The sequence below is a fragment of the Diadema setosum genome, chromosome 15 (assembly GCF_964275005.1).
Source record: "Diadema setosum chromosome 15, eeDiaSeto1, whole genome shotgun sequence".
Lineage (NCBI taxonomy): Eukaryota > Metazoa > Echinodermata > Echinoidea > Diadematoida > Diadematidae > Diadema > Diadema setosum.
In genome coordinates, this window is record NC_092699.1 from 18,152,936 (window position 1) to 18,225,024 (window position 72,089).

General features: G+C 38.3%; 2 protein-coding genes across 2 annotated transcripts in view; one reads left to right on the top strand and one right to left on the bottom strand.

Annotated features, from left to right (window-relative positions):
- Positions 1-5,899: 5,899 nt before the first annotated feature.
- LOC140239253 (lysophospholipid acyltransferase 5-like) lies at positions 5,900-46,955 on the bottom strand. Its single transcript, XM_072319130.1, has 12 exons — positions 46,826-46,955; positions 35,082-35,189; positions 27,954-28,060; positions 17,871-18,005; positions 17,003-17,110; positions 15,937-16,119; positions 13,502-13,588; positions 12,416-12,582; positions 11,373-11,520; positions 8,351-8,506; positions 6,783-6,886; positions 5,900-5,924 (listed from the first exon to the last, which is right to left on the bottom strand). Exons 1-12 carry the CDS (start codon positions 46,947-46,949, stop codon positions 5,900-5,902), a joined length of 1,452 nt encoding a protein of 483 aa, XP_072175231.1. The 5' UTR covers positions 46,950-46,955.
- A 5,949-nt stretch (positions 46,956-52,904) lies between these two features.
- The window catches only part of LOC140238433 (phosphoinositide 3-kinase regulatory subunit 4-like), a 29,213-nt gene continuing 10,028 nt past the window's right edge, over positions 52,905-72,089 (top strand). The window contains exons 1-20 of the mRNA XM_072318339.1: positions 52,905-53,145; positions 54,133-54,268; positions 55,127-55,276; positions 55,794-55,895; positions 56,699-56,895; positions 58,179-58,305; positions 58,860-59,032; positions 59,599-59,734; positions 60,238-60,333; positions 61,066-61,160; positions 61,888-61,927; positions 62,942-63,106; positions 63,906-63,980; positions 65,994-66,113; positions 67,520-67,621; positions 68,111-68,245; positions 69,215-69,352; positions 69,960-70,139; positions 70,986-71,086; positions 71,844-72,039. Coding sequence (XP_072174440.1) covers positions 53,009-53,145; positions 54,133-54,268; positions 55,127-55,276; positions 55,794-55,895; positions 56,699-56,895; positions 58,179-58,305; positions 58,860-59,032; positions 59,599-59,734; positions 60,238-60,333; positions 61,066-61,160; positions 61,888-61,927; positions 62,942-63,106; positions 63,906-63,980; positions 65,994-66,113; positions 67,520-67,621; positions 68,111-68,245; positions 69,215-69,352; positions 69,960-70,139; positions 70,986-71,086; positions 71,844-72,039 — 2,601 coding nt within the window. The 5' untranslated portion in view covers positions 52,905-53,008. The remainder of the gene's footprint in view (positions 53,146-54,132; positions 54,269-55,126; positions 55,277-55,793; positions 55,896-56,698; positions 56,896-58,178; positions 58,306-58,859; positions 59,033-59,598; positions 59,735-60,237; positions 60,334-61,065; positions 61,161-61,887; positions 61,928-62,941; positions 63,107-63,905; positions 63,981-65,993; positions 66,114-67,519; positions 67,622-68,110; positions 68,246-69,214; positions 69,353-69,959; positions 70,140-70,985; positions 71,087-71,843; positions 72,040-72,089) is intronic.

Consider the following 72,089-nt stretch of genomic DNA (forward strand, 5'->3'; position numbering starts at 1 on the left):
CCAGCTGCCTGGGTGAGTGTAGCAAAGTATAAACTTGGCGCATTAAGGGAGATGCAAAATGACCACACCCTGGAACATGACGCAAATGTGGTATGATCCTCACGAGTTGTTTTTACCATAACACAAGGTCCTCCTTACTTCCTCTAAAGCCACATACTTTTGTGGCACCATGCACTGACGCTGGAAGAAGGGACTACCAGTCCTGTTTCTATGTTATACTCATTCTACATACAAGACTCAGCTTATTGGTATGATCAGCCAGAATTACCATACTTTGTCGACTGCCTGGCATGTCTGCTGTCGTACTTAATTTACCAATCGGCACCAGACATTCTGGAACTAACTGTCAATGGAGGTGGGTTGCATCATCCTTTCGAACCCAATATTCATAAAATAATGACCATCCTTGATATGAGACCATACTATCCGGTTACAACTGAAAGTGGGTTCACCTGCCTTTTGTATCTCCGCTGTATTCCAAAGGGAAATCGCTGGAATGCCAATAACATAGCTGGGTATTAAAATCACATTCTTATTAGGGTAAATGAAAACAAAAAACCTGATTCCATCAGTGAAATTAAATAACTCATAAATCCATTGATGATTTCTTATCAGTGAAATAATATTGAAGCAAACCAACCCAACACTCACCTTTATAAGGTAGTGCAGAGAACTTTTGGCACGACTAATATAGATGCAAGAGTAAGGGCAAGATATATCAAATAATAAAATGCTCTTCTATGTACGCATAAGCACTGGTTATAACAATCTAGCACCGTAAAGCTTGGAATAAATACTTTTTCTATAAAAAGCACAACAAATGTATGAGCTAGCTTTGAGCATGAAATTTCAGATTAAAATTCAAGAGACCATATAGTTTGAAGTCTACTGTCATACTGGCAAGCTTGGTAGCATAGGATAGATGATGGAATATAATTCGGAAGCACACAAAAATTTAAGCTAACTACTAAAGAATACTGTTTTTTCTGTTTTGCTTCAAAGCACACTAATGAATAATGGACAGAAGAAAGCTGGAGGGAAGTAGAATCTGGAATGGCGTGGGGAAAACATTTCAAAAAAGTGGAAAATATCGACAGGAATGAAGAAATTATGACTGTAAAATCAACCCTTTTCAAAGCCGGGAAAAACATACTGATCAATCATGCATAGCAATCAAATACACGTAATTCTTAACCCTCATTAAATTGAATTTCCATAAAGACTTTTTTTTGGGGGGGGGGGGTGGGGGGATATTACTGAGATAGCAATGGAGAACATAAGCCCCCCTGTAAACACCACATAGTGCTACAGAAGAGAACAACGATGCAGTGGAAATTAATTTTGAATAGTTCTATGTGGCTGCATTACAACTGAGTCATAACTGTGTTCCCAGTTCAGGGTTTTCAGAATCATCAAAGCCCTAGAAACTGCATAGCTATCGAATCAGTCTCAGGGTATGTACTGAATAGAATAGTCTGAACTGTGCTCATGCTCACACACTGTATTCAATACAAAATATTTAAATTTGTGCATCAAAATAATTGTCAACATTTTCTCCTTGGAAAATTTTCAATTTGAACAAACTAAATGAATATTATTAATAAATGATAAAGAATTTCACTAAAACAAATATGAAATATAAGCTCTTGACATTCTCAATAACATCAAAATGATTGAGTAATAAAACTTAGACATTGCAATTAAGAAAAAAAAATTCAAACATTAAAATTTTTTTCCGTGGAAGCACACACACACACACACACACTGCTCTCAATATTGTAGTTAAATTATTTTGAAGTATGTTCTTCAAGCATCAATAATATTCAAGGGAGAAAGCTGCAATTTGTGCTTTTTAAACATATGAAATCCATAACTAACAAAACAGTGTCATCTTTAATACTCAGTCGGGGGGGGGGGGGGGGGGGCGGGCATTTCATCATGTGTTTGGTCAGTGATTTTCACTGACAAATTTGCTCTCAGCCAATCAGATTCAAAGATTTCAGTATCATGAAATAGTTGTCAGTGAGTGACAAGTTTCATGAAATGCTGCCCTGAGTAAAATGAGGCCAGAAATTTTTCACTTCATTGTTAACATCATCTAAATACTTCCCTTTTGAAACAACTCTATATCATTGGGATAAAATGCCTATCAAGGTGTTCACTTTCATATATCAGAAAAAGTAAACATATAAATCAGCCATAAGTTGCCAAAAAACAAACACATGCAAGAAGTTCAGAATGAGACAAATATGGATATGGTGCGCATAACTAGTTACAGTTAAAAGGGGTTTGACAACACTATTAAATATAAACTTCAAAAACATAGGAAACAACACTTAAAGTATTCTTTTTCTAATCCTACACCTACCAACATACAATGCAGATTAAAGATGGTCACTAGACATTTCCTGAAATCTTGAAAAGGTTACCTTACACGAAGTAGCTTCATACATTGTATATTCACTTAAACTAAAAAAAATTACACTTTTTATTGTTTGAATATTAAAGACAATAATGAAAATAATAATGACAATGAAGAGTGTACTACCTATACATGCTCAAGGCGTAGCAAGAAATTTACAATCATTCACATTCTGCTCGAGAAAAATTAAAGCACATTCTTGAGTGGTATAGCGACACAAGTCTTTACAATTTACTTCTGAGATATGTTCTGTCATACGTGACGCTGTCACTTCTTTCAGCAGAGGGACAGCGATTCTAGATGGTCACCCAGGATCCTTCTGATTGACAAGCTTGTGAATAATAATGACTCTCCATTAGATGACATGGGATGCTCTGTTCTGTCTTGACAAGTTGTCAGTCTCTGACAATCACCATGGTAACAGTCAGTGGCCAAGACTTCTCAGCCAATCAAAACCAAGGATTTTACTGACATTGTAAGAGACTGATATCTTGTCAGAGCTGACAACTTTCATAAAATGGTGTCCCTGATCTCCCGATGCCAGCCATCATCACGATGTGATCACTGTCCTCCAATCACGTGCGAGCACTGGCCAAATCGCTCTGTGCGTGCGTGCAGAGGTTTCTTGTGACGACTAGTTTTTTGAAAATCTGCAGGCAATCATTGTCTGATTCCCTTTAAGAGGGATTGACTTTTTATCTGTTCCAGATAGAATCTGACCATGTTTGAACTCAGGGAAAGTGAACATTTCTGGGGCAAAAGAAAATGCTTCATACAGAGTTTGATCATAAACTGAAGGCCAACTACCATGGGAAATATTACAAAATATCTGCACTGGACTATGCAATATTCCATTTTGGGGGAGAAACAAAGCAAAGAGCAGTATACAATTACTGCTGTTTGTGACAGATAAAATACAAATCTCTTTATCAATTATTTCAATCATGTTACCTCAGTAAGTTTATATGCATAATATTATTACACATAATGCAGGCATTCGCACACAATTTTCATACACGTTAAAGTGCAATGTGCACTTTTTGAGCAATATCATGAGGTTACTGATCCAAGAGACAATGTACAGAACAACATTTATCAAATAAATATCACACCGGTATTCAATTAACAAAGAGCAGAGGCAAAAACAGCTAAATTGGGTGTCATTTGTGCATAAAACTTTTCCAGGTCTGCACTCAACCCTAGCTATTTACCTCATCCTTACAACAAGGAATCCAAATCAAGTTTATAAAAAAAAAAAAAATTTCATGTTTGAATCCTTTCGTCATATCATCAGAATAAAATGAAATCTCTTTACCGCATATCCTATCTACATTCACTGGCATTCTCTCTTTTTATTTTTGGCTATATATCATATTCCTGTCTACACTCTCTACATCACACATTTGATTACTATCATCAAACACTGCATCATTCACATTCTTCAAGCCTACATAGGATTTCAGGGGACCAACAAAACAAGAGCTACATCGCAAAATTTTGTCTCTATCTAACTGGTGTATGAAAGACTTAAGCATGTGTGCAGGTATTTGTTCCATGACATCTATATTTATATTCATAGAGATACTAAAGCAGATTTCATCTGAAGCTGGGTAATATTCATGTTATTTTCACTTATAACATATAGTGAGCAGAATTCTTTTCCTTCTTGTTTTGAACAGGGGAGAACTAAATACGACAGTTTACCTTCGAATATTTTCCTACATGAAAACATTTAACAAGGTCCATACAGCCAACTCCTGATGCTATTTTGAGGTTCTCTTCCTTCTTCTTTGTTCAATCAACAGTTGACGTCTTTGCTCCGTCTGGACACTAAAAATATTTCTCACTAAGATCACTTCATGCATGAAAAACACAGACTTGTTATTCCTTTTCTTTGGGACTGTCCTTGTACCTTGACAACAAACGACATACAAACAACATTTTTACATTTGCACATGTGCTTCTCTTCCCTTTCCCATTTCTAACGAAGCAAAACAAAAGGTCCTTGTGATCACAGAAAAAAACTTTCCCCAGCTAACTCATGAACAAGAACATGAATAGCTGAATGTTTGAAACACAGAGGCCAGAATGCAAAAAGGAAGTTTAAATCAAATCTGTGGCTTGAATTCAGTTCATGGCCCACAACAAGAGTGAAACTTACATATTATGTGCATGCACGTAAGCATGCCTTCAGTACAGTCTGTCTCTTGGCTTATGCGATGTGTGATGCACATTTATGCAGTTAAAATTTACCTTTCCACCTACTAGATATAAAGTATCCCTGTGAATCCTGGCCAGAAGGTTCAGGCTCATAGAGCTGGGAGACCTATAGCATAATAAATGCTGCATGTACAACAGGAGCACACCAAATGCCCCTTTCACCAGTTGTCACAAAGCCACATCTGCCCTGAGCAACCATACCTCGTGTCCTTGGCACATTTTGCATTGATAGCACAACCCTTCCTTCACTCGACTCGACTACAATGTCACTTACCATTTCTTATGTACTTAATTACATTGTACCTCATTCAATATAATATGCTGGAAAAAATGCAAAAATTTAGCTTGATACACTTAGAAACTGATTCAGTTACTACAAGATGGCTGTGACTTTGTGTCTGCATGGAAATACTTGCTCACAAATCCCTTTCTTGAGGAATTTCATTGTCAAGTTCGCTTCACTGTCTGAGCATTCAGCATCAATTTGCAGATGTACATGAGCATTTTTTGTTATATAGACATATTGCTCACAATATTTCACAAACCCAAACCATGGCCCAGGTTTATGCATCACGTCATGTCAGTAACTAATAATCAAAAGTTGCCATTTTGGAAGAAATCACATCTTTTTGTTTTAGTCTGTACGTCATAAGATCAGTAGCCTGATTACAGCCATCAATGGTGGAAAGTGACCGCAATCTGCCCACAAACACCTGGATAAAATTTGTGTGTGTTTTCAGCTAGTTATGGGACCACAGTTTTTACCAGGAATATTCGGAGCTACGGGGCATATACATTGCCCACTGAGAACTGGCAAGACTTTACTTATAACTTTGAATTTCATCAGCATTATTACCCATAGATCTCTGCCGAAAAAAAAAGAATATAAATACAAACAAAGAAAAACAGACTCTTGGATTTAAATCTCTCACTGTATTTCACTGCTCTTACAATCACAACTTGTACGGATGAAAGTAACCACTGCTGTAATGTATCTTTTGCAGACACGGTGTCTACATGATTTACCCAAACCCCCTCAATGAACACGAAACTGACAACAATAACAACTGCTACAGCTGGCGAGCATCTGGCATATAAATAGGCAACAGCGACGCAATGCAAGCTTACAAGAATCCTCGGCCAATGAACACAGCCCGTCACACTGGTGGAGCGCGTGGCACGTTTATGGCGTATACGAACCAGCACTGTGGCCAGCAGCCAACAAGTGGTGGCACTGTACAGCCTTGTCCCCCATGTTTACTTGGACTTTGAACTCGGTGCCCTGAAAAACAACAACAGCGGGAGAAAAGCTTAATATATCATCACGTATGAAAGAAGCAGAACTTGCTAACATCCAGTAAACATATGAAGTAAAGGTTTTTTTCTTCTTTTGATTTTTTTTTTTCATAAACTGTTTTGCTGTGTATTCATTTCTAACACTCAAGTCAATAAAGACACTTCAAGATCTCACATATCACTGAAAATATCAAAGACCTGGTACCATGGGACACCATGGAGTGGAGAGGCTGGCCAAGCTCGGATATATTCAAGAATCCCCATACGAATTGTGTACTGCTTTATCACTGATCTCTACGTTAGTACACACAGAGACAGAGAATCTTGATTCCAGCCAATTGCAACCGTTACCAAGGAGCGTAAGCTTTGATGCACAATTCGCTGATGGGAGCTATGCCTGGTATTTGAATGTACATTGTACCTCGGTGGGCAATGAATGAATTTTTATTCAATCAGGGTCCCATTTCATAAAAGTTGTTATCAGTGACAACTGCCACATTTCTATGACAAATTTGCCCTCAGCCAATCACATGCAAGGATATAAGTAGCTTATTACAACTATCACAACTTGTCACTGGTAACAAGTTTTATGAAACAGAACCCATGAATCCCAACCCTACCCAGTCTTTCATGTTGACATTTGGAAATTCCAACACTTAACTCATTAAGGACATGTGATTGAGCTATAACACACATTTCCCATAGACACCTGCCCGAGTATACTCGGAACTAGTCTTTTAAGGATGACACACTTCATATGGGGATTTCAACGTATGAGAATACATTGAAAATTTTTGTGCACGTACAGTGCTGGAACTCACACTACATGAATGCTCCAACTCACCGTAATGATGTGTAGGCTAGATGAAGGGGCTTGATGACAAGAAGAAAGATGAGTGGTAGGACGACAAAAACGATGTGGCCAATGAAGAAGATGGATGCATACACCTGGTGGAACAATATTTAATAAAGATTTGTTTGTTGTTTTCATTTTTCATCCAAACAGGACAAGATGGCTAGTCACTTAAAGGGATGGTATAGTATTTGTTGAGGTGAGGATTAGGCTTTAAACTTTTTGTGAGATACTTAGAAGCCACTTTATGAAATGTTCCAGAGCACTCAATTCTAAGTGGAATCCAAAGTGTATTTGATGGAAATCGGTTTTAAAATGGTTGAGACATCCCAAAACAGAGAACAGTATGATGGCACACAACATTGCTCAGCAAGGCTCACTGGAATTTTAACCTGAGCCATTTGACTGCAAGGCAGATACGTTCCCAACTGAGCCACCTCAGCATGAGGGACACACAGTCCACACTGGTAACATCTCCTCTATCATGATTGCAAATGTAAACCATTGACAATATTTGCATACTGCTTTGTATGCATCTGTATCTCATTTTTCACATAGGCATACCTGGTATGCATCATGATTTACTGTATACGCCGTTATTTTCGCGAGGGTTTAATTTTCACGAATTTCGCGAATTGCAGTTGGATCGCGAATCTAACAACACGCCAAATTGTCTTCATGTGCTTTGTTAATAGAGCATTAACGTAAGCGTCGGAGTCAATTCGCAAAAACAACATCTCGCGAAAATGTCCATGATCTCGTCATTCACGAAAATATCTGTATGCAAAAATAACGGCGTATACAGTAGTATAAAATACAAACAGGCGTTTTGCATCCTTGGCTCGGGTGTGTCATATATAAAAGCAGGTCAAATGTGCATTGTATTAAAAGCATTCTTGTCCCCCACTAACCACTGTCCTTACTTAGCGCCCAATGTTTGAGCATATTTTGTGTTATCTCAAGTGTGCGTGTGCAAAAAGGCAGGCTGGTCAGGAGGACCATACATTGTATCTCAGGTGTCATTACAAATCTGCATGATTAGACCAGAAATCACAGAGTTCTGTGTGAAATGTGCAGACTCAATGCATGACTTGAGCAATTCTTGGTAATTCCTTTGCAATACAGCATGTAAATCATGCCATCGATAAATAAATAGTATTCTATTGATATAAATAATTACAGATTCAGCAATGCTACAAAAAAATAGTTGACATGGGAGGGGAACACTGGTTAAGTTGCACTTTCCTGGGTATCGCACTGCAACTTGCTATGCATTTTTACACCACTGCTACACAAACTAACTTTTGTGTAGCAGGTTTCTTCCATAGAAGTGTACAGGATACCATTTGAAATATTGTTCATCAGCTGAAATCAAATTTGAGTTGGAAAATTATTCCCTAATATATGACGCACTCCGGAATTTATTATTACAATTTTGTTGCAAATCCATGCACAAAGTCTGGTATCAAAACCAGCCCAGAGGAGAAAAGAAAGACATAATAGTAAGAAATTCTGAGTAGAAAATAAAAACATCACATAGAATGTTAAGAAGATCTCACCTCATTATATGTGGGCCAGAGAAGAAACTGGAAGCTGATGAAAGGGTAAGCAAATCCCAGGAGCATCAGGATTCGCAGGAGAGGAAATGCAATGATGTAGCTGGTGTTACCGACGACCACCGGGCCAAGTCCTAGCATCTTCCAAAATTGCATCAGCTGAAGAAGAAAGAGAGAGAAAAAAAAAGAACAGTTGTGTGAAAAGCTCAGAGAATAAGAAAAATCTGTATTAAAGTGATGCATCAATGTTGTGTGTCCATGCCTGATTCTGTCATTGCCTTGTTTAAACTTGATTTGCTGTGCATGAGCTTTTTGTTACTGTATCTGCTTTCTTTTGTTTTTGTCAGAACAGGGACCCGTTTCATAAAACTTGTTATCAGTGACAACTGCCACATTTCTATGACAAATCTTCTATCAGTCAATCAGATGCAAGGATTTCAGTAGCTTGTCACAGCTATGACAACTTGTCACTGATGACAAGTTTTATGAAACGGGCCCCTGGTGGGTAAATAGAAATGACAAATTCTGCTCAATTCTGCCCCAGTCCTCAACACTGCATATCAAGAATGACAGTAGTTTGATGGCAAGAGAGACAAGAATCATCAATTTTGAGGAGGGGATTGTGCAATTTCCCACCTCAGATTATATAGACCGATTCGGGTTCGTTAAGGGCAGCAGACAATTTGTGGCACTGGGTGCAGCCATGAGCTCATTTTGAGGTGTCTTAGCCGACCCCCCCTCCTCTCCCCCACCCCCCAGGCAACATGTTTATCGCGCACTTGTAACAAAGGTTCGCCCACTACGCAAGCATTCGCGCACTCAGTACGAGATGCCCATTGGCTAAAACAACCATGCATCAGTTTTTCATTCTGCGCGCGGAAGGGGGTGGGGGAGAGGGGAGGGGGTCGGCTGAGACACCGCAGTAATGGCGCTGCCCATGCCAAAAATACACATAGCGCGTCACAGAATCGGTCTATACAAGTCAGGGACTTTGAACAGTGTGGACAATGCTTTGGGGTTTTCTGTGCCAATCAACACTCAAAGCACACAAAGGTTGAAGAAATCAGATACATGTACCAGGGCTCGACACTAAACAGTGGCCCGGTGGCTCACAGCCACCAAAAACGCACGTCGGGCCACCAAAATTTCAGAAATGAAGAATTTGGTGGCCTGATTGGGCCACCAAAAAAGGTCGGATGTTTGCCTTTGGGCCACCAAAAATAAAAGTTAGTGCGGAGCCCTGCATGTACACATACTGTTATTAGCCAGCACACAGCCTGGGACATTATTCTAGTAGAAATACTTTGCTCAAACTCAACTATCTAAGTGATGAGACAAAATAATTTTACACACATCCAGTATGTATACACATCAGTGTATTCCTGAATCTTCTCTTACTTTCAAAACAAGAGATGAAAATGTAAATTCCCATGAGAATTAGACATTCATGCAAGAATGGGCAATATGCTCTTTTCCAGAACTACAAATGGCAGCTTCCACTTCAAACTCTGTTCTACAACAACAGGAAATATATAGGAACTAGAGGATTGACCATTTTTGTGCCAGGGACTTTGGACAATGTCCAAAACGCTTCGGGGTTTTCTGTGTTGAGCAGCACTCAAGGCACACAAAGGATTGAAAACGAAACAGGGAAATCTCTAGATCTCACTGTTTAATAACGCAGTACTGCTCAGAAGAGGAACAAGATGTTAGTTCTAAAAAAATCACAGGAAAAAACAACTTGATAAACAATGCTTCATAAGCAATTATGAAAGTAGCTGCTTTTCAGGAAGTACTGAAGACCCAACTGCTCCCCATGCAAGAAAGCCTATATCTTTACCTGTGCCAAAGATGTCATGTTTTTGCTGGCATAAGTTTTATGTCTGTATGTAAGTTGCGAACAAATTTGGTTGAAACTTACACAAAAAGTTGATAATGACACAAGCAGACCTCCCAACCTTTCTGACTGAAAAATAGGGATGATTTGGCTCAAAAGTAGGAAAGAAAGAGCAATTTCCATAGAAGTGTATAGTAAAATCATCCAGAAAAATAGGAAACTCTTGTTGAAACAAGAGCTGGGAATGGTCAAATTCAGATTCTTTCCTCCAAATTCAGTATGGTTGGGAGGTCTGCACAAGGAATGGACGATTGAAGTTTGGTAGTCATCCTGGATTTTTATCAATTTTTGAAGGATTTTTTTTTAATAATGTTTCGGCAAATGGGGTTAATGAACTTGGTAGTTCGAGCTGCACAATCATATTGACGGTTTGCATACGCACACTAAAGCATGTGCTCTACTCAAGGCGCTGTGCAGCAGGAAGCATATGAGGTAAAAACAAGGCTTCTTTATCATTGGGAAATTGGGTGATTTTTAACATGTGTGAATGGGTGGAAATGAGCTGCTTGGTGGAGGTTTGCACTCTCCGAGTACTTTCCTAGTTTTGTTGTTAGGTTCCCGTAAGGAGATACCATACAAGGAAGATAATCATCGTGCCTAACATAAAAATGCACCTGTTGGTAAAACAAACTAAGTTAACCCATTGAGGACTGGTTGATTTTGCTACAACACATATTTGTCATAGACACTTGCCCGAGTATACTCGGGACTCGTACTCAATGGGTTAAGGGTAAAATTAGGGAGATAGTCCCCGCGTTCACATTAGTCCCCGCAGCACGGGGAAAGTCCCGCACTGTGGGACTTTCTCCTCGAAAACCATAATGTGAACGCTCGCTGGGACTTGTCCCCTCGTCCCCTCGAAGCAAGTCGGGTCTGGGGACAAGATTTGGAGAGGAGAGTGACCTTGGGGCGAAATTGATAGCGTGCATCTGCATTCATGCAATGTGCGCATCCGCTATGCCTGGTTTCAAGTGGCAGAGCTCGCCCCAAGCCCCAGTTGCCCCCACAGCTCAGGGACAGATGAGATAGTAGTGTGGACGGTCAGTCGTAAAAAAGATAAGATCTCTGGTGACTGTCCCCACAACACGGGGTCTAATGTGAACGCGGGGTGTGTGATAGTGAACTCACTGCTTCCTCGCTGAAGAGCTCAAAGAACTCAAAGATGAAAGCGTGGAAGTAGCCGGTGTAGGGTCCATGCCAAAAGGCCAGAAAGAGCAGAGTGAGCATCTGGGAGAGAGGGCGTACTCCCAAAAATCGCAGACGCTGATACACGTGCCTGCAAAACAAATAAGAGGCTTTATTAAAGTGGGTTTATTTGCATGTTCACGTATCTGTTTGAATTTTTCACACTTGTTGACAAATCCACGTATCTGTTTGAATTATCCACACTTGTTGACAAATCCACGAACATTGCAGTCACGCACGAATGCACCTTTTACTGACACAGTGCAATCTAATTCCCATGAGGTCAGATATAATGAGATACCTACAAACGAGATCATTTTGCAGATCTCATTCCTCTATATTCTTTTGTTTTTATCCCTGATAAAATGAGATAACCGATATAACCAGGACATTTCAGTGGTACCAAGCAGCTCACTATAACGAGGTTCCTCTGAATCCGTCTGTAAGACAAAACTTCTTTGGTAGTATTCCTATTTGGTGGTAGCATTTTCCCAATTAAGTTATCTTTGCATCATATTTTTTTTTTCCTTCAATGTCAGTATTTGTATTCCGTACATGAAAACATTAATTTCACTGGCTCACTTTGTGTCATTCAATTACCATAGTCACTTGTACACTTTATACATCATTTTGTTTTAATTCTCTCTTAAAACCAACGAACTGTTTCCAAAAGTTCAAACAAAACACTATAAAACCAGAAATATTCACAGCATGAAACTTTCCTGAACCAGAGCTGACGGCCTTTATCTCAATTGCAATTGGTGTTTAAATCATTGTATAGACAAACACTTTAGCGTGCATTTAACTTTCGCAAATCTTGGCCTCTCGCGGCATTCACAAAAGTTTCATGCATGCAAAAATTCATGGTTTAAACAGTGCCTGGTAGAAACTGCACAATGAAAATTAAAAAGCACCATGGAAAAGGACTAGAGTTACCACGGTAGCAACCCTTCTGTCAAGTATACATGATTGAATGTTCTCCTCACCTGCGTGCCCATTGGTTGGTCTTGACATTGTAGGAGGAGATGAGCTCTCTGAATGTGAGCGACGTCTCATACTTGGACACGTTGATGTTCTCACAGTGATCCCAGCGGCTCTGGCCATGCTTGTCCACTCCATTGTAGCCCAGACCGGTCAGTATACAGCTCCCTTCCTGGACAGTGGCAAGCACACATTATCGCTTTTTAAACCCCTGCATGGATAATCATGATCAGAACATATTTTTTCTTTTCTTTTTTCTCTAAAATCTGAATATGATGCTGCCCTCTCACAAAAAAAAAAAAAATTAAAGGGTGTTCATTGGGGGGGAATGACTTTCCCATAAAACCAATGCTTCCCTTTCAAATCGTATCCAACCATGAAATTGAAAGAGGCATTATTAGTACTGCTACTGGGGAACCTCTTCATAACAAGCTGCAAGGGACAGCTGAAACTTCATTGTTACATGTATATCTGGCATCTTGTTAAATCAGGGATAAAAACAAAAGGAATTAAAAGGAATGAGACCTGCAAAATTACCTTGTTGTATCAGGTATCTTGCTTTATCAAACCTCATTATATTGAACTTTCACTCTACAACCAAAAGCATCTATTCATGTCTTGATTTACCCCTAACATAAGTCAGTAACATGTTGAAGAAATGTACACTTTATTCAAAAAAATTTTTTTTTTTAAATTCTCTTTTTATTTTCCTTATATTGTTGTACGCAAGTGACATCATACACTGTAGTAGTCTTCTCCTCCAGCAGTGACTGCACAGATACTTTAAAAATTCATAACTTTTGAACGGATTGTCGGATTTTCCCCAAACTTTCACTGATGTGTTCCACTAATATTGTTGCCTTCACTCAATCCCCATGTCTATGAAGGTGAACTTGTCCTTTAAAATCAACCCATTGAGGATGGACTGATTTTGCTACAACACGCATTTCCCATAGGCATCTGCCCGAGTATACTCGGGACTCGTCCTCAGCGGGTTAAAAAAAAAAAAAAACAAACAAACAAAAAAAAAAAAAAAAAATCCGTCACCACAGGGTGAACCAGGGCAGAAAATGGCTGCATCCCAAACTTACTGCCATAAGCCAAGCCGTGATGTACGTGCTGCGGTCGAACACTCCCCAGAGAAGGACTGCATACACGCGGTACACCGGTGATGCGTTCTGGAGGAGCAAGGAGGCAGAGCGTGTGCATGATAGATTTGATGACTTTTTTTATCCCGTCTGCATTATTCGATCATTATTCATCCTTCGCGGAATTTCTGTTACATGTAGCAGGTATAATCACATATGTTTTCCAAGGGAAACAGATATAATTTTGGTTGACAATTATCACGCAAGTCTGATTTTTGCATCATTTTATCTCTCAGTATCAGGAAAGCGGGTCTGCCTAATGGGATGTACTTTTTTCCTCTTCATTAGAACCACATGAAGTGATACACCATCAGTGTTTAACTTGATAATTGTAATTAATGTGCCTGCTGCAATATTAATGTGTTTTACAGGAGTAAATTTGACAAGTGTACAATCTAGCATCTCATTTAGAAAGACAAATGAATGTTTGATTGATTGAAGATTTCATTCCCATCCACAAAATTCATTCTGTCAAAGGCTAGGATCACGGTCTCATTTCTGAAAATAGGTTTCAATCTTAATCATGGGATTGAATGTCTTCAGCTACAGTAACTGTAGCTAACTGTTGTATCTGCATTAAGTGCATTTGTTTACCAGTTTCAACTTAACCCTAAAGGGGCCGGGCTTTTTTGGCTATGCTCAGGCCGGGGGGGATGGATTCCGCTCCCCCTGAGATCTCGGCCATCGGTGGCGCGATCGCGATGACATTTTGCATGCGTGAGACCTGCGTCATAATCTACAAGATTGTGTCATAAGATTTTTGAAACAATCAGTTTCTAATTTTAATTAATTAATTATGCAAATTAAGCTCAAGATCATATTTTAGCCTAATTAAAAGCATTGAGAGTCTAATTTTTGGTCTGTAAATCTGTTGCAGCATATTCAACGATTGTACATCACGAAAACTTCCAAAATTCATTTCAATTCTTATGTATTTTATTGTTTTCAGAATTTCTTATGTATTTCCTTGTTTTTCAACTTTTGTTTTTTCTTTGTTTTTTCATTAGAAATTGTCACTGACCACTTTTCTACCATAATTAGCACAAAACTAATCAATGAAAGTGATTAATTGTAAAAATAATCAGGTTTTTATGACTTTCACGACAGAGCACTGTTTTCCATAGGAAATGTACACAAAATCACAAAATTGTGCCTGTTTTGGGGCGACATTCCGTTACAAAAATGGGCGTGGCTTCGCAAAAGTACGCATGGACGTCGCAAATTTGGTCTCAAAAGTTGCGCGAGACTTGAACAAACAAAGTCAAGAAGCCTCGCGACAAGGCCTTCTCGCGTAACAGAATTATAGCGCGAAACGTCAAGGGGGGGCGGATTCCCCCCCCCCCCCCGGCCCTTTTAGGGTTAAAGCAGGTTTGTCGGAGGGGAAGAGGGCAGCAAGGTACTTCTACCCAATTCAATTCTATTCAATTCAATTCAATGCAATTCAATCTAATTTAATTCAATTCAATTCAATTCAATTCAATTCAATTCAATTCAATTTAATCTAATTTAATTTAATTTAATTTAATTTAATTTAATTTAATTCAATTCAATTCAATTCAATTCAAATGATTTTATTTCCATATAAAGTAATACAAAGTAATATACATAAAATAATACAAAGCAATACACATACATACAATTTTTCTTCATTAGGACACAGACTAAATGAAATTGTGTAAATACACATAATCAGTATTGGACATACACTGACCAAGGGCGGTGAGTTGGCTCAGTCGGTAGCGCGTTCGAACCAAGTCTGGACTGAGCAATGTTGTGTGTAAGCATACCGTCCCCTCTAGCAAGAGACAAAACACTCTGTCCCTCGGATAGGACATAAAATGGAGGTCCCGTGTATGAGAGAATAACAACTCATGCACGTAAAAGATCCCGCTTCATTCATTCATCGCAAAGAGCAGGGTGTTTAACCCGGTGAAGTGGTCCCACCTCACATCCAACTGGACCCCATGGAAGACCAGCTTAACATAGCTGAATATGGGCTATCCAGCCATCTTCTCAGATGGAAATGAACAAACAAACAATGCAGATTTGTCTTTTCTTGCACAGAGCTTCAGAATGCAGAGTGAAATATAATATACTTAATTAACCTTTTATGTGCCCAGGGACTTAGTCTAACTTTCCAAGTTTTCTCAACAGCTCAACAAGCTCAATGAGGATTACTGAGGTTACTGTTTTATCCATTCATATTTGTGTCATTGTAAAAAAAAAACAACAAGAACAAGATGTTGCAATCATACCTAATGATCACGCTCCACTGAAGTACCCAACACATATAGCCCTTGTCTGTTTTGACAAATGTCTGTAATTCCCACTTGATCTAGTTTCAATTGGCATATTTCCTTGACAGTTATATCTCTTACCTTGAACTCGCTGCTCAGAAGGTACTTGTTGCTGAAGACTGGCTTACACACAATAGTCATGAATAGGTAGATGAGGCCCAGGAGGAAACACCTGGCGGCTGGGACGAGGTTTGACGGGTTCTTCATCTCAGACTTGGGCAGCAGCTGGCAGTTTGTGAGCAGTAGGTACTGACGCATGGAGAACTGTGAAGACACACGGACAGATTCGACAGACAGACGGTCAGACAAATTCATAGTACATAGACAAGATTGACAGACAGATAGACAGGAAGACACATATACAGAAACACAGATAAATAAACAGACAGACAGACAGGCAGATAGAGAGTCAGGAGGATATACAGATAGAAACACAGATAGATAAACAGACAGAAAGACACAAAGACGGATAAACAGATAGAAACAGATATAGACAGAAAGACAGATAGACAGACAGGATACACAGACAGAATCACAGATAGATAAACCAACAGGAAGACACACAGATGGATAAACAGACAGAATGAGAGACAGACAGAAATGATAGATAAATAGACAGAAGAAAGACAGATAGATAGATAGGAAGATAGATAACAAATAAGCAGATACAAAGAGGCAATCAGATAAAAAGACAGAAGTATAGACAGACAATGAAACAGACAAATGTTGAGGAATTTGATAAGAGAATAGAGTCTGTTCTTCATATAGGCATGCTCAGCTGGGAGAGTGTCACCTCTTCTGGAATGTGGACTGATTTAGAAACATGTGACTCTTGAGTACAAAGACATCAGATAACGCTTTCATCTCAAGCTTTTGAAGTAAAACCATTACGTATGTGCTGTTTTTGTTTTCACTTTTCTCATTTGAGGTACTTCATTTTTTTTTTTTAAACCTCACATACTTATGATTTCACATCATCCACAAATATACCATTACTTTCATGCTGTTAGACTGATTGGGAATAATCTGCAACATAGAAATCATTTTCATTGAAGGCAATGTCTAAGTTTGCATGAATCACATTATATGACTTTCTTGCAAAATGTTTTCTCATACATTCACTCATAGTGAGTGGTCTCACTCTCACCTGAGGACCAGACATGAATCCAGCGAAGAAGAGGGAGAAACCACTAACTTCCAGCAGACTCGGGATCTCCACTACGCAGTTTTCCTTCTGATCCCTGTTTAGCTTTTCCTATGAAATGTATTCAAGTAAAACAAGAAAAAAGAAACAGTATATGTATGGCTACTGAAGAGATTAACAGTGCATATCAGCATTTATGTGAAAAATGACACTGTTTTATGAATTCTTCAGAGAAAACGTATGAAATTGAAATATGGAATTCTCTTCAGAAGAAGAAAAAAAAAATCACTTCCCTCCCCCATCCCCCCCCCCCCAAAAAAAAAAGGGAAGAAAGAGAAACATGTATAGTGCCAATTAGTGGGGAATCTGGACAAAATCTTCCAGTTTCTCCTCTGTGATTAATCTTTAACACAATTGGTATTCTGGAGATAACAGTTGTAGCTTGCACTGCTGCAATTACAATTAAAATACATCGTTACCATGCAAGCATCCATCACACACTGGGACAATATTGACAGAATCGTCTCAACTGTGAGGATGCGAGGGCTCTGGAGACCTATTTATGAGCTCCGCTAAGGAGAAATTAATTCGTTCAATGAGCTCCCTTGTGGAATTATATTCCAAGACATCTTCCACAGAGACAATTATTATTACCAACTCCCTTGTGGATACATCCTACTAGTATGGGTTCGAAATATAGTTTTGGCTTGATTTGTCAACAATATAATTTAATTATTTTGATATCAGTACTGACTGGAGCATATTATTCCTAAAAGGGCCCAATTCCTTTTTTTCCCTCCCCCATAAAAATAACATTGAGGATGCTAAGGCAAGAGGAGAAGGAGAAAATGGGTGACAAGAGACGAGGTACCTTGTTTGGTTTGTGTCCATCGTAGACGTCAAAGGCCATCCCTATAACCTTGAGGCACAGGACACACTGAGGAGTATCCCAAGAGAGGGCATGAAAGTCCTCCTTCTTGTTCAGGTAGCAGATCATGAGATAGCCCTATCATTGGAAGAATTACAGATCATAAAAGGGAAGAAAACAATGGATGAATATGAAATGGCAAATGACACTTGGAATATTCTGTGAATACATAATATATTGGATACTTCACAACAAAATGAAGCAGGCATAAGAACTCCATGCATTGGAAAATATTCCATAGATAAATACAAACTATAGATAGATAGATAGATAGATAGATAGATAGATAGATAGATAGATAGATAGATAGAATGACTGATTGATCGGACTGACTGACTGACTGACTGACTGATTGAGTGAGTGACAGAGTGTGTGAAAGAGGGAGAGAGTGATTGGATATCTATATATCTGCTCAATGGCAACCCTCCCCACATACATACTTCCATTATTATACTAGAAATGTCGCTTTGGCGACTGGTATGCCTCCGCCATAATGCATGATTTTCCCAATAGGTCTAGATAGTACATGTGGACACTGTGTGATTACATTTTCACAAAATTGGCAAAATATTGGAATGACAAGTTTGTCACAAATGTGTTGAATGTTCACCTTCCTTGACGTAGGTTTAATTGGATGAATAGGAGAGCATGTATCTAGGGATTTAAGGACTTTAACTTGACTTTGACCCAATCATACATTCAGGCATTGAGTAATTTTCAAGGTACAGGTGTGGAGAAAAAGTGCAATTTCTGAATTAAATAGTAAATTGTTACCATTTTCATCTGGCCCTTGACCCTAAAATTCATAAGATAATTACTTTCAGGTAGAACATGCATAATATGTACTAAGTTTCAAGGTAACTTGAGCCACTTCCGAGATATGGAGGAAAAAGTTAGTTCAGCACTTTCACTTGATCTTTGACCTTTTGACCTTTGAGGCAAAAAGAGAAAAAAAAAATCTTTCCAGAGAATTTCTATTAGGCTACACATGCATACACCAAGTGTAAAAAAATAACCCTGCTGGCATTGCATAAATATGAGGGTAATAGTAAAATTTTGAAGTCTTGCACTTGACCTTTGACCCCTGACCTTTGACCCCATGAACCCTACATTCTCTAGATAATCATTTCCAGTCAGTACATGTATATACTATGTTCCATGAAGATACCTTGAACAATTTTCCAAGGTACAGAGAAAAAAAAGAAGTTTTAATATCTTTACTTGACCTTTTAACCTTTGACCTTTGACCTCATGGCCCAAACTTTCACCAGAGAATCTTAATTGGGTAATACATGTATACACTAAGTTTCAAGAAAATATCTTCAGGCATTCAATAGATATGGTGGAAATAGTGAAATTTTATGTATTTGACCCTGACCTTTTGACCTTTGACCTTTGACCTCATGACCCAAACTTTCACCAGAGAATCTTAATTGGGTAATACATGTATACACTAAGTTTCAAGAAATCATCTTCAGGCATTCAATAGATATGGTGGAAATAGTGAAATTTTATGTATTTGACCTTGACCTTTTGACCTTTGACCTTGAGCATGTGCACCCAAAAGTTGATAGGCACAACTTCACCCCCTAATACACATACATGCCAAGTTTCATTAGGATACCTCAACAGGTTTCGATAGTTACCTTGTCCACAAAATTCATTACGGACGGACGGAAGGACGGACGGACGGACAACCCGAAAACATAATGCCTCCGGCACCACTTCGTGGCGGAGGCATAATAAAAATGGTATGGTGATGGGTCAGATGTAGCCTCCCACTCAAAGTGGGAAGATAGTCTTGCCTTATTGCTCTGTTGCTTTTGGTTTCTGTACAAGTACATGTCACGAACATTTAAAAAACATAATAATAATAACCCAAAGTGCACTCTTATTTTTGGAAATAGTGTAGCTTGCAATACCACCATGCATACTGCTAAAAGAGCATGATTGCTGCGAAAAATAAACACTAAATTTTTACCCTACAGCTACAAATTAGGAGCCAATGTATATTTCATTTTAAATCTACCATAAGTAACTGTACTATATAAGACTGTATTCAAGAACTATATATTCGTCGGTTGAGAATGCGAAGGACATTAGGTTGAGCACTACTAAGCCCATAGTGTTTGAGGCAACTTAATGCCCTTCTCATTCTCAGCTGACAAATTGTAACAGGTCATAAATGTTATATTGCACAAGTGTACAAGACATGGAAAGCAATTTCAAGCCATCAAACACATACAATTGTTCAGCTAGTGATCAGATCATGAATACAGCCTTTTGATTATCAATGTACATACGCTGTGTAACGGGCAATACAGTTATGGCAAACATTAACAAAATATTGAATCATCAGAAGATAAATGGGAGTTTTCAGAAGTAAAAGCAATGTGATCATGGATATTTCCTCTATGGTCACTGAGATTTCAAGTGACTACCTGCATCCAATATCTTTGCAGAAGTTACTTAAACAATGATTTCCACATCTACTTGTAGAATAAGCATGCAAACACTGGCAAAATGCTGAGAAACCACTATCCTCAGGCCCCTTTACACACAAGAATTATTTATTTTTGGATCATCATGCAAATATTGATTTTATTCCCTGCAGTTCACACATTGGCAAAAAGGGGGGGGGGGGGGGGAAATCACTTGGCTGCAAAGCACTTTAAACCTTGAACTGTGCATGCCTAAACAATGACCGAACCATGAACTCTTGTAACCCTTAGCCACAGGTTTAGTGCAGCGAGTTGAACCACAGGGTGAAAAAACAAATAAATGTCATTTTCATGAGCCTCGTACACACACTCAACGGGTAAATCATTGCAAAGGGTCTTTTTTTCCCTTCAAATCACGACCAACCAATTCTCACTTTGCCATGCAGATCAAGACTGCATTTTTGAGTGCGATGCAGATCAAGACTGTGTTTTTGAGTGCATGTGACCACACACAAGAATTAATTGGTCTTTGCAGAACACATTGCCAAAATCAATTCCAAAAATGATTAAGATTTTTTTGGTGTGCAGACAGGCCTCTTGTAAATGGCAGACACTTGAAACTGCAGCAATGTGTGAGAATACACTGCTCTTCTATGATTGAATGAAACTAGTTGTGATGTGACAAGCTTACAAGAGCACAATACAAAGTCTCAAAATCTAACTGAATTGAAAGTAGATGGAAACTCATCTGGAAAAAGTAATTGGTACCACTTGTAGAGGCTTGATGAGTTCTGGCAATCGACAGTGAGTGCCATAAAACACTCATAAAAAGATTTGATTTATTGTTGATCGTGTACAGACTTTCCAAAGCAAGATCAGTAGACACAGGAATGTATGTATGCATCTATTGCAGCCATACTGCACATTCAGGGATACTAACTTTGCAAACAGCATTGTAGTATTCTGAGGCCCGAAATGTCATATTTTTGGTAGAAAAATGATATTTTTACCTTCTCGACAATAGACATGTGTAGTAATATACACTGGGAAAAATATTTTCAATGAAACACAATATTTCGGCAAAAACCAAATGGTACAAAATACAGCAAATATAAGCAACAGTCGGCATCTCTGCAAATTGTTCATGAATACGGTTGAGGCAGAGTTTTACAATCTTGGAGTGTGTTGCATTTTGGGTAAATTAAACTGAAAACTGTGACCACACAAAGAACTAACATGTTAACATCTAGTCAGTCAAATCCAAAAGGATTTTAGCTCGTATTGCCATGAGAGTTGCTATGATGGATAATCTGTATCTTTACTATTTAACACTGAAATGCATAAAGGTCCTGTTTCTTTGGTTTGGAAATGTGTATTATTTTGTCTTGTTGCCATGGTAGTTCCATGATAGTTACTTCAATGTCATAATAGCCCTCATTAATTGACCTACTTTATGATTGATGGGACTGACAAGTATGTTTCACCAAAATCTCTATAAATAAAATCTCTGTGACATTGTCTCAGGCTGGGTAGAGAAGGCTTTTAGTCAGCCTTTCAATGTGTCTTTCTTCGATTGCGATACCAGGCTCCTTTGGTAATTTGATGCTCAGGCTTACTTGAGACAGAAGTTAAAAAAAGAAACATGGAGACGGCAAACACTGAAATCCAAACCAGCCATCTGTCTTGAGGCAGATCAGGAAATGCAAATCTCAAGAAATAGGATGAGGTAGTGTGGTGGACAAAAGGACAAATCACACAGAATGAAAAAGTGTAATTAAAATCGCAATTCAAACCGAAAATGCACATTTTGACTACCTTTCTTTGAGTATGAATGTGTTGCAGCTGTAGGAACTTATATGTAACATACCGTCGGACTGTGTAGTTTGTAAATAAACATTAATTGTAAGCGCCTTGAGCACCTTAGAGTGGATATGTTATGCATCTAATACATGTCTATATTATTATCATTATTATTATTCTGCTCTTTTGCAGTCTTGTTCACACATCATGCAAAAAAAAAAAAAAAATGCACCGGTTCATGAAGACAAATCACAACCCAAACCACGCTTGAGCACGGACAAACAGCGCATGCACGAGTCTCTGAATTTGATCTGACTTTGTCCAATATTGCATTGCATTGTGGGATACTAAAAAAAAAAAAAAAAAAACCAAGTACAATATCACTCAATGTTCATACACTTCGTATCTCAAACGACTGTGCCTACCGTATATCAGAATCATTGCACGATATGTGGTGCATGGACCGCTATCTGAGTCTCACTAATGGTTGCAATTATCATGTCTGCGAACAGAAAAAGAAACCTGTTTTTAACCGTCACCAGTCAAATTGAAATACAGATATAATCGTGACTATTGGTGGGTGTGTAAATGGGCCTGACTTCCCTTTTATGCATAATTCTGAACACAGTCTGCCTCATACCAATCCAAAGTTGGCTAGACTTAAATGCAATTACACACCTACATGTCTCAACCCCTCCCCCCCCCCCAAAAAAAAAATAAATAAATAAATAAATAAATAACATAAAATAAAATAAAATAAAATAAAAGATAAGATAAGATGGTGTCTCCTTTATAGGAAGTAAATCTCTTTTTGCCAGCCTCTTGCCAAGTCTTGCAGCTTAGGCTTATATTCCACAACAAGCATCCTTGTTACACTAAAGCTAACGGCCAGGCAAGGGGTGGGTCAACTGGTGACTGAGTGGAAAGAGGCCTTTAAACTTGTATAGATCTGCCTCACCTCAAATATGCATTGATGAAATATTTACAAGGCATACATGTAAACATGCCATGTCATGTGGCTCATGTACATTATGTACTGATCTACCAGCAGTGCATGCGAGTCTGAATTCATGGATTCCCTTCCAATCTCCATTATTTCACTTGGTACACTGTACTCAGGGGTACAGAGATACCTATTTTTTTTTCATAAAGGGTAATTTTGTAGATTGTATGCCTACATACTGAATATCTATACTGCATTAACTGATGAAATAACATTTCAACATATCAAAATATGACATGTCTTATCCATTGCACTAGTATGTCATTATACGTTCCTACATTAAATATGAAATGACTTTTTAAAGGCATAATTTACCATTTGCAGATGAAACAAAAACCCAGCATTAGTGCTCACAAAAATGTGAGTTAGGGATAGAAACAACCAATGTAAAAATTTGAACCAGTATAATCTATGTTAAGTGTTGTTTAATATACAAAACATATAATAAAAATGTTTCCAGACTAAACCGTCTACAGTTATGGTTTCTTGAGATAAATAGTGATATCTCCTTATATTTCAGGCTTTATTGCAAAAAATTTCATATGGTAGGATGTTTTGTGATACAACGGACCTACACAAATGCATCAAAAGTGATATCTTGAACATCTTTTAAATCACTGCTCCCAAAGGTAAACAGGACCTTTAACATATCAATAATATGTCAACTTTTATTCATTGCATATTTATATGTCATTGTATACACTGCATCCCTACATGGTGTATCAAACATAATATGATCCCAACAGGGCAAAAATGACTGTACCATGTATTGCAGTCTTTGTGTGCCCAGTGGGAAGAGTGTGTATCACATGTCTGTTGAGAACAGAATGCATCGTCTTGAGTTGCGCAAAACCTGCATACCAAATGTAGGTTGATGTCATTTGAATGATAAGCTCAAACGTTTTCTGCTCAAAATGGAGCAAATGGTAGCATCTACGTCTCTGTTTGTCTAATGTGTTACAAATTGCCATGATTACTCGCTTTGGGTACTGTAACTGCAATATTAATTTCTATGGATGTATGTTCTGCAGGCATTTTGCCCTCAGTTTAAAAAAAAAACAACAACAAAACATTATCAAGTTCTTATATGCTTTTTGATTTTGTCATTGGGACGAATTTGAATGTAAAGCCCATTGATCAGTTTATTGGAAATGTGCTGTAAAAAAGATTGTTTATTATCTTATTATTATACAAGGATACACTAATAGTGAAGGAGGGCTCTTAACAAGAAACAGATTTGACACTGCAAGGATGGAAATGACAAATCACCAGGAATTCATTCTGCGATATCAAATTAATGGCAATAATGTAATATTTAAGTGATGCAGTTCATCTGTGAGTTGGGAAGTGGCATCGCATTAATTTTACCATCTTTAACGATAAAAATACTACTGCCATGTTAAACATCAAGAAAGTAAGCATTCTTGAATTTCCTTCCCTTCAATAATTCAGAAATATTCCAGTAGATGACCCAAAAGCAGGTCTATCCTCAAAAATCACTGCATCACATTGCATAAAAATAATGACATTTATGGCAAACGAGAATGAGCTCATTGCTCACTAAGAAACCTCCCATTCACAGTGCTTAACTGCAAATTGGGATCCTACCTTTAAACCGACCGATAGACGCCCTTTGCATGTAACACAGAAAGGTTTACATTTAACCCATTATGGGATAACTTCCTTCCTTTCTCAAAGCTGAAAACACTGAAGGTTTCTTCAGAATTCAGGAAACTAAAGGTTATCACCTCACAAGTTTCCAAGTGACCTGCAGACAAGTCTTCATTATCATATTAGTTCGCAGTTTCGTTTTTGAAATGGGGGGGGGGGAGGGATAAGAAAGAAAGAAACTGACTGCAACCAGTATTATACAGTTTGTGTCAATCTAATGTGCTTTCTTTACTCAGTGGCTAGAGGGATGGGGTTATAGTTGCTGCACTGTTCTTCAAAAGCATTGATATTCATCATATTTTTGTGTTCACATTTAATGGTAGAGTTGTACAGTGATGGCATCATTTTGTCTAAATATGATATGTGTTTACGACCAATAGCACTGTTACATGGAGCAAGGAACACTTCAAAATTTGATAAATATCAATTAAAGTTTACGTCCAAGTATGATAAAAATTCTAACCATTCTGTGTGTGTCTTAACCCACTGAGGGTGAGCAGATTATGCTACCACACACTTCCCATAGACTCCTGCCTGAGCATACACAAGACTAGTCTTCAATGGGTTAATACACTTTTAAAGGTCCTGTTTACCTTTGGGAGCAGTGATTTTAGAAATGTTCAAGATATCACCTCTGATGCATATTACATGTGTAGGTCAGTTGTATCACAAAACATCCTGCCATATAAAATTTTTGCAATGAAGCCTAAAATATAAGGAGATGTCACTATTTTCTCATTAAACCATAACTGTAGACGGTTTAGTCTGGAAACATTTCTATTATAACTATTGTTCACATTTTGTGTATTTAACGATTATACTGGTTCAAATTTTTGCATTGGATGATTCTATCCCTAACTCACATTTTAGAACTATTTTGAAGCACTAATGCTGGGTTTTTGTTTCATCTGCAAATGGTAAATTATGCCTTTAATATGTATTTGTATAGGCCAATTTGATAATGAACTGTTCAAGTCACCAAACGGCCCATGGCTGCCCTTGAATGCATATATGTGCACACACGCGTGGGATGTGCAGTTTAGATAGGTGTGTATCTCTTTGCCACTTACAGTTAATTTTTCTGAAGGTTTGTTAATCCAAAAATGAAACTAGAAATGTCGCTATGGCGACTGATGCCTCCGCCATAATGCATGATTCTCCCAATAGGCGTATAGTACAATGTCTTCACAATGTGTGATCCATGACAGTTTCACATAACTGGCAAAATATTGAAATGACAGGTTTGTCAGAAATGTCTTAAACTGGGTTTGCTATAATTTTCTAAGAGTGCAGGTACACATATTTGGGGAATTTTGTGAAAGTTTATGCAATGAGTAATTTCCAAGGTACGAAGAAAGAGTGTGATGACGGTACAAAATAGATTTTTTTTTTCTTTTTTTTTTTTTGGGGGGGGGGCATTGAAACCTGGCCTTTGACCCTTAACCTTTGACCTTCTGGCTGGAAATTTCCCGGAGAATCTCCATTAGGTAATGCATGTATTAAGTTTTGAAACTAATAATGCAAGCATTGCATATACTAGTATATGAGGGAAATAGTAAAATTTTGAGGAGTTGATCTTGACCTTTGACCCCCTGACTATTGACCCATGACCCCTAAATTCCCTAGATAATCCCTGCCAGACAGTACATGCATATGTACCAAGTTCCACGAAGATACATTGAAGCATTTGAGAGAAAAGTAATATTGCAACATTTTCACCTAACCTTTGACCTTTTGACCTTTGACCTTATGACATGAAACTCTCTCTGGAGAATCTTTACGCAGTAGTACATGTCCACACCAAGTTTCAAGAAAATACCTTCGGGCATTGCATAGATATGGGGGAAATTGCAACATTTGTAGCATTTGACCTTGACCTTTTGACCTTTGACCTCTTGCCAATGTCACTAAAATCTACTCAACTAATTGTCCCATCATACATCATCCTTGGACCAAGTTTGGTGAAAGCTGCTTCATCCAGTTTTGAGTTATCACGTAAACAGATAAATTTTAGGATTTGACCTTGATCTTGGACCTTTGACCTCTGTCCGATTTCACTGAAAAACTAATCAAGTAATTGTCCCATCATACATCATCCTCCAACAAAGTTTGGTGAAATTTGCTCCATCCAGTCTTGAGTTATCGCGTAAACGGATACAATTTCATGATTTGACCTTGACCTTTGACCTTTGACCTTCAGCCGATTTCACCCAAAATCTAATCAAATAATTGCCCCATCATACTTCATACTTGGACCAAGTTTGGTAAAATTCCAGTAAATATTACTCAAGTTATCGCGTAAACGAAAGCGGACGGACGTACGTACGGATGTACGGACGGACGGACAACCCGAAAACATAATGCCTCCGGCACCACTTCGTGGCGGAGGCATAAAAAAAGTTTGGTATTCAGAAGCTTTGTTAATCCGAAAAATGAAAAAAACAAAGGTGTGTTACTCAGAAGCTCCATTAAATCTAGAACAAAACAAGATGAATAATTTTGCAGTTTCATTAGTGTGTGCCTTTCTTTCATTTTTTAATTAGCAGGCTTACCTTATTTGTGATGGGTCATCATGAAAGTCATATGTGAGGGAAATCACTTTTGGGGTTTAGGCAGATCTGAGTTCTTTGGATGCTAATCTTTAAATTGGTATATAATTAATCCTACTTCATTACATGCAAAATATTTTCAAACAGAATCAACAGTTAGAAAACAGACTTACTAAGTTTTAGATATTGAAAAAAACAAAAATCAGCTCTATGCGCATTTTACTTCCTTTTATATCTCCAACTTTATACAGGTAACATGATGATGCACCACATATCAATTTCAGTTTAATGAGCGTTTGAAATAATGAACCGTATATAATTTCTGGATTAACAAGTCTTTAGAATAGTGAACATCATCTCCTTTCGCCTGGTTCATGTCATCCTGTATTTTCCCTAGTCTCCATTAAAATGTTAATATATTAAGTCTCCATTAATACAAGATCAATTTTTCTAAAGCCAAGCAAATTCATGCGAAACTCATCTAGACTGTTTCAGTCAGTGTCACAGCACAATATTGCTAGAAAACTGTTTGTAGGTGCTGAAGAGTTGATTGCAAACTCACCATATTGTAGACAAATGATACGAGCACAGACAACCTCGTTCCACCGATAAGCTGCAGGAGCAGAAAGTTGACCACGATGGTGATGACGTAGTGTAAGCAGTCGAGTCCTGAGAGAAAAAATAAAATCATATAATGATGAATAATGGTATACCTTCTGAATAGTACTCAAAGCTCAACCTTGGAGTGATCTGATATACGGGATAAAGTGCTAGACCCCCAAACCTTTTCTGTGCCAGGGATTGTGGACAGTGTGTACAATGCTATCAGGTTTTCTGTGCTCATGGACACTCAGCATGATAAGAAGGGTTAAACAGGAGATTTTGGGTATTAATCCTGTCTCCTATCCACCCTTGAAAATTCTGCTGTATAAAAAAATTGATTAATTTACAACACAGGACTCAGTATGAAGAAGAGCATTTATTCTACCTTGAAGAGCATTTTATTCTACCTTCTCTTTCACAGCTGTTGTATCTTCAAGCTATAAATGCTTATTTGACGACAGTCTTCTGCATTTACACTCCCAATACATGTTCCATAATTCAGTCAGATCACTTGATTTTCTTTATCCCGAGTGGTTCACAATCGACGTGTTCTCTTACTCTTTTCTTTAATATGTACACGTATATCTCAGTTTTACATTCGGATGTACACACTGTATGCTCTATTGTCAACAATTATTGGATTGCTTTCATTCGTGGAATACCAGGGAATATGTTACACTTGAATAGAAGATGAGTGCAATATTTGGTCCTAACTCATGCAATATTCCCTGGTATCCCATTCATAGCCATCCAATTCAATATAAATATATTTAAGGGCTTTTGTGCTTCAGTGGATAAGCCCACAGACTTTCAATTATGAGGTGCCTAGTTCAAGTCACCTAGCAGCCACAGCTGTGTCTCTGTCCACAGCACTCTATCCTTTGTTGCTAAGTCCGTTTTTATGAGGAACGTAAAGCCGTCGGTCCTGTTCACTAACAAACGTTTGCTGTTTCCTTAGCAACATACAAATCATATCACTCTCAAATCATACATTTTTATACATTCATTTATTAATTCATCAATATATCTATATGTTCATTCTTTTATATTCATATATTTTATATACATATATTAATATATTTATATATTGATATGTTTATACATGTATGCTATAAAATTGTGTGTTGTTTTACTCATTATCATTGTAATTCTGGGTTGATTCTAAACAAAGCAGTGGGATGACTATCAGGCAATGGCATCATGGCTTCATCCAATTTGCACGCAGTGGTCACAATCAAATATGATGTTTCATGAGATATGAAATTTTGAAATTCATCTTCCTCATTTTATGTCCCACTGTAATGAAACGTTTGCCATGATTCCATACATTTGATTATAATGAGAGTTACTCCATCAACATTTTACTTGGGTGGCAATTCACCTAAGAAATACCTGCATACGGTTGCATGATACAAATCCTTCCCGAATATATAGCTGACAGTTTAACTTGTAAGCAAGAATTATACTTTCAAAACAATCCAGACATATCTGACTGGTTTATATTGGCCCATTAAGAAATCTATAAATGGAACATCCTTTTGTCTCCACCGCATACAATTGAATATCATTTACTGCCTATGTATACAAAATCAAATTAAAGCGTAATGCTCGTCTCATACTGCACCCTAAATCACATCATATCTAGCCCAAATGGGACTCCAGTGAATTGAAATATCAAATACGCTGTAATGAAATCCAGCTCATATCCTTCATATTACTCAGCAGAATGGATCTTTTTTTTTCTTCTTTTTCTTTGGGGGGGGGGGTGTAATTGTAGATATCCATGGCCTTGCAAAATGGCACAGATGCACTTTGGTGGTACAGACAAGCCAACTATACATGTCTCGCATGTGATGAAGAATAGTTGTGAAGTACTGTATTTTAAGTGACTTCAAATGGCTCTATTGTAACTTCAGACTGACGAATGCCTTCACATCGCAACCAAAACCTCCTTTGTTTTCTTTACCCTCCTTCACTTTTCATCTCGTTCCACTTTCTGTCTCTTCTGTATCAACACATATCAATCATGGTAACACGCAGACACACACACTATACACAAATACATTCTCCCCTCCCTCCCTCCCCCCCCCCCCCCATCCAATACTGTCTTGCTTTCTTGGTATTTATTGTCTTAAACCATGTAACCCAAACTTACGCATCCCTAACCTTTGATATACCTGACCTCAAATACAAACACCATACAATATTCCATAAATCTTATGGTGTCCCATTCTATGTTAACAGTTAGGTTCACACAACATTTCTATGTAAATCTTAAGGATTAGCTTGAACATCTAAACTTTGATGATTAGCTCACAGTTCAGCCCTGTGCAGATGCACAATCTTTAAGTCAAAGATTAGAACCACAAGATTGTGTATATTTATGTTGAAAAAAATGACAGATTATTTTAGATTTTTCCATGTTTATTTTTAAGTCTTTCTCCTCTCTGCTGCTGCATTCACCTGAAATGGCTCGCAGAAATGATTAGTGTTCAGTTCTAATGGACAACAGGTACAGAAAGCATCTTTGACAACTTCTCGCAGCAGGCCTTACACACAGGGACAACTACATTTTATTATAAATAAATCCTTCTTTTTTTTCAAATCCTAGATTAGATGAAGGAACAGAAATATCTTGCAAACATCGACACACACATGTTGTATCTGAAAACCTAACTGAAGTTGAAATGAAGTTTGGTTTGCATTGGTGCCACAAATGTTCCAAGACCGTAACACATCTTGAATTCACTGTATTAAATCTAATACAAAGTTTAGATGAAAGAAAAGTGTTGAATGGTATTTACATTCACGAGTGCACAAATGACTATTGACTTGAGTTGTCAGGACCTGGTGTGATATAATTGTACATTTTGTTAACGCTTTTGAAATATACAAGGCCTGTCACTGATACAAATGAAGACAATTCATCGCCTTTCAAAGTTGGTGAAGAGCAATGTGTGTAAACAACCAGTAGAAGAGAGTCATGACCCATTGAGGACAAGTCCCGAGTATACTCTGGCAAGTGTCTATGAGAAATGTGTTGTAGCAAAATCTGTCCGTCCTAAATGGGTTAAGAGTAAATTATGCTTGCTCTGTGATACTCTGATCTTAAATATTGGCATATTGATATCATGTTGGCATAAATTGATAAAGCATGACATGCATTCAACCTTCAGTGATTGGCAGACTATTGCTGGTTATTGTAGACTGATGATCCAACCGGGGTAACAGCCACAAATTAAAGACCTAATAAAATGGTTTAGGCACTTTTTTCTCAATGATGTAATAATATTAAATGTTAAATTCTAAGTAATTCTATGGTTGTGCGGGGTTTTTTACAGTTCTGAATTTTGTTCTACATTTGTTAACATAATGGAAGCAATTTCCTCGGTTTTGGAAAACTTGCTATACTTTCACCGCATGCGGCGCACTATCACTTCTAAATTGTGATGACGTCTAAGAACGGAGTCGTTCACGACCAGTCTAGCCGTAGCCAGCGAGCTGGCAAGGCTATGCTAGCGCAGCGCAGCGACAGCCGGCGCGCGGCCGGCGGCTGCACTGGCTAGCGCTGGCGGGGGAGCGAGCTAGCGAGCGCATAGCAGGTGCTGCGCTGCACTATTGTCATTGGCTAAGCCTTTAGACAAAAGAATATTTAATGAACTGTATCGGATTTAATACTGCCAATAATACAGATTACAGCTGTGGTACGCTTGGATATCCATTATTTTCGGCAAACTCGTGAAATAGGCCCCACCACGGCGTGTCTGTACTGATAGTAATACTACGGCGACTCGCCTGTTTCAGCCCCACCGTGTGGCGTTCATCTCGGTAGGTAAGCACGGCGTTTGGGCTGCCTTCCACAGTGAATCCTCGTGAATGCGGCGAAAATGACTTCATAATATGGCCCTCGGCTCGACTAATTCAACGGCCAATTTAACCATAAATAAACCCTACCTAACCCTAAACCCTAGGAGGACCTACCCTTGCTTGCTATAAACGCACGGGTACGGTGCACGCGTGACTGCGGTGGGGCCTATTTCACGATAGCCCCACCACCACTGCGTGTCTGTACTAATACTACGGCGACTCGCCTGCTTTATAGGCCTAGACCTATACTCGTGAATCCAGCCCCACCGTGGCATTCATCGGTCACGGCGTTTGGGCTTCCTTCCACAGTATGATTTTTAGCATAAAACAAAAACTACTCGACCAAAATTGACGATCATTCTTGGTATCGTTTTTCTTAGAAAATGACGCATCTAAATTAGTCTACTGATCATATTGCAGAAACTGACTATGGGAAACTGGTTAACGTGTTAGGCTTTTTTTTTTTTTTTTTTTTAGCCACGACCCACCCTGTAACAACATATCCCCCTAACCGTTAATCGTTAGAGTGTAGCCTCTGTACTACTACCAAAGATTCTGCTATTACTACTTACTAGTCTACTAGACCTAGTGCCGTAGTGGTAATAGTACACTACTAGTAGTAGTACTAGTAGACTACTACTACTAGTAGACTATTATAACTACTAGTAGACTGCTACAGTACTAGATCTACTACTAGACTACTACTGGTACCCAGTGGTAGTTTAACTTGTAAGCGCCGGCCGACGGGCCAGGCCACGGCCGGGACGCTCCCGCTTGCTTGCTGCGGCCGGAGTAGCCGCTCACTTTGTGAGCGAGCTGGGCCTGTTCTTCTAATCTACTTACTAGACAGTTACAACTTACAATGTCAGTCATGTAGAATACAGTGTATCCTTTCTAACGTTAAACTATATGGGGGCATACCAGACATACCACTTTGTATTTCCCAGGCGATCGTTTCCGTGAGGTCTATCTCGGGCTTGGTGCCACGTTCATACGCTCTTGCACTGGCAGCGGGGGAGATGCAGCTGGTTCATATCGGTAAGGTGCAGCCCCACGATAACGTTCTGGTTCATCGGCTGCCTCTCCCTTCAACTTCATGTGCCTCCTCTTCCTCTCCGCTATCGTCAGAGCTGCAGTCTCCATCATCATCATCAATGTCACTGTCGAAGTTTACCCACATAGGGGAAGACATTATGCTCGAGGTACCAGGTATCTGTGCAAGCTAACTTAGTGATAATGTACGTGGTAATGCGTACATGTCGACAGTCAGTGTGTCGACCGGGAGCGCACATCCCGCGGGGCCCGGGCCTGGCCGGGCTAGCTATCGTGTACGCGCGTGTACCAAGCTAGTAATCTGAGTGCTTGTGCTGAGCGGCGTCAGCTAACTGAGCACAACTCCGTGCTTATACGTCATCAATCGGTTCAGGGGTGTTGGTCACGTGACTATCTTTTTCGCAAAAGCTGCAACGGGGTCCTCCAAAAATGTGATATTTGGGGGAGTTTCTAGAAGCAATGAAAACCGGAACGACACTGACAACATATTAACATTGATAATCATGACATATATTTTACATTTCTTTTGCATATTAAAAAATTTTGCAAGCATTTTATTAGGTCTTTAATATTGGTATAAGATTAATCATGGCACAACTGATGTGTAAGGCCTCTTTTACAGGCCATCCTACAATTGTAATTCAACTGAAAGTGGCTGACATTTACTAACCCCCGTTAAGCAACTGACAAATTCTATCTTTATTTCATACTTGTCTATTGAAGTAGAATATATGCCTCAAAAAGAAGACAATCAACATAATAAGATCTGAACAAAGACTGCAATACTAAGTGCAGTAATCAGAGTAGTGACACTGTAGTCCTCAAAATGAATTGTTCTGTTCAAACCCTTAATTTCACCATCTCATCATTTTACAGCTCAAAAGGAAATTCCTCATATTTCTTTTTTTTTATTCATTCAGCAACCACATTGCTAAAGTTGAACACAGACTTACTCTTTACACTACTTTGTTCTCAAACACACTGTGTTCAGGTGTATACAGCAAATTTTCCCTACCATGCTGAAATAATAAACATCAAAGAAAGTATTTCTTCTTCTTCTTTTAGAGTGACCACAAGGCATTTTTTCTGTTTGTTTGCTTGTTTGTTTCTTCAAAGTGACTTCAAGGCATCTTCTACTCAATGTGACATACTGTACATGTATTTGACACTATGATTATGATACTCTACTGGAAAGACTGAAAAGGGGAAGAAAGCTTGAAATGTTTGTTGGATGAGTCACCAGTTTAAAGCTCCAGGTTTCTTTTAGGAAATCACAACACTAAAAAGAGCACACCAATTTGTTTGCAAACACTTTGTATTAGCAAATGGAACTCTTTTGCTTCACGACAAGAGCGGTAAAAAATATACAGATGAATGTCCATTTGTTGAAATTGTTGACCAAATAGATAAGACAGAACCAGGTTATTGAATATCTCTTGAAGTACCCTCAATTTGAGTAAGTGCAGGGTACTGCACACGCATACATGCCAGTTAGCCCAGGTCAACCAAAATTCATTGTTGGAAAAGTAAAATGAATTGGCACTTAATAGCTTTTAATGTAAAGGCACTTCCCTGGGTGCCAATTTGGGCAAATGAGATGAATACCTTTTTGTAATGTCTGTTAAAAATGGGTTTGAGAATGTAGCCAATCAGAAGTGCTGAAATGAGTTATGTTGGCTCTCTTTCTTTTTTTCACTAATGCAAGGGAGTTTAAAAAGTGTGCAGCAAAATTAAAAAAACATTTACAGCACTGCGCATAGTCTTACGGCAGATTACAATTGTCATGCATGCAGCACAAATTTTAGCATTGATTCACGCAGTCGTCTGAACAGCTGATTGAAGAGCAGGCCCATTGTATTGCAATACAAAGCTTTACCAGTTGATATGACACCTGTAGTTCATAGGCTTATTTTATAAAACAAATAATGCACAGAATTTCAAATCATTTTGTTAGTGAATATGCAGCCCACTCTTAGGTATTCACAATGTCAGGCATTATGCCCTCGGCCGTTTGTATAGCAATACACCTATTTTTATTCATTTTGTGTGTGTGTGTGTGTGTGTGTGTGTGTTTCTCTCTAGTTCTAAACCAACATTACGAAGCCGCAGTGATTTGCTCTCAAAAAAAAAGTTCAAAAAGAGCAACATGGAGGTGTGTGAAATTTACCATAGTTGAAGTAGGCCATGGAGAGACCAGCTGCTGCGTAGAAGAGGTGCTGGGTGTTGGGAGCAGAGCTGATGACATATCGTCTTGCAAATAGTCCAAGAGGATAGCCTGCAGTAACAAAGATATAATAGAGATCATTAAATAAGAGCAATCATCATCATCCTCATAATCATCATCCTCATCATAATCAATGTTATGTTCACGAAGATAAGCCACACTGACACAGAGATTCAAAGATCATTACTACTTAGTAATGACGAATATGATGAGAGGATACTTAGATCAATACCAGTTATAATTATGATAATGATAAAATGAAAAGTGATAAAGACAGAATTGACAGTCATTATTATATTATTATATTCGTGTATCATCATCATCTTTATATTACAAATTATATCATTATCATTATCGTTATCATCATCAACATCATTATCTTACTGTTTTCATTATCATAACAGTTTTAAAATGATTTACAGAAAAGGCCGAATATGACAGCAGGCAAACAGTATAATTTGGAACCCTCTAAGTAGCTACTGATGCATCTAGTTCATCTACCAGCACACATTCATCCTGAAACTAATCAACTCGAAATTCCTACTAACATTAATGAGATGAAAACATGTTTCATCCATCATCAACAATTCAACATATGCTTAACACATACTTCACTCATTAATTGCAAGGACAGGTTTCGACAAGTGCAAGCATACGGATGTGGGGATTGCGTGTGTGCTAACAATGCCTGAAAAATATAATTCCTCATCAGATTCACTGCTATGTTGTCTCTTAGAAGCTTTGTTTGTTTGTTGGCTTTTTTTTTGTCAGAAAGCATTTATCTAATATTTTGTTCTCCAAAATATTATGCTCAATTGTAAATTGTCCATAACTCAAACTGAATAAATTTTCATCCAGAATGCAAAACTTCCATAGGTGATGACTTTAGTCTGTCTGTATGGCCAGCTTTGCAAAGATCACATGAAAGGAAATTAATATTCCACACCTCACAGAATTATTTCCACAGCAGTCGGTTTATCCTTTGTATGAATATTGATGGCTACTGGGAAAGCAGTCAAGCTGAGTTCAAAGGGAAACATCTAGTGCATCTACTAAAGATTACTATTTCAATATATAGATTGCTTCCATCAGTGATTACAGTCAAATGGTGCTATTCCTAAAACAAAATAAGGGGTGAAAAACTGTGATCATTGCATGTATACTGTAATCACGAGAAGGGTGAGGAGAAACAATACATGTACAGGGAACTGTCATCACAACCACCAGAGCTTGACTTGGAACTCGCTGATAAACTGTGAGATACAATCATTGAAGGTTATGGCATATTACTTCAATGCTGTATGGGTGAAGGAGGATGCATTTGCACAGAGTATCATTACCAATTTCCCTGAGAAAAAGGATGACCTCAGATTTAACTATTGGTATCAGATGATCAATGCTGTTTCGATGAAAACTTGGGTGACTTGGGCAATTTCCTTGAAGACATTTTGCCAAATCAGCATTGTCAGTCAGGCTCTTCTAGGAGAATATTGTACAGAGCTTTTATTTCCAGGATGGTAAAGCCTATGAGACAGAGATTTAACTGACCATGTCTTGTTGGAAAACAGCATACAACCCATTACCTTGTCATGTGAGCTAGTTTGTATGCTTACCGATGGTAGTGACTCATTGCAACAAAGCAAATTTTGAGCGGGAGGGCATAACATTCATCATGTCTTTCCTCGTTTGAAGACCGGGCATTTAATCAGCCCATGACCGTCTGGCATATAAAGAGTGCAGAGACTTGTTGGTTTTCACACATGAACTGATTGGCCTGTCTGGTCCCAGAAACCACATATCGGTGGTTTCTTTAGTGGTATGTGTAGCTATTGAAATTACAATTCATTTCCTGTATCTGATTAGGTATGAGTAAAAATTCTCTTTCATTTCAGACCTATGTTTCTTGTTTTGACTACAGATTTTTCAAGAGCCACTTAACTGACTCATAGATTTATGACCATCTTTAGATTAACCCGTTGAGGACAAGTCCTGAGTATACTCAGGCAGGTGTCGGACAGGAAATGCGAGTTGTAGCAAAATCAGTCCATCCTCAACAGGTTAAATTCCTTGTTTCACACCTAACTTTGAACATTTTTTTGTAAATGAACAAAACAAAACACCAAAACAAGAACCAGCAGTTTGAGGCATAGTCATGGAAGCTGCCAACTTTCAAAAATTAAAATGAATGGCAAAAAATAAATTAAAAAAAATATATACAGTCAACCTCGCCTAAGTCGAATCTATTGGGACCGACAAAAACACTTCGTCTTACGCGATTTCTGGACTGTCAATTTTTTTTTGACTTGTATTTCCTGACAAATTTTCATAATGCAGTGTCTTTTTATGTTTTTATTGGCCGTGAAATTACAGTAGAGGGTAGTAATATGTTGTAAATAGTGTGTTTGTTTTGTTTAAGTTTTAAAAAAGAATCCTGAAGCTCAATTACTGGACTGCGATAATCGAAATGCGTTGCACGTAATGTCTGCCAAAAATCGCCAAACGAACGTTGGAGTTCGGGGCTTTGTCATTTGTTTGGGGATGTCGTTTTTACTTCGGCAAGAATTTCAAAACAATTCGATTTTTTAAGAACCTTTTCCGTGATTTGTTTTAAAAATGTCTTTAATGTCTCGTCATAGCGCAAGACCTTTGCCAGACGTGCGCGATGTTTGCAAAATCTTCGTGAACCTCCGAACAGACCGCGAAGCTTCGGAGAATATCTCGCGCTTGTTTCGCGATATTTCCCAATTAATTTTCATAATGCAGTGTCTTTTTATGTTTTTATTGTCCATTAAATTACATTAGATGGTAGCAATATGTAGTATTTAGTGTTTTTGTTTTGTTCGAGTTAAAAAACATCGTGAAGCTCAATTACTGGACTGCAATAATCGACATGCGTAGCGTGTAATGTTAGTTTTTTACGTGGTCACGTCGCGAGTGGCAAAATCTAACATTCGAATTTTAGTCTGCAAAAATCGCCAAACGAACGCGGGAGTTCGGAGGCGTCGGCAATTGTTTGGGGATGTCGTTACTTCAGCAAGAATTTCAAAACTATTAGATTTTTTTTTGCGAACCTTTTACGAACAATGAGTCATGATTTTGTCTCGAAAAATGTCTCTAAAGTCTCGTCATAATAATATTATGTGCGAGACCTTCGTCAGACGTGCACGATGTTCGCAAAATCTTCGTGAAACCCCAAACAGACCGCGAAGCTTCGGAGAATATCTCGCACCTGTTTCGCAATATTTCCCGATTAATTTTTATAATGCAGTGTCTTTTTATGTTTTTATTGGCCATTAACTTACATTAGAAACTTCGGAAAATGTCTCATGTATGTTTCGCGAAATCCGCGAAGTTCTTCCGATCATTTTACAACATAACTGCAATACCTATTCATGTACCTTTTGAAACATTCTCACGAACCATTGGCGCATGTTTGATGAATGACCTTTTTAACGCTCTACGTTTTCTGCAAGACAAAATCATAGCATACTACAGTAGTACATCTACCCACCAAGCAACTATATACACTGTATATGAAAACGAAATTTTTGATGTAAAAAAAATCTCAAAATACACTTTAAATTACTCCACTGCACGCGGAAATTATGGGAAACTTTAGATGTGTGGGGGAACCTAGAAAAAAAAAAGACGCTTATTATTGTGGGGTAGCCTAGGTCATTAGAAAAAACAAACAAACAAACTTACTGTCTGCACACACATACGCAATGGAGAAATGAAAGGGAAAAAAGGAAAAAAAACAGGAAATAGAAAATCTTCAACTCAAGACAGCTATCAATCTCCTTGGAAACATTATTTTCCAATGATTATTGAAAAATTTGCGTGGTTGCATTTCCGACGCATGTTTTTCGTTTATGTAACTGGCTGTATTTTAGCAAAAGTACACGTGGCATTCACACAAACATCATGAGAACTTGGCACAAACTGCGCAAAAATGTGTGTTTTTGTTTTGTTTTTTACTTCATTGTCCGAACACATTCGGATAAATTTTCTGAATGTTGGATTTTGCCACCCGTGTTCTTCGCAAATCATTCGCGTGCTCCGCGAAATCTCACTGAGCTGCGAATGTTTGCGAGCGTAGCGAATACTAAGGAATTTGCAAGCAAATTCGTAAACAAATGCAGTCAAACTCGCAGACCATTTTTATTGTTGGAAACAGTTTTTGTTGTCGCAACAAAATTTTGAACACGCCACGCTCGCAAACATTCGCCACTCATACCCCTTTCATAAACTCATCCTCCTATTATCCGCATAAGAATAATGCGGACAATTCAATAAAAAATGCGTTCACAAACTCTGAAAATAATCCGCATTATTTTTACGAGCGCCCGTCCTGAAAAAGGCGGATAATCGTCATGGTGACTGCACACGTCCCTCCTGCGGGAAAGACAGGTGATGTTTGACCGCACTCCGGCAATTATCCGCATTATTTGGGTTTGCGTTCATAAACTCAAAATCTGGTCCCGACGCTGCTATTATGCGGATAATAGAAGGGTCGAAATAATGCGCATTATTCTATCCCCGCTCCGATTTTACGACCAAATGTTGCGGATATTATCCGCATTATTGAGTTTATGAAAGGGGTATCAGTGAGATAGGTGGCCTGTACCGGATTGTGAGGATTTTTTTCTTCTTCCCTTTTTCCCCCAAAACCCTGCTGCGCCGTCCGCACATGGCTCACCTCTAACCTGGTACATGTGATTTATGTTCTTCTCAGCTGGACATCAAGGATACAAGGGATATTAGGATAAACTTGTATTCAACCCTTGGGAGTATTTTATTCCAAAAGTAGTGTGTGTTTTCCTTCCTTTGTTGATTAAAAAATGAAAGAATGCTCACTTCCATGTTTGAATGATGTACGGGGGGAAAAAAAAAACTTTGACATAACATGTATTTACACAAATCTGGACTCGAAATTATCTTCGACATAGGCAAAATTCGACTTGTAAACTTCGACTTATGAAAGATTATTTTAAAGAAGTAAGTAAAGAGAAAATCTGGACTTTTCTGGAGCTTCGACTTGGCTGAGTTTTTCGACTTGTGCAAGGTCGACTTAGGCGAGGTTGACTGTATATCATTTCAAGTACAACTTGATAATCTTTGATTATGAAGTTTGATGGTTTGAGACATACAAGTAGTAGGTATATTTGCAATATGAAGTCAATGCACACTACTTCAGATTGATATTTGAGTGTGGAAAAACTTCCCTACCAGTCAGTAACCCCCAAATTGTCCCATCCAAAACTGTTACTTTCTTTATCCCTATCCCTAGCCTATCAAAAAATAAAGAGAATAAAAAGGGGAAGACAGAAAACCCATTTCAGGATGTAGCTCCATAATTCTGCTTTTGAATGACAAAAAAAGAGTGAAACTTCCCTTTGAGATAGACCATACTGCCATTCACTTAGGACTACAAGCCAAGAATGGAATGTTCCGTTAGGACTTCCTCATTCACTGATACTGTGTATGCCCATTTCTATGTTAGCAATGACTCTTGCCATTTCTTGGGGGAAGATATGCACATTTCAAGCAGTCAATAATTGGTTGACATTATCATCTGTGCAGGTTGAATACTCCAGTAACTACTCTGCACAAAAACTTGCAAAACTGCCACACTATGAATTCTGTTACAGTGACACAAGTAAAGATGCCGATTTATATTTTGCATGATAATCACATGGAAGTTTAGGAGTGCATAATATTTTCCATGGTAACCAAAGAAAAAAAAAAGAACAAAAATAGCAAAAGTATCACCTTTTGAGATCAAGGAACTTTGCTGTGAATGACTTTACTTCCTTTTGTAAACTTGCACTCAACTGTGCTTCACAAAGTGCCCTTACGTAGCCCTACATGTATGCACTAATTTTTTTTTTCCACTTATAAATTCTCATAAGCACTACTGTTTGAGCGATGTACAACTGCATTAAATGTGGGCATATGCAATTGTAGGATATTATTAGTTCCTGCTCACACTCTTTATATCGGTGGGCTATTATGCACTATATTTTTAAAAGTTGCGGATATTTCATCATTTCCCATGAGAAATGAACTGAAACACAAACATAGTTTGCAGCCAATATGTTGCATCATCACTGAGAAAATAAGTCTTGAAAGACTTCCGCATAAGCTTGAGATTATGACTACAATTACAATGTTGTAGACTAAAAGAAAAAGTATGTTTGGAAATAGACCAGTCTCGGTATTGGGCTCTCTACATTAGTTTCAGTTTATTAAAGATGTACAGCACTACAAGGCCCCTGAGCACACACAAAAGAGAAACACAATCCTCCCGCAATAATTATTGGAAGTTATACAGGAAGGAATGACAGGTCACCATGTAACCGTTTAATGCGTCTACTCTTGAACTTTTCACTTCAGTCTACATCCTTCAGAGGTTGTTAACCCATTGAGGATGAGTCCCGAGTATACTCGGTCAAGTGTCTATGGGGAATGCGTGTTGAAGCAAAATCAGCCTGTCCTCAATGGGTTAAAAGCACTTTAGAGAGTGCCCGCAAGGGTGTTCATACAAACACTCACTACATGATTCAAGCTCTGATACAACACACCGGTATGATCTTGGCGACCACTACATAACTTGCATTATTGTCAGACTTGTCAACTGATCCTATCTTAGGGTTTTTTGTTTTTGTTTGGGAAGGACAATCCTAAAACTTACCTGTAACTGACAACACTGTATACATACAAACAGTGTACATGTATCACATTGGACATGTTGGCCATATTATCTGACAATGACCATTACACTGACAATTCTCATAGCTTGCACTTTTATACATATGGTATCAATGACAAACCATTTTTTTTCCCCAAGCCTAAAAGAGTATTGCAAATTTCCATGGAGAAAATAAAGATAATGAACATAAGAAAACCACAGAGACAGTTTTCACTCAGATGTAAATAATTCAATAGCATCTGAAATAGTCTTGGTCACGAGGGAAAGGATCTGCAAGGTATCTACTTTAAAAAAAACAACAACAAACAAACTTGTTTTCCCGTTGTTTTTGTTGTCTACACATACACATCAGAACTTTTGGAATTTTTTTTTTTTTCACACAAGATCCTCACAACTCTCAGGTCACAAGATGTGTGTACCTAATGTTTGTTTGTTTGTTGTTGTTGTTGTTGTTTTTTTTTTTTTTTGGGGGGGGGTCATCCAATTTTTATTTCTCCCAATCTTTCCAAATCATTCAAGTCTTTTATGAATTACTGAAACAAACTTTCAGCTGCATGGTTGGTAACAGTGTATTACGGGAAAATGTCCAAAGCAAGGTCTGCATGTTTCACTCTGGTGATTTCCATGTAGTTCATTTTGTAGACATTGTATACAAAAGTACAGGCAATCATAACACTTAAAAGAATTTTCATGATTTAACACGTACATGTACATGGCTGCTAACTTAGATACTGAGGTATAACCAGATTAGATATTAACAGACATACACTGACTTGTAACATTTGTATGACAAGTCAAAATTGTGGTATTCCTCTCTTCTCCCTATTTACTTCTAAATTAAACTTACTTTGATTCAATGTTAAAACCATTAAGCACTTGGCAGTCTCTAAAACTTTCATGGATCTGGTTTTGAATAGTCTAGAAACCGGACCATATTGCAGTCACCAAAGGTAATACAGCGTATGCCCTCCTGCCTGGCACAACTACAAGGCTCCTTGTTGGATTTTGTCAACTTAAAGTATGGAGACTTTGAACAAAGGCCAACTGGGCCGGTATGAGATAATATCAAAGCTCTACATAACTTTCCATCCCGTTTTAAAATGGTTATTGTTTGGCTTCACCAGTTTACAAGTGTTTCTTGCTCTGTCAAAGTTAGCATTGGTTTGGCAAAGCTGTTGAATCTGTCATTATTTATGCAATATATGAGGTTCCATATAAAACAAAGAACATTGACCGAGCTGGATCAGCAGCTGATACAGCCCAGTGTTTGGCATAAGTGGCTACAAAAACACTTCAGGAAGAAACTGATACTCAAAGAGGCTTCAAAAGATCCTAAGAGCATTATGATCAGGTAATGCATCTGTAGGCACAGTATGGTATATCAGGTGAATGGAAGGAGAATGTGCAGTGATCTGAGTACAGTTCAGACTGCAGGTGTGAAACTGGAACACTTTCTGCCATTACAAGCTTTATAAAGGCCTCAATCTTCAAGGAACATATTAAAAGGGTAGACAACATTCGGGCTGTTGTCCCTTCAAGCTTATTTGCTTATTTATCAACAGCCTTCTGCATTCCAATCCCACAATATATTCTACCATGATTCAGTCAGATCACTGTTTATTTTTAAACCCTGAATAGCTTTAAATCAGCATGTTTGTTTGTTGTTGTTGTTTTTTATCAGTCTAAGGTACATGTAAATTTTAGTTCTATTTGAATGTACCAATACTGTGCCTTATTGTTTTGGAAAAAAATACTGGATATATTTCATTTGTGATAATGCAGAAAACCAAATAAATTTGAATTTGAACTGAACAAATCACAGAACTTTAACTAGGCTTGTTTGTTAGGGTTCATGACTGTGAAGCGAAGTAAAGTTTAACTTTCTCATTCCTGCATCTACACATTATGTGTCCAATCAAATAGACTGCATCCATTTGTAAACTTGGTATACAACTTTGTAGGGATATGTCAAATGTAACAATATTTACATCATTGGTTAGCTAACATGTGACAATGCTATAGAGGGACAGGATCTCTTGAGCTGAATTCAATAGTCTGAATGAAACATCAAAGGAGATATAAAATAACATTCACACCTGAAGAATTCCCCAAGACTGCACAATGGAATGAAGTGAATCACCGAGCAGCCTTACATAATACATGTATACTTGTATTCAATTACATTGGTCCTGTACAGTCATTTGTATGATACAATCTTAATAGCAGTCCTAGATGTGTATGAAAATGAATGATGTACATACAAAGTCACAATAGACATAAAATTGTACAAAGTTAACAGTGAAGAGACAATTTTTGGAAGAAGTACACAGTACTGTACGAGCTGAAATTTTCACGGTGGTTTTATTTTCGCGAATTTCGCGAATCGCCTTTGAACCGCGAAAATAACAACACGCGAAAATAACAATGTGCTATAGCTAAGTTCAGTTAGACCCTCGCAACCGTGAAATTAACAACACACGGAAATGTCCTCCAAGTAGCAATTTGCGAAAATATCTGTACGCGAAAATTTCAGCTCGTACAGTATGTCACATACCACATTGAATTAAATTCTGTAGGGCCCATATATGCCAGTTATTTTGCAACATTTTTATTTTCATGAATTTCGAGAGTCTGGTACTATCTTATGCGAATTTAAAAACACATGAAAATATTCACTTGATCTGGTATGAATGTGATTGTGCACACATACATTTTCCCATTCAATACTGTTATCTACAAACACAAATTTAACCACTCGTGAAATTGTCAGGAAGTCCCAATTCACAAAAAAATAGACTTCACTTGGCATATGTATACAGTCAGACTATCTTCTTCAGCTTGATGTTTAGGATTCAATATATTTGCTAATTCAGTGCGGCCATTTCAAAAGTAATATTTTGCACACATTATGGAGTATATCTTCAAACTGTCTTGTACCTGTATAGTCTGTAAACTCCAGCTTATCCTTGGCAGTAGGAGGAGTCTGCCCAGCCCTTCATTCCTGCTCAGAGTTTTAATATTACAAAAACCATTGCATGAGGCCTTTTTAAATACACATGGAGGTAACTTTTCTGTTGGAATGTTCAAAAGATAAGGTGGATGAGAGTTTCTTATAAATTTAAAGTTCTTTATTTCACATTTTGACAAATTTTGTCACTTCCGTCTATCCATTATTTACATAAAAAATGATAAAGGTGTCATACAATGTCTACACCAGAGCAGATATTGCTCTGGAAAACTTTCTCTTTTTTTTTTATTTCTTTCTCTCTTTTGCAGACTATGAAGCCAATAACAATGATACCTTTGTAATAAACATCTTAGATAAGAATATTAAATGCAGAAAGAAAACTGCAACATATGGTGATTTGGCGAGAAATCAGAAATTTGACAATTGTTAAAGACTAATATTTTTATTACGTCCTGCTGAAGTTCAAACTATGAAAATATTTTGAAAACTGAAACATGTTTTAATAAAGCATAGTATTTGTTTGGACTGGACTTTGTGTGGTACTGGTGTGTTTATCAGCCTAATCTCCCATTTCCTATTCAGCCAAAAGTTGAAGTAACATTGAAGCCGACTTTCTAACCATCAAGGGCTGATAATGTTGAAATAAAGAATACCTTGCAGGGTGCTACATAACTTTTTTTCACCACTTGCCCAGTCGGGCAAGCAGATTGTCAAATTTGCTGCAAAACACTTGCCCGAACAGTAATTTTGCTTGCCCAAAAAGAAAGTCCAAAATACAATATAGAAAATCATGCGTAAGTCAAGGGCTTGATGAAACACAATCATTTGAATAAACAGCGCATATTGATTCTCAAATCAATGTAGTAATAAACTTGGTCCGATCAAGCGTTGCATTTGCATTGCATTGCTTCATGTAAGTTTTGGAAAGTTGCTGAAATGAAATATGAAGTGTCTTGCATCACCAAGGAGTCATTGTCTTGGGCTTTTGTATGGTAGACTTTGTGGGTTTGGTGGGGGAATAAGTGGGAAAAAAAAGGTGGCTTCTAAACTTTGCTTGCCCAATTCGGGCAAGCACTTGTTCTCATTGTTCAAAAACACTTACCCGACTTTTGATTTTTGCTTGCCCCGGGCAATCAGGCAAGTGCTTATGAAGCACCCTGCCTTGGACTTATCAATTTATCATATTGGTGTTGAAAAGCTCACAATCCAGATAACTAGTACAAATATCAGACGATTATAAATTATCTTTTGGTTGATGAGTCACATTGAATTGTAGCTAAATTTTGATTTGAAATTGTCTTGTCTGTAAGTGTAAAATAGTGTAATGTTGAAACTACAAAAAATTAGAACTTTGTATTAGAAGTGATAGAAGGAAACAAAATTTTACTACACAGCCATATATGGCATATAGACTCTAGTGATATAGAGCTGTCAATATGCACACAGGGTCACAGCCCATATTATTATTGTAAAATGAAAAAGTCTAATTCTTTAAAATGTTTCAAAATAGAAAAAATATGACACTTCTAAGTTCATAGCACTGATCACCCCATGGAAGGGGACACCTGGATGGAATCAATTACCTGATACGCAAAGAATGTGGGATTGCATGCATCGCTAACTTTCATCTCTTGTGATTGTGCAGCGCCAGTACAGTTGGGCCAGGTATGCATTGTCAACAACAAAGAGCAAAGTGCGAAGCAGTACAAAAGATCCTGCAGATGGTCTCAAGCATATCGTTGGGACGATCCAAAAGCCAAACAAAGGAGATAGCGCAAAGCACGTGTTCTGGGTTTTCTTAGTGAAAATCATATCAACATTGCTACTCATCTTCGCAATCGCATCATATGGATGCGGCTTGGCTTAGAAAAGCGAGGAAGAAAAGGGAGAGAGAAAGCACAAAACACAATTTTTCCTGTATGGGACTGAGAGCCCCGCTGCATTCATTCATTGTCGCCGTAAGACACGTATGAAGTAAACCTGAAATGCAACAAGAAATGAACTTACACAAGAGAATCGTGACGTAAAATCGAAGATCCACAACCCCTACACCAACTATCACTGAAAGTTCCTCCAAAAATGTGGAAATTGGATTAATTTCCATCATTTTCAACATGCCAAGGTGCGCCATTGTGGTGTTCGGTGTGCTCCTCGCCGGTTAATGCCAATTGTCATGTATATAATGCGCATATCAAAGTCGCGTAGACATAGGAAAAAGTGAAGAAAGGGGTGGAGATTTTTTAACGTCGTCGGCCTCCTAGTCTACATGCAATGATTCGACTTTCACGTTGATGTCGAGACGGCATGCAATGAAGGCGAGCAGTGAATGCAGCGGTTGGAGTGTGCTGGACGTGTGGAGTGCATGTCTGATGTCAATGGAAAAGCAAGCAAGAAGGGAGTATGTATTGAGCACGCAGCTGTGAACTTGCTGTGACCCAACATGGGGGAAAAGGAGACACGGGCATCTCTTTCTCTGTTTTGGAGAGGGAGAGGGGAGGAACTTTCCAGTGCCATCGGCATTGCAGGTTGATAAAGAGAATAATATATTAAAGATATTCCAATAAATTGACGATTGTGAAAACCCCACTCCTGAAAGAAGGAGGAGGAGGAGCAGGAGGAGTAGGAGGAGGAAGAAGAAGAAGATGCCTCAATGCCTGAGAAGAAGAGTTAAGGAGGTTATTATCGGCCTATATCATGGCCACAAAAAGACAAACATATTTTGGCTTAAAGAAAATAAAACCTTCAAAAACCAACAACTAACAAACTCACTGAAAACCAAGGTTTTGAGATGGTTCATTGCCAGATGGCATCCACTCACCGGAGAATGAGTAATCTAGGATCGCTGGGCCCAAGCACCCCCCTTATAGGAAAGTAACAAAAGTATACCCTCACTAGGCCTATTCTGTTTGTGTTTCTGTAAAGTGATATTTCATTTCTCACGATTTGTTTCATCGATGAGTTTTCAAAAGCTAGCTGCTTTTATATCATGTTGAATGTATAATATTGCTATATGCCCCTAAGCAAGAATAAGAAACATACATTTTGACTAAAAGAAAGTAAAGAACAACAACAACACTAACAAACCCACTGAAAACCGAGGCTTTCCAGTAGTTCGCTTCCATTTTTTTTTTCAGGTAACTTGTCTGCCCATAGCAAGTTCTGCATGTTTCACCCCATTGTTCTCCGTATAGTTAATTTTGTATGATATTGGCAATGTTAATATAAAGAGATTTTAATGTTATCTACATGCCTGCTAACTCAGATATTTTGGTAGGCCTACATGAGACCGGATGTTAACAACCCACCGACTGGAGCGAGGTATGCCTTTTGAAGAAGAAGGAAAAATATCTGCAAGAATATCATATCTCTCAATTCCTTTCTTATTTCTGAGTTTCAGAAAGCTGGTTTTCTATTGTGTTCAATATATTTACTTACACGGCTATCAAGGAAGAATAAGAACACATTTTGATTAGAAGAAAATGAAGTCTAAACCTAAAAAAAAAAAAAAAAAAAAACCTACTGCAACCCGGGGCCTTCAGTGTTTCGCTCCCAGACTACGTGAGAAATTTGGTATCGCCTGGCTCTATGGACCCCCCCCCCCCCTGATCAAAACGAAACAAAACTTAGAATCTAAAAAAAAAAAAATACGTTCCGTCCTACACTAAAGTTAGAAAACAAGTCGTGTTCACAGGCGTAAATGGTCGGATGTAACGTTAAACTTTGTACGTATATTCTACGAGGATTATAAACAACGACAGATTCTGTATCTGAGCCTAGTTACTAAGATAAAAGAATAATTTGGTAAGCACGGTTTGGAGTCCATACGCATTTCTCTAATCAGTACCGGATCCCATTAATCTACCGCAACTTGTGGATATCTTTTGTGAATCCCTTTTCAAGTAAAGTGGGTGCCATGTTCCAGTGATGGGCGTACTACGTAATCATAGGCCTATTTGTGTAGAGTTGGATGAATGATCGTTGATCTGGGGAAGAAAACGATCAAATGACAGCATGATGAGTCCCATCTTGCGATTTGAGTTTGCTGTTACGTTATCTACATGAGTTGAACATTTCATTTGGTTGTCAATGTGACACCTAGATCCTTCCCGGGGACCCTTCTCAGAGGTAAAAGATGAGAAGATTTTTTTTTCTTCCATTTCTATGCGTTTTTTAAAGATTGATTTGGTTAGAGACAGACTGGGAAGCGTTCTTCGCTAAATGTATATTTTTGGCCTTACAAATTATTGAAAGAAAAAAGTGTCTCAGAAATGGAAAATCTTTCATAAAATGGGAAAATCACAATAAATGTTGACTTCATTTGATACGGGCGCAATCTTTATGGGATGTTTCCTCATTTAAAATAACTTTCAATTTTTAGTGTACCACAGTAATAAATGTATGCAAAATGTGACGTGACGGAGATGACATTTTGTATACTATAGATATTTAATACAACTGAACCCCCCCCCCCCCCAAAAAAAAAAAATAGCAATGGTCAAAGGACTTCCAATATGATTAACACCATATATTTTCAATATCACTCTTGTTATTTTGTACTAAAGAAAAAAATCCCTCAACGTCATCTCCGTCACTTTTTGTGACGGAGATGACGGGTCCAACAATACGTAATAATGGCCTCATATCATCTTCCTAATCCATTCACCAGCGGTAAGAACCGTGTGTTTATACTGGTAGAGGGTATGATCATCTCTCCCGTTATATGCCACCAAAATTATAAATTTATTTGATTTAATATGTAATCTTAAGCGTTCCGAGATGACACTGAATAAAGGTACGACCTGGCTTTTGTCACAAATTTAAAAAAAAAAAAATTAACTTTCTTGATTAAAATAGGGGAAAAACCCAGGGCGAGTTCTTCAACTTCAGCATGTATATAGGGCCTAACTGTCATATAGCACTAGAATCGAAACTTCGGGTAGGCCCTACCCGACATTTTTCGTTAATTGCGCCCTAAATGTTCGTGACGGAGATGACGCAAAAAGGCTGGATACAAAATTTGAGTTATTAATTTCATATTTGTTTTTCTTAAGTCGTTTGATATTGGTATATCTTATGCTAATAATTTAATAGTACGCTCTGAAATGAAATAAATAAGCATTTAAAGGGGATGGCTAGTACCTGATCAGTGGGAATCAGTGGGAATACTGGGGTGATTGTTCCAATCCTTGTGGATTCATTTAAGAGTACATTATATATCTATTGTTGTGTGAAAATCATTTGCTTCAGAATGGTCTCATAATCTTCAAGTATTGTGCACTTCAATGTTTCCAGGTTAGCATATGCCTGTACAGTGTCGGGGCAATCGTTAACAGCCCATCAGCGATCGCCCCGTCACTGCACAGGCATGCTAACCTGGAAACATTGAACTGCACATTACTTGAATATGAGACCATTCTGAAGCAAATAATTTTCACACAACAATAGATAGGGCCTATTGAATCTACAAGGATTGGAACAATCATCCCCCAGCATTCCCACTACTATCAGGTACTAGCCATCCCCTTTAAAAACTCTTCAACATGCTTCCATCTTGAAATGCGACATAAGGATATTTATTTGTAGTATCACCGGGACATTGTTATTATTATTATTATCTATTTATTTATTCATTTTTTGGTTTTACGAATACGGGAAAAAAACCCGAAAGGTCAGGTTATTCATACCCCTTTTTTGTATGTTATCTAAATTATAAGTCATTGTAAACAGAACAGAAAGTAATGAAATGACCTTTTATTTTTGTACACGGAAATATACAATTAGCGAAGAATGACATCGTCTTTGCGTAGCACTGATTTTGGTTTTAGGAGTATGTACAGACGTATTAGAAAAAAAAAATGAAAACAAACACGAATTGCCCATCTTGTGTATTATTATGTCCATGTATGATGGTGATTGTCTATGCTTTCAGTCCTGTGTGTACGGAAAGCACGCGTACGTACGGAAAAGAATCACAAGAATCGCTGATCTCTCGTTCCGAAAATAAACAGCTCGACTGCGTAGACTACGACTGCCTTCTTGTGACGAGGTAACTCCCTGAACTTTCTTATTTATTTTCACGAAAGTCATGTCTTATACTTTAGCATGAACAGTGCTGTTAGCTGCGTCTATGATTTTTTAGAATGTTTTGACGAAAATGAGTTTTCGTAAAGTAATCTGACCTGTAGACTACTTGCTTTAACATGTTTTTGTTCATTATCTTCGATGCTTTTGGACCGTCACAGACCAGTCCCATATGTTTGTTTCTGTGTTACGTTTAAGGAGAACGCCCGTATTACACAAGCGCATTGCCATTGCATTGGCGAAATCTTGTCTTTGCAGGTCATCGCGGTGTGGACGTGACGGGTCAATGATTTGTTCATTGACTGACGGCTAGTATGCACACTATAGTAGCTATTTATATTACAAAGATTTTTTTTTTTCATGTGTAGATTTGTGTACGACTTGAGGTTGTTTCTTCTCTTGATGACTTGCCATTGCATTGCATTCCCATTGCACCCCCCCCCCTTTCCGGCCTTTCTTGCATATTGGCATTGCCATACTTGCCAACATTTTCATTTGAGAAAGCGGTAGAATCCAGGATGCCTATGCGAGCAGTGCTAGCTTGAATGCTAATGAAATCTTTCAAAAGCGCGAGCGGTAGTCTACCGCCAAATGCGGTAGAGTTGGCAACATATGCATTGCTAGTGTAGTATCCATCAAAAATGGCTTGTGGTCAAATTGCCCATTTAAATCAGAATGTAATAAAATGAAATCCCTTTGAGAGTTGACACTTTAACTTGTTTCTTTGGTTGTGAAGCCTTTCTTTAGTTATGCATATACCGGCTCATTGCCTGAGTCATGTTCAGAGCTATTGGCCTTGAACTAGTACGGTAGTAGTATCACAGAGAATCAGAGGTTGTAGGGTGGAACATCCTATTACCGGACGCTTTTCTTTGTGGCTTTGAATTCCGTACTCATAGAATGAAATTTCGGCTAAAAACAACACCACTTATTCACAGACTCATGGAAATTACGAATTCAGCCAACTTACGTCATTTCTTCGTTCCAGTTTTTAGAAAATATGCTTCAAACATACCCCTCTGAAAATAGTGGTTTTTTGCGCGGTGCAAAATCGCATTGTATTACCGGACGCTATTTTCGTAATCGAATAATCGAGGTCTTTCGCACCTAATTCTTGCACCAGAATCACAATTCATCCCACAAATCACCGTACACATTCTCACCGAGCGGATGACACACAAAAAATCTGCAAATGAAGCTCAAATTTCGTATTTTACAGTAAAATGTCTGTCTTGACCATTTCGAACAGTTCACGCAATAAAACCTTGTGAGAAATCGACATCTGGCTAGAGTATAGGGTCTACGTGCTTTGTCTATGGGAGCTGCACGCGCGGGTGATGAGTTGCGTGCCCCTTAGCGCACAACTATTCCGTATCGTTCGCGTTTGAGGACGATAGCTACAATTTTTCCGATATTGATCAGTGAACTTTTGGTTCTAATAGAATCTTCAGCATTTTTCCTGTATGTGGGTGGGATTTCATAGAATTTCAGTCGCGAAATGTGATTCAAACATGCATAAATATTAACTATAAACGAGGTGTGGGTCACTCAACTATAAATTTGAGGTAAAATGTGAATTTTTTCGTGTTTTTACATTTTTATGTGGCGTTTTTTGCGATTTCGGTCCACACAAAGTTCTGTAGGGCTAATCTACGAAGTCTCGCGCGTACAGAATGTCATTAGTATGCAAAAATGTGCGTGTCCGGTAATACGATGGTGTACGGTGACACCATGCTTGCCCCTACTTGTATTTTATGAAATTGGATGTCATTGAGAAATAAAGCAAAAATGTTCCATGCTTTTGTGGCTATCAAATCTGTAATTTGTCGGCCTCAATTCATGACAGGACAAGCATTGCAACGGAAGCAAGAATTGCTGAACTGACATGTATTATACATATTGAGCCTCTGCTTTGACTGAGGGACCAACCTCATTGAGAATTTCTGCAATGCATAATTTTTTCTTCTGATTTTGTATGTATTTTTAATCTCATCTGCAGGGTGATCTTAATTGGTTTCAGGAGACGTGTGACAATCCAGGTTGTGTATCGATAGGCAAGGCTTTCATTTCACATCATAGCATGATTCCTTTTCCTACCTGAGCTTCAGGATGGGGAATCAGTTGACAGGAGTGGCCCCCTCCCAGATCCTACCAGTGGAGCATTACTTGACAGATGTCTCGGATTATGAGTTTGACCACAGTCTTGGGAGTACAAGATTCTTCAAAGTAGCAAGAGCCAAGTTCAAGTATGTGTTATTGTATTCTGTGTTATATTCATATCGGGGCATCATCTAAGCCATTAATTGAACCTTTGGATATCTGCTTTGAGAGAAGAGGATATTCATGGATGTCTGTGGTGTTACATATGAATGTATAAGTTCCAAAGTACCGAGTGTTGAAAGTAATTTCACAGACAATTATAAACTTTGTAAGTACAGACTCAATGGCTTTATTACATAATGTCAGGTGCTTTCAAAAGATAGTCAAGGATTGAATCAGCTGTCAATCTATTTATAAATCATTTTGAATATGGCCATGTTTTCTCATAAACAAAGCATTACGTGGCAGATGACTGATGAGGAAGCTAGAATGTGTGTCATATCTATTGAATAAAGAGTAAATGTTATTGCATGTCAAATGTTATCTGACTCCATGATGTACAGTAGATAACAGTTATCATTGATATTTTTGGAAGATTAAATTAGAGTATGTGCAGAAATACTGTCATCAGCAAAACTATAATACCAGTACAATCAATGTTCACTGAATATGCCCCAACCAGAAAGAAAAGTCACACATAAGTTACAACTTTTTGTGTAGTATGTGTGTAATGTGTCAACAACTTCCTATTAAAAAGGTCATTGTAATCTGAAATATGTTCCTGGTAAAGACTGATAGGCCTGCATTCATGAAGATAGTTTAGATTTAGTCCATGGATTAAGCAAATTTTGTTTGCATAAATTATGCATGTGGCAGATCTTGTACGCCAACAACAGACATCCAACACAAATAACTAACCCGTGCATATGAGGACTATGCGGTAGGCTAATTTCATGTTTGTCCATTGACTACATTTAAACCATGAATTTAATTTCACCTACCGTACCTTTGTGAAATTGGGCTGTAACTCTCTGCTCGTTCTAAGTGACCAACAGTCTTTGTCATAGTATAACTGTGTTGTGTGTGAACCTCAAACAACAGAATCTCTTCCAATGTTTGACCACTTGTTTCAGAGAGGGACTGGCTGTGGTAAAAGTGTTTGTCATCCATGACCCCTCCCTCCCCCTGCGAAGCTACAAGGACCAGCTAGAGGCAATCAAGACTCGTCTTGCCAAGGGATCCAACTGCTTGCCCTTCTTGCGCAGCACTGTAAGCACATTGTCCTATGGATTCCCTGTCAGCAATGTAGTCCATTTGCAACTATATTGTCATGAAGATGGCAAACTTAAAGATGCAATTTTCTGTGTTGCACCCACATTGTTGACTTCTTTGTTAGATTGTTGTGATAGTCACAATATATTTCTTGAATTTCGTATCCATGTGAGATGTCTGTGTTGGATGCAGTGTACAGAAGGGAGACTGAACATATTACAATGTTATTAAGAAGGGACTGGCAATTCACATTTGTATCTGTTCAGACAATTGTTCTTCTGTGAGGTGAATGAGAGGTACTGCAAAAAAACATCAAAAACTTTAAAGAGCCGCATTGTGATTTTAGACATTGAGCTGAAAAAAAACCAAACATTATTTTTAACTCTTTCTAAACTTTTTAAGACATTGTTTTTAACTCTTTCTAAACTTTTTAAGACATTGTCATAAACTTTGTTTTCTTTTTTCTTTCTCTTGCTCAGGACTATATGACCGACCGATGTGTTTATCGCACAACAGGGTTCATTTTGTTGATTTACTTTCAGTTATGAAACTGAGGGCCAGTACCCCTAGTGAGTGCAAATGCTGCATGTTGGTTTGAGGCCTACTCTGCTTTAAAGAGTCATTGAAAAGGACTTTTGGAATGAAACCTTTAGAAAAAATACATTTATACTCTGTAAAGATATCAGCCACGATGGGTTAAGATCAAATTTCCCGAAAATAATTGCAATTTTTTTTTTCAATGTGTAAGAATCTTAAGATATGTTCAGAACGTGTTTATTTGAAATGATATGTTATCTGTACAGTTCATATGCCAGAATCTTCTTTTTTCACTATGTTGTGGATTTGTCTCTTTAGTTGTCAGATAAAGCTGCTCTCCTCTTCAGGCAATATGTACGAAACAACCTGTATGATCGCATCAGCACACGCCCCTTCCTCATCCCCATTGAAAAGAAGTGGATTGCGTTTCAGCTGCTCTGTGCTCTGAATCAAGCGCACCTTGTTGGGGTGAGTTTACATCTATCTTTACTTTAGTTCTAAACCTGCAACAAATATCTATGATAGTCTATTCTCTTATCGTTAGGTAGTTTTTGATTTGTTGATTGAAATAAACATTTTCAAAAGTTTTGATCCTTATGTTATGTTTTCATCTTTAACTTTGTAATTTAGTACTTTGCAGTCTTCAGATGTTTATATGCCTTCACATTCCAACTACTTCCTGGTATGATAAAGTTACATTATAAATCAAAATTATACTTCCATGAGTGTCATATGATTGGGATAATGTAATCTCCTCATGGAAATAAGTCACTTAATGCAGAAAGACAACTGCAAAAATGTAATGATTAACTTCACTGTACTGAAGGTACCCAAAAGTACCTTTTGCATGTTTGGCTTTAAAATGTTGTTCAATGGTATGAAATGACAAATATATATAATTTTCATGGTAAACCTTCCTCAGATTATCAATCTGTGAAAAATTACTTCGAAGATGATGATCTTTAAATGAATTGATGCCTCCCAGGTGTGCCATGGTGACATCAAGAGTGAGAATGTGATGGTGACGGGATGGCTGTGGGTCCTTCTCACAGACTTTGCCAGCTTCAAGCCGACTTACCTACCTGCTGTAAGTATGTGATACATATAGAGAGTCTTATCCGTTTTCTTGTTTTTATTTCCTGCCATTTTTTTTTATAGACTATCCAGTTGTACAGAATACATGATATTTGGCATGTAAACTTGAATTGGAATGTTCGGCATATAAATGCTATGAAGTAGTTACCATGAGATGCATTGTAATTACTATGTTTTCACACAAGTGTTTCAAGTTAAAGGTTCATTCTTGATAGCATAATGCATGATTTCACTGATCTCTACTTAGGGATTGCCAGTATGTAAGAAGAAAAAAAAAGTAAGAAGAGAATCTCCTATTTTCAGTAAATGCCTTCTTCTTGATTTTCATACTTTCCTCATTTCTGATTTTGACTTCTGCTAAATACACATTAAGGAGAGGACTGCCACATGATCTACAATATATTTCATGGGTCAGACATGCACTGACTTCCTTGTTCTAATTGTATGAAGAAACTCCCAAATTCGTACATTCTTCACTAGAAAAGAGGCTGGTTGTGTCCCATGGAAATATTTATGAATATGAAATCTTTCACGAATTGGGGCGGACAGCCTTTTTCATTGTGTGAAATTTTCACAAATTGCCACTGGCATTCAATGTTGATTGCATAGGTGAAACCTTTCATGTGCATTTTACTTTCACAAGTCCTGGCTCCTTGTGAAGTGTGCAAAAGTTTCACACATGTGAAAATTGAAATTACAATAATTGTTATGCAAGTTTCCTTTCTCTCACTTTAGGCCAAGTGTATGCAAGTTTTTACATTGCCTTTTTTTTTTTACATTGGATTTTCTTCCTAGGACAATCCTGCAGACTTCTCCTTCTTCTTTGACACGTCTCGCCGGCGGACATGCTACATTGCCCCAGAGAGGTTTGTAGAGGGCAGCAGCTCACGGCAGGTGGACAACTCCACGTCGGAGATGGTAGAGGGGCTACAAGTCCGGCAGGACGTGAAGGGAGGGGAGCTTACCCCAGCCATGGACATCTTCAGTGCAGGGTGAGCAATCAGGAATAGTGAGACCTGTCAATTGGGGAATACTACTACTATAGACAAAGGTCTATTCTCCACAAAAATTTGTCAAGAAGGCTAAAGATGCCTTTCCCTTTTGATCTCTCATATGTGGTAGCTATCTCTAGGATGATGCTAACCACTTGCTGCAGTCCTCATCAAAACATCTCTTGATACCAGAATGCAGCTGTCCTTTTGCAGTGGTGATCACAGCTTTCATCAGTTGATATGGAAAATCTTGCCCCTCAGATCTTCTTCACCATATCCACTGCAAAAGGAAACATTTTTTGTTTTTGTTTTTTGCATAGCATGATCTAGAATTAAAAGAAAAAAAAATATTTATATATGAAGTACCAGTATTCAATCGAAGTAGATCTAAATATAAAATAATTTACAAACTTCATACATACAAATAAATCCAGTTTCAAAGCACTTCCCTTTTTGAACTTTTTAGTGAACAGTGAAATATCTTTAACTGAAAAATCATGCGTATGACTAACTATAAGTTACACTCTCTGATAAATTGCTAAAAGAAAAGTAAAATAAAGTCATGTTTACTGTTAAGGTTATGCCTGAAATAAATTCAACAATCTGACTTGTGTTCTTTTCTTCTCATGAGGTAGCAATGCAGGCAGCTATAGTTACACATGTAACTCTATGAATCCACACCTGTTAATTATGTTAAACTCTATGGCCCGAATTCACGAAGGTGGTACAAATGAAACCATGGTTTAAACCATGGACAAAAACCATGGAGCGCTAAGTGTCGCACGGAATATTTCGTTACGAAATTGGATCATTTCGTCGACAAAATGACCATTTCGTTAACAAAATTATCATTTCGTGGAGGAAATGTTCATTTATAGTTACAAAATGTTGTCATTTCGTTACAAAATAATCATTTCATCGTCGAAATGACTGATTTCGTAACGAAATATTCCATGGGACACTTGGCACTTCATGGTTTTTGTCCATGGTTTAAACCATGGTTTTATTTGTACCACCTTCGTGAATTCGGGCCTATGTGTGGCTCCTATGATTGTGCTTTCACTCATGTTCCATGCGTGTTCTGTGTATAGCAGAGATATCACGCCTCAATCATTTATCAGTGTTATACATCCCATTGCACTGCTTTAGAACCCAGATGTTTGTTTGCATGGATTACAAAGAGTTTCCACCCATGTAACACCCATCTGTTTCAATCTTTAGACATATTTACATTGTACTACCATCTCATCCCTTTCTTTTTTGTCTTGTTGTTCAATATCTAGATGTGTGATAGCAGAATTGTTCACTGAAGGAAACGCACCCTTTGACCTCTCTCAGCTGCTGGCCTATCGAAGTGGAGCCTACTCTCCTGATGCCATATTGGACCAGATAGGGGATGAGCACATAAAGGTGTTTTATCCATAACAATTATGTTCGCACGTAACAAAATAGTCAAAACCTTGTATCAGAGTAGACATTTTTTTGATGCATGTGATGCATGTGATCTAGCCCCTATTTTGGGGGAGAGTATCATGTGCATTGATATACATGTGCATTGAGAATTTAACATTTATGCTCAAGGTAGTGCAGTAGGCTTTTTTATTCTTTAGTTTTTAAGGGGTAGTTGGCTGATTTTGATGAAAAATTACTGTTCCTGAATATTAGACTATAAATATGTACATAGCTGTATGAAAAGTTAAAGTAACTGAAAGGACTGGTACATTATTTTCATCACTTGGGGTCACAGAACCAATAAATCCCTTTGCACAGTGTTTAATAATGACAGTTGCGAACATAAATTGAAGAACTGCTTTCTTCATTTGAAGCCTAAAAATTTGACAGAGGAAACATTCATTGGTTAAACTGTCAGTAGTTAGTGAAATGCTTTACCTGATTTTGAAGACCACTTCGACAGGGAACTCAGTGTTCATGGGAGTATGAATTTGACATTCCATGTTGCACAGGAGCTTGTGAAGCAAATGTTACAGAAAGACCCAGCCAAGAGACTGTCTGCAGAGCAGTACCTGGTCCAGTGGAGAGGGACTGCCTTCCCGGAGTACTTTTACACCTTCCTCAAAGTCTATATGGGAGAGTTTGCTGGCATACCCATCTACCCTGCTGATGAGAAGATTGCTAGGTATCCATAGCAACAGTTAAACATTCGTATGACATCATCAACATTTCTTTTTTGACACTTAAGATTTTTGTTCATTTCAAAGGCATGCAAAAGTTAAATCTCAATTGTCATAAAAGAAGATTACTTTCTAAGTATAATGTACTCAGTAGGGTTACATATGATTATAAAAGTTACTGAATGTAAGTGTGAATCATGGAGTGAAGAATTATATGAATGATCCAGACATGCTACATAATTATTAGTGTGTGGTCAGTGATAATAAAAAAAACCAACAATAACAATCAATACCCTTTATGAGTTGATTGATAAATGTAAGGGTAGCAAGCGAAGAACAAGATTTCCTATAAAAGAATTGATCATGGAATTCTTTCAATATTGTCATACTCATATACTCATGCAACATTATTCTTAGAACTCGGGATAACTGAAGTCTAAATTTGCATGTCAAGAGTTGCAAGTTAGACTTGGGTGATCAGTTCAATGTGACATCAGTCATCATTGATGACAAATGTGGCTTTGTAAAACTGTGGCATTTTTAAATGCTGTTCCATTCTTGTTTGTGGTAGGTTGCGCAAAGACATGGGCAGCATCATGCAGACTTTGGTAGCCAACATGGAGAATGGGGAGAATGGACATCGTCATAGCAACAATGGACTGGTGATTGTCCTTTCTCTGGTCACAGCATGCTTGAGATCCCTCAAGGTAATATGTGACTCAAGACCCTTTACTTGATTGGGAACCATACATTCTTGTTGCATTCATTTTACATCACATTGAAGGCACACCTGGTGTTATCATCTAGTTGTTGGAGATCATGTTGCACACCTCCTAGAAAATGAGAAAACTGTAAACTCCTCTTGGGGATGTCAAATCAGGATGTGAAATTCTGCTCAGGGTTACCCATGGGGCTGTGCCAGTGATATGTGACCCATCAAGATTAAGCTCTATACCTTTGTGAGAGCTGTTCAAGATGCTTCAAAAGAATAGAAAATTGTTTACATGTTCTGCATTGTATAATTTGTTATGACACCATTTTATGAAGGACAAGTTTTGCTGTAGCCCAAGTTGTTTGAATCATGCTCATGTAATTACTATTACTGTGGTCTCATTGGCAGTGTCTGGAGCAAGCACATATACTCTATCTATCATTTTCATCTCTCTTTATTCATTTTTATTGTTTTGTGTTTTTTTTGTTTTTTTTTTAGTTCTGTGTGTCCCGCCTCGCTGCCCTTGATATCATGTTGATGATTGCCAAGCATCTCCCCGATGATATCATCCTGGACAGAATCACACCATGCATTGTAAGTTTCAAAAGTTAACACTGCAAAGTATTCCACGTGGGAAGCAGAGTGAATTCAAACAGACTGCATGGCGCTGCAGCCCTTCTCTTTCTCATATGGCAGTGATTGGTTTGTATTTCTAAAAGTAGCAAGCAAAACGTCATGTTCTTTTTTTTTTCTGCTGTGTGATTATCAGCTGAAAGTATGAATATGTTGTACGTCAGAATAGATATCTTGAGTGAGATATGCATAGTTGTACTTGTTTGTGCCTATGTTTGGGCTTATCTTACACAGCTACTGTGGAAGCACCTAGATGCCCTGGAGTAAGGTAGCACAAGGCAGTTGGCTGCAAGTCCACTACGAAAGACTAGGCAATGATGATAAAGTGCCTTGCCTCGCCATATAAGAGGAAACAGTCTTCCACTTTGTAAACTTTGGTTGATGCCTTAAAACACCTTAATACACATTGAAGATGGATGTTGAGTCAGCAATGATGGTTACTGTGTTTTTATCACAGTGAGTAAGCTGGTCCCGTGAAGAAAGTTAGGCAAAAACCTTTTGAGGGACAGAGAGGGAAAGAGATCTGACATTTTGCCTGTACATTCATTGCAATCAGCCGTTGGATTATCATGTGTCCTCTGTCTCATAAGTGAACGACAGTCAAGTGTATTATGTCTCAAAATGTTGCTCTGTATCACCAAGAAAATGAGAAATTGACTGAAATGATCTCCCATATTTTGCGCCTTTGGACAGCTTCACTTTGTGCGGGACCCATTCCCGAGGGTGAGGGCGGAGGCCATCCGGACCCTGACCCAAACCCTGACAATGGTCAAGTCAGTTCCTCGAGGGTGAGTTAGTAGTTCTCGGTCATTTCATTTCATTACCTACTTCAAAATATGGACTTTTATTTGTCAGTTCAGAATGGACTATTGTTACATGAAAGTTCCAGTAATCCATCAACAGTCTTTTTCTAATCAGATGTACAAGTATCAATGAGTTATCTTATAGAAAGTCATGATCTGGCATAACTGAAAATCATGTACTAGTAATTACTCAGTATACTGAAGTCATCCAGTTTTAGTTATTACGTTTATCAAATGCCAGTCAATTATGAGATTATCAGGCTCATTGTATAGAAAAAAAAAGAAATGTTACATCAAATCATAAACCCATTCAAACTGAGTTCCCACTGTTAAGTTCAGCATGTGAATTAATACAAGTATATTATGTCTATGTACTCATCTTTGATACCCATTCTATTTCGCTCTTTGTACTCTCAGTCACCATTTGCATTCAAGGCACATCATTAACGTTAGTGGTGCCTCTATAAGGCCATCACGAAAATCCTGCTATTATAGTGGTTGTAATCAGTGTCAGTGACACAGGCCTGGAAATGTCACCCATTTTCACAGTTAGGGTGAAGGTATACATACCAAAAATCCTCGTAATCTTATGATATATTTGACCATGTATTCCAATAGATAACTAGTAGACATTTTCCAGAAATACAACAAACACAAATGCATTTAAGTCAGCGAATGTTCACTCTATTGTATTTCTGATTTTCTCTGCCAGTGATGCCAACATATTTCCAGACTACATCTTGCCAAACCTGGTAAGTCTTGCTTAGGTGTTATTGGACTGAATTTACCTTGAATATTACAGCTGACATGGCAAAGTTTTCCTTGTCTGTTTTTCCCAGCCAGTATGTGACATGAAGTATCAGAGGGTTTGAGGTTGTTAGATGCTTCCTGGCAGAGGTACACTGTATTCTGCACGGCAGAATGAATGTAATGGTGAAGAATTTGTAGGCCCTGGAAAGGTCTGTTTTTCAGAGAAAAGTAAGAAGTTTAGAAAGGTAAGTGAAAATGGGAGGAGAAGAAGAAATAGAGATAGAGGTAAAAAAGAAAAGTGGAGGAAAAGTGGATGAAAGGAGAAGAGGAAGAACATGAACGAGGCATTCTTTCTTGGATAGTCCTTAAACGAACTATGGGTAGACCAGATAACGTCTGTTAGGCAGAGGAGAGGTAGAGTATGATTAGTTAGAAGAGAGGTGGTAAAAAGGAAGAAGTAGCGATCATCAGTAAAGACTGGATGTCATTTTTTTAGTGAGGAGTCCTAAAGAGGACTGATTCATTCGTTCAAGCGTATGGCACAATGCGCCTTATTGATGCCATTTGCTGACTCTTGCTAGTCACCTGGAGCAAACCACGAGGGGTCGGCATCATTCGCCTGTTTTCTTGTGTGGTAGGTAGGGGGACCACTTCACTGGGTTAGCACCCTGCTGTTTTTAATGAATGAATGAAGTGGGATCTTTTATGCGCGTGAGTTGTGGCTAACTCACACACGGAACCTTCCAAACATGTCTGTCATGAGTGACTAGGATGGTGACATCCTATACTCACAAGGTAGAATAAAAAGCAGTTCAATGCAAATAATCTAAAATTGAGCACTAGTTATTCTTAAATGAAATTTGCCGACTAGAGACCCTTTTCCTCTCAATTGTTCTGTGTGGGAATTAGAAGTATGACATTGTGCTCCTATATGGCTGGATATTTTACAGTTCATTCATCATTAACATTCATGTGGATTATTACCTCACCTACATGTTTTTTTTTTTCTCCCCAAGTCCAACATGGCCCAGGATTCGATTGACCTGGTCCGTGTGTCCTACGCTGAGAACATAGCCGTCCTGGCGGAGACTGCCCTCCGCTTCCTGGAGATGGTACAGCTGGACCAGAGTACATCCCAGAGTGAAGAGACCGTTGGGGTTCAAAACCCTGCCCAGTATCAGGTCAGTGCTCTCAATCCTGTCTCCACATTCCTACCCTCATTTGACATGCTTACCTCAGTTCCAGCTTGTCTTCTTCACAGTGTTTGAGTCCTGATTATTAGATCATATAATTTTCATTTCGTAGTTTTATGCGCAATATCCCATTTATCAACAGCTATGATCAATGCTAAAACCACTGGTGGTATGCAAAGTGTGTATTTCCATGTGTAATACTTTACTTAATGTTTTTACTGTACAAACTAGTTGTTTAACATGTCAAGTCTTGGGTATGACAAACTTGCGCATTTAGAATATGGTAGAGCACCATAAATCACATTCCTTATCTTTTTGAGGAGCTCAATTAATCTTCTTGTTGTGATTTTTGAGGAGCTCAATTTATTAAAACGTGATAGTGTCCGTTTTTCATAAAATTCTAATGAATGCAATGCTATACCAATTTGTTATTCTGCAAAACACAAGTAAATGACCACCACTGACTTAAAAAAAAAAAAAGTTTCAACCTGATGAATTTTGTGGAAGGAAGATAAGTCAAACTTTGTGATTAGTTCCTTAAGATGTCAGCTAACTGGTACCATTATTAAATAGATTTGAATAGATAGATAAGTGCCTGGCATGGTTAATGGATAAGTGTATGAATTGGACTTTGGAGGATGGACTGTTTAGGGAACGGATGAACAGATTACATAGTATGATGAGTACAGCTTTAAGTAATTTTCAGCTAATAAGCTGTTTGCAGACAGTATGATTGACACACTTTTTATGCAATACTTCTAACTGGCTTGCTTTTTTCACTTTCAAGGCAAGCTATGATGATGAGCTCCAAAACCTGCATGAAATGATTCAACAAAAGGTTGTCACGCTGCTCACAGACCCTGTAAGTAATATGTTTCTATTACTCATCTGTTGTGAGATGTGATGATGTAGTGGATTGCAAAATGTGCCTACCATAAGAAAGGCAAGGGTCCAATGTTGTGGCACTTACATTTTACTCTTCTTACATTCTTAGCACCTGTTATTAGCTCACCTGAGCCAAAGGCTCAAGTGAGCTATTGCGATCGCCCTTCGTCCGGCGTCCGTCGTGCGTCGTGCGTCGTCCGTCGTGCGTCGTCCGTCGTGCGTCGTCCGTCGTGCGTAAACTTTTACATTTTTATCTTCTTCTTGAAAACCCCAAGACCGATTTTCATCAAACTTGGCAGGTAGCATCCCTAGGGGGTTAGGAACTCAATTTGTTAAAATGGGCACCATGCCCCACCCAGGGGGCCCCCAGGGGGGGCCCAAACCCCCCAAAATTAAGGAATCTGTAAAAATCTTCTTCTCTAGAACCAGAAGTGATAGAGCTAAGTTAATACTATGAGTTAGTACATTGATGACTGTAGTTTCAAGTTTGTTCATGGCAGAATCAGGGGTGCCCCCCTTGGGACCCAGGGGAGGGGGGTGGGGAGGGGTCCTAATGGAGCCTAAATTATACATTTTCATCTTCTTCTTGAGAACCCCGTGACCAATTTTCACCAAACTTGGCAGGTAGTATCCCTAGGGGGTTAGGATCTCAATTTGTCAAAATGGGCACCATGCCCCACCCAGGGGCCCCAGCGGGGCCAAACCCCCCAAAATGAAGGAATCTTTAAAAATCTTCTCTAGAATCAGAAGTTATAGAGCTAAGATAATACTATGAGTGAGTACATTAATGACTGTAGTTTCAAGTTTGTTCATAGCAAATCCAGGGGTGCCCCTCTTGGGGGCAGGGGGGGGGGGGGTTGGGAAGGTCCAAATGGGGGCCTGAATTGTACATTTTCATCTTCTTCCTGAAAACCTCATGATGGATTTTCGTCAAACTTGGCAGGTAGCATCCCTAGGGGGTCAGGATCTCAATTTATCAAAATGGGCACCATGCCCCACCCAGAGGGCCCCAGGGGGCCCCCAATCCCCCCAAATGAAGGAATCTTTAAAAATTTCGGCCCTTATTGTACATTTTCATCTTCTACTTGAGAAGCCTGGTCAAATTTTAGTAGAGCTGTGAATAATTTAGATTAGTGACTGCGTGAAAGGTGAACTTGCGATACTCAGGTGAGCGCTAGACCCGCGGGTCTCTTGTTGTCTATTTAGAATGATATTCTATTCACAACTTGTGAAATGTGGGCACTGTAGCCCAAATTAATGGCAAGATTATAGAAACTCATTCAAGATGAAACAGGGGGGCATTCCACACCAGGTGTTTAGTGTGTCAAATCCTGTACTGATGGCATGCATAAATCTTCTGATGAGATTTTCATGGAACTTGAATGATTTACAAATGACATTATTTGCTTTTAATTTTAATTATTGGAACCACAGTTTCTTTTGTGGAACTTCACTGACATTTGTGCTGAGACTGTTAGGAATAAAGTGAAGTTTACTCTAAAAGTGGATATTTTCATGCGACTAATTTTTCGTGCTCAGTGGGGTAAGAAGAGTTTCGCATGTTTTTAATTCTGCGGAATCAAGACATCAACTACTGGAACATAATGGAAAGCAAAAATATTCGCGTGCTTTTATTGTTGCACTAGTTTTGGGTTGCGCAAAATGCGCGAAAGTTTCAACACCACGAAAATTTCCACTTTTACAGTAATGCATAAGTATCTCTTTGTCTCAAGTAATGTATAACCTGTAATATATCACATCTATCTTTGATATACAGAGGATCTGGATGGGTGTAGATTCGCTGAAAGGGACCGATTAGAATTAATTTACAGCCATAGATTTCATTCTTGTTCTCAAGAAAATGTACAGTATACTGTGTAGAATTGTCCTGCCTGCATATGTTGTGGTTCATTTTTTGTGTGAATGATTAAGATTTGCACTTTTCTCAACTTTCCCTTTATGCACACATTTTTTGTTTTATTGTCATCAGGAAAACATTGTGAAGCAAACCCTATTGGAGAATGGAATAACCCGTCTGTGCATCTTCTTTGGCAGACAGAAGGCCAATGATATCCTTCTCTCACACATGATCACGTTCCTGAATGACAAAGTGAGTCAGTGGTCAATGCCTGCCAGCAATCAATGTACTATTTGCACACTATGATCTGACTTAATTTGTAATTGCACATGAGAGTCTTTCAGATTTCAAGAAGAATCTGAATGTTTTAAGGGTTTTTGTCGAGCCCACTGGAGGTGAGGGGAGACTAAGGGATTGCCTGCGGCGTCTGTCCGTCCATCCGTAACGCTACAAAAACTTAAATTACTTCGTACTGAGTGCTTCAATGTCAATCAAACTTGGATTGAAGCGTGTTTATGTGAAGTTACACCCGTCATGTTACCAAACAGGAAGGTAACCTTAAGGTCAAAGGTCATAGGCAGGGGTCAACGAACTTTAAGGGGCCAATGTTAAGTTTTTATGGCGCGTTTCGATTATGGCTCATAAATTTTGATTGGTATGTCCATTTGTGACAAAACTTGGATGGTAGGTGTCCCTTAGGGAGTTAAAGGTTACCATCAGGTCAAAGGTCACAAACAGGACATGAACTTTTAGGGGCCAATGTTAAGTTTTTACGGCGTGTTTCGATTGTGGCTCATAACTTTTGATTGGTATGTTCCGTTTGTGACCAAACGTAAATAGTAGGTGTCCCTTGGGGAGTTGAAGATCACCACAAGGTCAAAGGTCACAAACAGGGGTCAGCAAACTTTTAGGGGCCAATGATATGTTACGAAGCTCTTGTTGTAATAACACTTTGCCTTGACTCCACTTTATAACAATCAAAGTTAGATTTTTTTGTAATGAATCGGATGATTCATTACAAACCCATCGAAATAGTCCTGTCATCACAGCTTTGTGTAAATTTTATTTCTGCATCTTTGAGATATTTCTGTGCTATTACATTATGTAATAATAATGTAAACTTCCTGATGTTTTGATTTGAAGGACATGAAGCTTTGAATTGAATGAGACAAAGTTTTTTATGTATATATGTTTAGATTAGATATACTTGTCACACCTGATCAGCACAATTTCTTGTAAATGTTATTGTTGAGAAACATATAGACCATTTGCTCACAGGAGCTGGGAGTGTCAAATATCAACCCCATGGGGATTTACAGTGTTTCGCATGTGAGGTGTTAAGAGTTCCATTTGTAACGATGGGGTTGACCTTTTTCTGCGCCAGGGAGTTTGGACAGAGTGTACAATGCTCTGAGGTTTTCTGTGTCAATCTACACTGAAAGCATACCAAGGGTTAACCGTGTCTCTGCCAGGGACTTCTGACAGTGTGTGTATAATGCTATGGGGTTTTTCCTGTGCGAATCAGCAATCAAAGTTTAAAACATTTTTATGACAGGGACTTTGGACAGTGTGTACATTGCTATGTTTTTTGTTTTCTAAACAAATCAGAACTCGATTAAACAATTGTGCACATATTTGTTTCCTCTTCTACTCTATAGGAAGACTGGCATCAGAGAGGAGCCTTCTTTGACAGCATTGTTGGTGTGGCAGCGTATGTTGGCTGGCAAAGTTCCCTCATTCTTAAACCTCTACTTCAACAGGTGTGTCACACTAACCCATTGGCTACCAACCACAAAAATACCTGTCACTTTAAAAGTTTGCAGATTTTATTAATAGCACAGTCTTTTTTCCCCCCTTGTTAGCAATTATTCTTCCTTCAGTTATGTAAATACTTGGGAGTGTTATGTTGTAGCCATAATGTCAGTCAAATTGTACTGATTTCATGCATTTTGAGTTTGCTAATGTTCTACAGATAAATGGTGCTATATAAATTGTGTTCGTTATCATCGTCATCATCATCTGTAATCTTTTTGTAAATTTTAGACCATCATAAAAAGAGCGTGTTCTGCTTTCACCCTTTAATAAGATATTGTGTAAATATATGTATTTTGTATAATGTGTAATCCCATTGTAAGTTCATGTATTTCTGTATGTTGTTCAAATGTTGAAACAATACAAAAGATTGCCAAAGTATAAGATTTTGATGTTAATTGTTTTGTGTGTGTGGTGTGTGCTCCCATGCACCACAGGGGCTGACAGACAGTGAAGAACATGTGATCTGCAAGGCCTTGAAGTGTGTGACAGGACTGGTAGAGCTGGGTCTCCTTCAAAAACCAGCCCTGCTGGAAATGGCCAATGAGCTAGTCCCATATGTCTGTCATCCGGTAAGTACTTCATGCTAGTCCCATACCTTTGTTATTCTGTAAGTATTTCATCCTAGTCCCATATACCTTTGTTATTCTGTAAGTACTTCATGCAAGTCCCGTATTTTTGTCATCCTGTAACGCTGACTGCAGGTAATCGGAAGTATGTTCCCTGTCCATTGCAAGCCCCTTTTTGTTGTGCTTTCACGGCAAACAAGGGACAAATTTTATTTTGTATTTTAATGTGTTTTAATTTCTCTTTAGATTTCTTTCTTAATTTGATATTTTTGTCTAAAATTGCCTAGTACTTAGCTGCACACTAGAAAATGCTACGCTTTATAAGACCTTTATGCTCAGTGGGTCAAGATTATGATGTAGCCACACGCGGAGTTTGAATGTCCGTGACCATTTAGGCTTAACCTTTAATCACATGAAACTCTTCCTAACGTCTCCAGGTACCACTTTGTCATTTAAATACTGGGAAGCTAAGGCAATAAGCCAGTTCGGAGTTCCACTTTGCGCATGAGCAGAAACAAGGTCATTGATCCGTTTAATTCGGGCCAACAGGCATGTTGGTTTTTAAATTTACTGGGATAAGCATCTGTCATGTAATGATTATTCATGTAATCCTTATAAATGCCGCTTGCCAGCACATCCACCTGACAGCAAAAGTGGTATTTGGCAATATCAATAGAAAGAGATTGTCAATACATCCAATGCAAAATAATGAAATGGATGCTTTCTCAAGTGTGAATTGACAGATCATTCTGCTCATCTGGTCTACGCAAGTTTATTCTTTGTTTGAACGGGATTGATGAATCCCATAAATTGTTACGTAAAGCTTATGCATTATGTCGCTCTGAAAACGAGTGAAGTGCCCCTAACCAACTGAGAAAAAAGAAAGGTAATTGGTACCAATGTGCCCATGAGCTAACTCCGAACTGGCTTATTGTCTGAAATGTCTTTTATCTTTGTAAATATTCCCTGCAGGATCTATGGATCAGACAGGCCACTGTGGGCTTCATTGCGGCCATTGCCCGGTCCCTGGACATCGCCGATGTCCACTGCAACCTGACACCGCTGCTGACGCCATTTCTCAAGAAGCCCATCATTCAAATAGATAAAGAGGTGAGATGTATATATGGAAAGATGATCAATGCAATGTATGTGATACTGAAAGAAATTCATTTGCACCACATGTGTGGCTATGAGTGTACAGGATCACAAGAGAATCATGCAGCTCTGATATGCTCTTTCATGAGAGCAGTATTCACTGCATTGTGCTCTTTATTTGTTCCTATTATTTTTTCTTTCCTAGTCTTTTTTTTTTTTTTTTTGGGGGGGGGGGAATTCTGCGGCTGCATTTATCCTGTAATTGCAACGTTTATGGCCACTCCTCGCTAACAGAATGTCACATTTACATCTCCTCCCAGTAGACCATTGCTATTATGTATTCAAATTCTATGCATGCTTTTTTCAATGGCAAAATTAACGGCTCATGAAAGTCTCAATTACAAAAATATTGCTTGTACATTAGTCATGTCTAATTACCATGATAATGATTCTAATTTTCCATTGGCTTGATGTAAGTGATTTCAGATGTTTTGCTGCAGTATGTATACCTATAACTCTAATAACGGGTAGCATAATGATCTGATCATAAGCGTTACATAAGCAGTGTTGAAAATACCCAAGATGCCTAACATTTTACTGTTTTCTCCTGTCCTGCGATCAGGCCATTGTCATGAGCGTTTTGAAGAGCCCCGTCCCGCGATCCGTGTACGACTACATTTTGAGGTCGCCCATCATCATCGACTTCTTTGACAACCTGACTGATCGTCAGCTGATCCGAAACCTTTGCCGCCCGGGTCACAAGCCGGAGTACAACGAGCTGGAAATGGGTCAAATGGCTCAGGTAAACTAGGTTGATGTGAACCTGTCAGTGCTTGGACTTGTTTCACAGGCTTTACCTTATCTCTCCACCATAGAACAAATACAGTGGGAAAGGAATCAATATTGCTCCACATGATTTGATTTGAAGATTGCTGAAACAATTGTACTCCACACTAGAATTACCAGAAACTTAAGTACTCTTTGTGGTTAAATATGTAGATATTTTCCTGATAACCCCATTCAGATTTTTTTCTTAATTCAGTTTGTTATGAAATGGGTGTGTTCTTGTTTTCTCATGATTTATGTGTGTGCATGTGTATGTGTCATGTAATGGAATAGCATACACTTTTTTTTCTGTAGTGCTGAATATATCAGATTTGCACTACAAGGTTTATCTGTCCAGATGTAAACATGTAACTTAACCCTGATGTGTCAACACTGATATGGATGGCCTCCACCCCTTTTTAGATAGCTCCTTGTTTATAAACAGTAGTAATTTTCAGTTTGGAAGTTAACTGGGCATTGACATTATCATAGTTTCTGGATTCAGATATCATTTTTAATCATGGCCAAGCATAAATTGTGGAATGGAAGTTTCTTCCAAGGCTGTCAAATACACTTGTGTTATGTCCATGTAAAGCTATTGTAATCTCTGTGCGGTACAATTATTGTTTATTTGTGTAATTCCTGTGTCACTAGGTATCAAAAACACTGGTATTTGTCAATTTTTAACTGGTGTAATCTCCATGTTGTAAGTGTTTGCCAGTGTATTATCAAGTGTCCTAAGGTGTCAAAAATCATCCATGTGATGCTACTGTAGTCTATGGGACTAAGTCTTTGTATCTGCATCATGCTTCTCTTTGACTAGCTGCTGAGGAAGCTTCAGAATCAAGGAATGATGGAAGAAGATGAAGACAAACTCCTTTATCTCAGGGATCTCATGTTGAAGCTGTCTAAGGCAAAGTCAGGGTGAGTGTTTTATTTTATCTCATAAAATGGTTCTCAGAAATCTGCAATTTGATTGGCTGATTGCCATGTACAATGTTTTCACTGTCTATCTATCTACAAGTATCTATCTATCTTTCTATCTGTCTATCAGTCTATCTATCTATCTATCTATCTATCTATCTATCTATCTATTTTTCTGTGTGGCTATCTACACATATGTAATACATTTGTTGACTATTATATAAAAATGGTTAGATCATGTATCTATCTGTCTCTGACATTCCTTTTGTTTTTTTTTTTTTTGTGTTTCTCTTGATATCTATCATTGCCTTTGATCCATATCCAACATCTATCATTCAATTCACATATCAGGCTACAGAATGTTTATGTAAATCTACTTGCACATGCATGCAGTTATCTGATCATATGTGAATATATACATCATATCTGTCAGTCAGCATTCACTACATTCTATTACTATCAGGGGGGCATTTCATGAAGGAACTTGTCGGATAAAATGTCCGACAAGTCAATCATATTCGACAAGTTCAGAGAAATCAGCCAATCAGACTAAACAATCTCTCAAAACTTGTCGGATATAATTGACTTGTCAGATATTTCATCCGACAAGTTCCTTCATGAAATGCCCCCCTGGTCATCATAAACCCAAGACTGTTAAATGATAAGTAGCAGAAGACAAGGCATAGATAAATAACAAGAATGCATTTAGAAAGCTGACCAGACTTTTGTGCTTCTGCTGTGTGTGTACTTCACTCAGGATGGTAGATCTACAACCACCATCGCCCTCCCCCCACAACCCCTTCAACCCAGGCCAGGTCAACCTCAGTGTGCACCACACTACCCAAATGAACCACGCTGACCTTATCAAGCCACCGGACCTCAGGTCAGAGGTCGCAGACAAGGCCCAGACCAAGAAGACCAAGAAGAAACAGAGCCATGCAGATCCAGCAATGGTGAGCATTGGCTTTATTGGAGACTTTTAAAAGTTGCTGGGTGAAATGCA

What these genes read in the sequence shown, in the direction of transcription:
- LOC140239253 (XM_072319130.1), bottom strand. Translation starts at nt 46,949, where the DNA reads ATGGCGCACCTTGGCATGTTGAAAATGATGGAAATTAATCCAATTTCC. An exon ending in GATTCATGTCTGGTCCTCAG is followed by an intron (nt 16,120 to 17,002) that starts GTGAGAGTGAGA and finishes GTGTCTTCACAG; the next exon opens with TTCTCCATGCGTCAGTACCT. An exon ending in AGCTCTTCAGCGAGGAAGCA is followed by an intron (nt 8,507 to 11,372) that starts GTGAGTTCACTA and finishes TTTCTTCTTCAG; the next exon opens with CTGATGCAATTTTGGAAGAT.